This window comes from Coffea eugenioides, chromosome 2, assembly GCF_003713205.1.
Source record: "Coffea eugenioides isolate CCC68of chromosome 2, Ceug_1.0, whole genome shotgun sequence".
Lineage (NCBI taxonomy): Eukaryota > Viridiplantae > Streptophyta > Magnoliopsida > Gentianales > Rubiaceae > Coffea > Coffea eugenioides.
In genome coordinates this window covers 17,189,239-17,255,286 of record NC_040036.1, presented here as the reverse complement: position 1 = coordinate 17,255,286, position 66,048 = coordinate 17,189,239, and the positions used below count along the sequence as shown (strand labels likewise).

General features: G+C 38.2%; 11 protein-coding genes across 18 annotated transcripts in view; 8 read left to right on the top strand and 3 right to left on the bottom strand.

Moving 5' to 3' along the window:
- LOC113761837 (AP-3 complex subunit sigma) overlaps positions 1–3,255 on the bottom strand; it is a 3,412-nt gene extending 157 nt beyond the window's left edge. Inside the window, exons 1-7 of the mRNA XM_027304990.1 lie at positions 2,970–3,255; positions 2,790–2,832; positions 2,361–2,422; positions 2,038–2,134; positions 1,053–1,123; positions 313–404; positions 1–230 (exon numbers count right to left, since the gene is read on the bottom strand). The exon at positions 1–230 is cut by the window's left edge and continues 157 nt beyond it. Of these exons, the coding sequence (XP_027160791.1) occupies positions 167–230; positions 313–404; positions 1,053–1,123; positions 2,038–2,134; positions 2,361–2,422; positions 2,790–2,832; positions 2,970–3,038 (498 nt within the window). The 5' untranslated portion in view covers positions 3,039–3,255 and the 3' untranslated portion in view covers positions 1–166. The remainder of the gene's footprint in view (positions 231–312; positions 405–1,052; positions 1,124–2,037; positions 2,135–2,360; positions 2,423–2,789; positions 2,833–2,969) is intronic.
- A 6,366-nt stretch (positions 3,256–9,621) lies between these two features.
- LOC113762581 (transcription termination factor MTERF2, chloroplastic) lies at positions 9,622–13,531 on the top strand. Its single transcript, XM_027306091.1, has 6 exons — positions 9,622–10,412; positions 10,623–11,031; positions 11,344–11,559; positions 11,940–12,047; positions 12,717–12,991; positions 13,106–13,531. Exons 1-6 carry the CDS (start codon positions 9,646–9,648, stop codon positions 13,335–13,337), a joined length of 2,007 nt encoding a protein of 668 aa, XP_027161892.1. The 5' UTR covers positions 9,622–9,645; the 3' UTR covers positions 13,338–13,531.
- A 2,928-nt stretch (positions 13,532–16,459) lies between these two features.
- LOC113761568 lies at positions 16,460–18,799 on the top strand. 2 transcript variants are annotated; one of them, XM_027304624.1, is made up of 3 exons: positions 16,460–16,768; positions 16,913–17,031; positions 18,462–18,799. In XM_027304624.1, exons 1-3 carry the CDS (start codon positions 16,614–16,616, stop codon positions 18,479–18,481), a joined length of 294 nt encoding a protein of 97 aa, XP_027160425.1. In that variant the 5' UTR covers positions 16,460–16,613; the 3' UTR covers positions 18,482–18,799. The 2 variants fall into 2 exon arrangements, with proteins under 2 accessions (XP_027160425.1, XP_027160424.1); XM_027304623.1 differs by lacking the exon at positions 18,462–18,799 and adding an exon at positions 17,314–17,817 and having other exon boundaries at positions 16,464–16,768.
- Positions 18,800–22,243: 3,444 nt separating this feature from the next.
- LOC113763595 (uncharacterized protein At1g01500-like) lies at positions 22,244–25,100 on the top strand. 2 transcript variants are annotated; one of them, XM_027307446.1, is made up of 3 exons: positions 22,244–22,326; positions 23,379–24,214; positions 24,840–25,100. In XM_027307446.1, the coding sequence occupies exons 2-3, from the start codon at positions 23,492–23,494 to the stop codon at positions 25,065–25,067; spliced, it is 951 nt and encodes a 316-aa protein (XP_027163247.1). In that variant the 5' UTR covers positions 22,244–22,326; positions 23,379–23,491; the 3' UTR covers positions 25,068–25,100. The 2 variants fall into 2 exon arrangements, with proteins under 2 accessions (XP_027163247.1, XP_027163245.1); XM_027307444.1 differs by lacking the exon at positions 22,244–22,326 and having other exon boundaries at positions 23,084–24,214.
- A 1,338-nt stretch (positions 25,101–26,438) lies between these two features.
- LOC113762746 (BTB/POZ domain-containing protein At3g05675-like) lies at positions 26,439–28,880 on the bottom strand. Of its 4 annotated transcripts, none has more exons than XM_027306324.1 (3): positions 27,498–28,880; positions 26,817–27,118; positions 26,439–26,757 (listed from the first exon to the last, which is right to left on the bottom strand). In XM_027306324.1, exons 1-2 carry the CDS (start codon positions 28,734–28,736, stop codon positions 26,837–26,839), a joined length of 1,521 nt encoding a protein of 506 aa, XP_027162125.1. In that variant the 5' UTR covers positions 28,737–28,880; the 3' UTR covers positions 26,439–26,757; positions 26,817–26,836. The 4 variants fall into 4 exon arrangements, with proteins under 4 accessions (XP_027162125.1, XP_027162126.1, XP_027162123.1 ...); XM_027306325.1 differs by having other exon boundaries at positions 26,439–26,775; positions 26,835–27,118; XM_027306322.1 differs by having other exon boundaries at positions 26,439–27,118.
- A 6,657-nt stretch (positions 28,881–35,537) lies between these two features.
- On the top strand, positions 35,538–40,642 carry LOC113763217 (probable receptor-like serine/threonine-protein kinase At4g34500). Its single transcript, XM_027306964.1, has 7 exons — positions 35,538–36,422; positions 37,567–37,671; positions 37,759–37,881; positions 38,981–39,151; positions 39,266–39,395; positions 39,582–39,791; positions 40,271–40,642. The coding sequence occupies exons 1-7, from the start codon at positions 35,809–35,811 to the stop codon at positions 40,385–40,387; spliced, it is 1,470 nt and encodes a 489-aa protein (XP_027162765.1). The 5' UTR covers positions 35,538–35,808; the 3' UTR covers positions 40,388–40,642.
- Positions 40,643–42,552: 1,910 nt separating this feature from the next.
- On the top strand, positions 42,553–47,236 carry LOC113761200 (cyclase-associated protein 1). The gene is made up of 10 exons (XM_027304071.1): positions 42,553–43,039; positions 43,714–43,882; positions 43,975–44,039; positions 44,739–45,048; positions 45,124–45,271; positions 45,358–45,467; positions 45,605–45,660; positions 45,762–45,818; positions 46,010–46,153; positions 46,823–47,236. Exons 1-10 carry the CDS (start codon positions 42,770–42,772, stop codon positions 46,907–46,909), a joined length of 1,416 nt encoding a protein of 471 aa, XP_027159872.1. The 5' UTR covers positions 42,553–42,769; the 3' UTR covers positions 46,910–47,236.
- Positions 47,237–48,557: 1,321 nt separating this feature from the next.
- Positions 48,558–52,751, top strand: LOC113761199 (glucan endo-1,3-beta-D-glucosidase). 3 transcript variants are annotated; one of them, XM_027304069.1, is made up of 7 exons: positions 48,558–48,766; positions 49,362–49,736; positions 49,871–50,160; positions 51,161–51,484; positions 51,850–52,015; positions 52,122–52,177; positions 52,531–52,751. In XM_027304069.1, exons 1-7 carry the CDS (start codon positions 48,682–48,684, stop codon positions 52,591–52,593), a joined length of 1,359 nt encoding a protein of 452 aa, XP_027159870.1. In that variant the 5' UTR covers positions 48,558–48,681; the 3' UTR covers positions 52,594–52,751. The 3 variants fall into 3 exon arrangements, with proteins under 3 accessions (XP_027159870.1, XP_027159869.1, XP_027159868.1); XM_027304068.1 differs by having other exon boundaries at positions 51,859–52,177; XM_027304067.1 differs by having other exon boundaries at positions 48,559–48,766; positions 51,850–52,177.
- Positions 52,752–55,258: 2,507 nt separating this feature from the next.
- LOC113761886 (guanine nucleotide-binding protein subunit beta-2) lies at positions 55,259–58,662 on the top strand. The gene is made up of 6 exons (XM_027305053.1): positions 55,259–55,742; positions 55,895–55,989; positions 56,701–57,125; positions 57,243–57,600; positions 58,161–58,274; positions 58,430–58,662. Exons 1-6 carry the CDS (start codon positions 55,637–55,639, stop codon positions 58,463–58,465), a joined length of 1,134 nt encoding a protein of 377 aa, XP_027160854.1. The 5' UTR covers positions 55,259–55,636; the 3' UTR covers positions 58,466–58,662.
- Positions 58,663–59,676: 1,014 nt separating this feature from the next.
- Positions 59,677–61,047, top strand: LOC113761391 (transcription termination factor MTEF1, chloroplastic). Its single transcript, XM_027304353.1, has one exon. It carries the CDS (start codon positions 59,871–59,873, stop codon positions 60,726–60,728), a length of 858 nt encoding a protein of 285 aa, XP_027160154.1. The 5' UTR covers positions 59,677–59,870; the 3' UTR covers positions 60,729–61,047.
- A 283-nt stretch (positions 61,048–61,330) lies between these two features.
- LOC113761390 (coatomer subunit gamma) overlaps positions 61,331–66,048 on the bottom strand; it is an 8,221-nt gene continuing 3,503 nt past the window's right edge. The window contains exons 9-18 of the mRNA XM_027304352.1: positions 65,351–65,601; positions 65,041–65,212; positions 64,781–64,936; positions 64,643–64,693; positions 63,963–64,103; positions 63,678–63,881; positions 63,452–63,583; positions 63,199–63,372; positions 62,384–62,623; positions 61,331–61,932 (exon numbers count right to left, since the gene is read on the bottom strand). Of these exons, the coding sequence (XP_027160153.1) occupies positions 61,738–61,932; positions 62,384–62,623; positions 63,199–63,372; positions 63,452–63,583; positions 63,678–63,881; positions 63,963–64,103; positions 64,643–64,693; positions 64,781–64,936; positions 65,041–65,212; positions 65,351–65,601 (1,716 nt within the window). The 3' untranslated portion in view covers positions 61,331–61,737. The remainder of the gene's footprint in view (positions 61,933–62,383; positions 62,624–63,198; positions 63,373–63,451; positions 63,584–63,677; positions 63,882–63,962; positions 64,104–64,642; positions 64,694–64,780; positions 64,937–65,040; positions 65,213–65,350; positions 65,602–66,048) is intronic.

Below are 66,048 nucleotides of genomic sequence, written 5' to 3'. Positions count from 1 at the left end.
AATGGAGAATACTAGGCTACAACATGACTACCCCATGAATTCATGGAAAGAACAACCGACTGAGATCTATGCAAACTCAATGGTGTCTGTCTGGGGGTTGAGTGGATCTTTGTAGCTTTTCTGTAGATGATCACGGCTGTGGATACTTGCTAGAGCAAAATTGTTGCTATCTATTGCTCCAACCAGAAATGGATGGAACTAACGTAACGGAGTTTGCATGTTTCTCCATCCTGCAGATAAATGGCTTCTATTTAAAACAAATACATCTAATAAACATGGAGAGAGAGAGAGAGAAAGAGAGAGAGAGAGTACTTTGAGATTTCTTCAGCTGCCTTTGCAACTTCTGAAGAATTGGTCTCAAGAACTTGACCTCCTAAAATGATTTCATCTAAAATTGAATGGACCTGCAAAACTTTTGCAAATGAAAAACTAGGGACAAGAAGCATATACGCGCATATTAGCAGCTCGTATGGGGCTAGTCAAAAATACATCATGTTACTTGAGCCGGTCATCAAAATCCAAATGAATAAACGCTAGCATGTTTGCTTGCTGGTTATCAGACACCACATCACTGAAGGACCAGTCACACAGAACTACACCCAGAAGGTCAACTGAACCACCAAATCATGAGCAAATTAAAAGAAGTGGGAACAATACATTAATCATGATCTAGCTATAGTCCAACCTACAGTCTAATTCGATGAGGAAGTGAGACTCAGCTTGAATGAGTTTCCATTCCAAATTTCACCAAATTCTACCCATTTCAGTCAAATCTCTAATAGCAAACTCATGGCAGCAATTCCTTGCTCATGAATTCCTATTGCTGTAGGCTCCCACGTACTACAAAATGTACCAGGAAGCCATCAATGTGATGCAAGACAATAATGCCAACTCAAGTAACCACACTACAGCATGAATTAAAACAGCAACAAGAAATCCAAAAGACTAATCATGTTACCAAATAATGCTTCAGTATCCATATGCTGACCAAGGACAAACTGATTTGAACAGGCTTTTGAAACATTAGTTCAAGACGAGAGAATGAGGTTTACCTTGTTGAAATTGAAGATTATATCAAGCTCACATACATTATGGAAGCATTTGTCCAGTGTCTCCACAAAAACTGGAAATTAATGTATTCAGACAAGAAAGAGAAAAATTTAGAGGTGAACTAAGATATTGCTAAATTAAGAAAATTCGTTGCATTAAACAGGGGAACAAAATCAAGTACTTCCAGTATAAGCCTACAAGTCTATAAATTCTAAAGAAACCACTTACTGCCAGCGATAGTGGAAAATCTGCAAACGGTTGTCAAGAGGATAATAACTAGTGGGAAATTAATTTAAAGTGTAGAGCCAAAAAACAAAGGAGGGAGTCTAAAAAGCTTAGAGAAAGGTACAAGTGTTATGCCATGTGCTCACATTTATGTCTAAGGGCAATATAAAGCAACAGCTTATGGAGATCAACAGCACAAAACACCGATTTTCTTATTAATCTTCTTACTTCCAGGGAAACTACAACTAAATGGCATGTTTCTTAATGTGAGAACCTGATCAATATGACGTCTGAACTTCATTCACGCAAGAGTATTGCATAGCAACTGTCTAGCCATAATGTGATAAACTATTGTAAAGAAGCCTCCACAAGTATTTTCTTGAACATTAATGTTCACATCACTCAAGATCCAAGAACATGAACAATAAATTTTCAAACAAGTGAAAAGGTAGATTAAGATTATTCGATCAAGTTGAGAGCACTTGTCAAAAAGCAGAGCTTTATAATTTAGCTCATGACTGAAAATTCACCTACATTTCAGTCAAAAAGCAGAGCTGGATGTTGTATTTTTGCTTTTGATTAACTAACCATGACTTTGCTCCCAAAAAAAAAAAAATCCATGACTTTCAATCTACAATGAAGAGTAAATTTGTGATTTTCAACAATTCAATAGCAGATTTGACAGTCACGTACCCGACATCAAATGAAACCAACAACCTCAAACATATAAAGCTGGCAAATATCAAGGATTGATTAATATACCTTGCATGAGATCCAGCATGGCAAGCTCATTCTCAGAACTATCAAATACAAATATGAAGTATAGCGTGGCAAAAGTCTTGTACACAAGTCGTGCATCCTGTGCATAAGAAAATTGGAGTAGCGCTTCAGAACAGAAAAAGATACACAGAACTCTAAAGAAGCTAGTGCAAGGATGTGGTCACGCATAACACATCAAGACATTACATTGACCACTACCAAATTCTGCCAAGAAGCCCAACATGCATCCAGGGATGTCAAAGTTTTCAATACATAAAAGTTCCAATTAACTCAAACAAAAGAGCATAATGAGGCATAGAACTTACAGGTCCAAACAGCGAATCCACCTTAATGAAATTGCTCACATTGTTGGCTCGACTGCATAAAACTGCATTTATGACCAAACTTTAGACATTCATACAAGAAAGGCCCCTGAGATAATGAATAAACAAAAAAAGAAAGAAAATTCCACACCCATGAATTCAACTACAGACTGAGCGTCCTGAAAAGAAGAGCATGGAGTGTATACTTTTGACCCCAACTTAATTCATCATGAATTCACCGATCCAAATATATTTAATTGGATCCAGAATTCAGAAAGGGAAACGGTACATCTCAGATTCTAAAGAGCCAAAGATAAGCAAATCAAATTATACAGAAAACCTGATTATCATCTTAATCTTATTAAAACGTGAAACATTATTTTGAATTTTTTATTTGAAACGAAGAAGTAAAAAAGATCAAATTCCACTGACCTCCGTAAATGCTCCGAATCAGCTCATGCTGCTTCTCCACTGCCTAACCTTACAGAAATGCATTTCAAATTTTGAGGTCACGTAATCCATCAACTCACTGAAACAAATGAGAAAGCGACCAAAATTTTTTTTTTTTCCCCTGATTTTGGCGGAAAAGAATATCGATGGGAGTTAACGGACCTGAAAAGAATAAAATTTGACGAGGCGAGGCTTGCCTTGGTCGTTCATCACAATCACAGCTTTAATCATGGCCACTTAATTTAATATAACCACCGCAAATTCTACAAAAATAACCCTGGCCGAATTTGTGTGTCGGAAAAGCTTTTAGCCAAACTCGGTAACTCGGCCGGTTAAGAGCTCTCTCGCTGTCTGCTAGGTCTGATCGCCCTCTTCTCCGGCTCACCCAGTGGGAGTCTTCCCACAGTGCTCTAATCTCATTAGTTCCCAATTACAAAGCTTTTTTTTCTTTCCAAATATTACAAAGACTCTCGTTTGGATTGTTATTTTTATGATTTATAAAGACCTTTGTTTTTTTTTTTAAAAAAAAAAGTATTACAAAGACTTCTGTTTGGATAGAAGATTATTTGGGATAATTTTTTTAAAAAAAATAGCGTGACACTTTTTTGATATAATGTATTTGAGATAAAAAAATAATTAAAAAATAGAACAAATTATCTGATTGACCACTAAACTTTTGCAATCATTGAGTTTTGATCACTCAACTATTAAAAGTTCGATTTTGACCACTAAAATATATAAAGTTAAAAATCGAGGCATTCTGTTAGATTTGATCGTTAAATCCAGTGAATCTGTTCGTTTGCACAATTTTCAAGACAAAAGGCAGGTCAATTTAGGGATACTGTTGTCCAGGCACCGCACTGCTTTGTTAGGGATAATTTAGTAGTAGTTGCTGCAACGAAAACAACAAAGCAGTGAAAGGCAATGGATTGGTCTTCTGATTGAATTAATTTCAATAGAATTGGGCAATGGCGATGTGTCACAGGGTCGGCTGCTGAGTCATTATCCCACCTAGTTTTCAACCATAACCTACACAGGGAGTGCAGATGAACCACCGGCACCCCAAAAACCAAAAACAAAAAATAAGGAAGAAGAAGACGAAGAGGGACGATTGATAATAGTGAGATATGCCACAATCCAGTCTTTCAATCTACCATCTATGCTAGCCCAAATTTAATTGTTAAGGAACAAAAAAAAAGGAGCAAGATCGGCGAATTTGTTCATGAGCAAGATCCATGAATTTGTTCATGGACTGCTCATCCATTTCCGCCCGCACCACCCACCTCTCCAGGACCCTCTTCGGCAACCGCCCGTTTCATCTGAAGTCCCAGCTCCCAAACGAGGACCTCGATTCACTCATCTCCGTCACCACTGATGACGACCTCCAGAATATGCTGGAAGAGCACGACCGCATCTCCGCCGTTACATCCCCTACACCATCCCGCATCAGAGGCTAAGGATGAGTAATAATGGAGCTGAGGCTAAGGAAATCAGTGGGGCTGTGCCGGAATCATTGGTATTAGAGAGTAGCTCGTCCTTTGGGTCAACTAGTTCTTCAATTTCAATGTCAAGTGAAGGCTAGCTGTTGGATCCATTGTGAGGATGGGAGCTTCTGTTTGTTCGAGAGGAAGCTTCAGAGTACCCTCTAAACTTTTTGTTTTTCAAGAGTTGCAAGTGCTATTTTCAACTTCCCATATTGACCCTTTCTTCTGTCTTGGAAATCGCGTGAACAGAGCGATTAAAGAATTTAACGGTCAAATCTAACAGAATGGCGTCGCTTTTTAACTTTATATATTTTAGTGGCCAAAATTGAACTTTTAATAATTGAGTGACCAAAACTCAACGATCGCAAAAGTTTAGTGGCCAATCAAATAATTTGCTCTTAAAAAATGTGTTGATTATAATGTGTAAATAAGGTGTAAATAAGATACAATCCAAACACAAGAGCTTTGTTTTGATTAACTGTTTTTTAAAGTATTTTTGAAATATTTTACTGTAATAGTGTATATAAAAAACTTTTACAGTATATAGCTTGTTTGGATAGAACATTATTTGAAATATTATTTAGAATAATTATTGTAACACTTTTTGTGATGTGATGTATGTGAAATAAAAAGGCATTTGGGAATATAAAAAGGTGGGTTGAAAAATGTGTTTATGATATAAACGAAATATTATTTGAAATAATATGGTATTCATATAATATGTGTTTTTTTGGTGTTTTTTGAGGAATTTTTGGAATATATTTTATGGTACCTTTTAAAATTAAAAAAAATTAAAACACTTTTTAAAAATTAATACAATCACCCACAACCACCACTATCCCTACCCACCATAGCCATCATCCCCTCACTCTTCCTCTCCTCATCTTCCTTCTTCCTTCTCCCTTCCCTCTTTCTCCTCTTCCTTGCCACTCTCCGTCCTTCCCACCCCTCCCCTCTTCCCAATCGTGATCTAATTGAGGTCAAATCGTGGGGAAATGGGAGGGAAGAGGGTGGCAGGAAAGGATAGGGGAGGAGGAAGAGAGAAGGGGAAGAGGAGAGGAGAAAGGAGAGCGAGAATGAAAATGGAAGGAGAGGGAGAATGAAGAGAGAAGAGTCAGTGGCAATGGATGGGTGGGTGGGTGGGGGTGGTAGTGATAAGTGGAAGAAGTTGTAGAATTTATATAATTTTTAATTTTTTTATATTTGTGAGTTGTTTTCTGATATATTGTATGAATGAGGTGTTTTTAAAATTATTTTTATTTGTGTATTACTGTAATATTGTATTTGAAATACTTGTTTTTAAAAAATATATCAATCCAAACGGCTTTTTAGGAGTTATTGTGAATGATGTATTTTTAGAGTTGTTTTTATTTGTCTATTACTGTAATATTATTTTTGAAATACTTGTTTTTAAAAAATAGATCAATCCAAACGGATTTTTAGGAGTTTTTGTTTAAAAACAATAATTCCGTTTGGATTAGTTATTTTTGGAAATTTTTTTAAATATTTACTGTAATAGTATATATGAAAAACTTTTTACTGTAGATATTTTTCGTGATGTTTTTTAAGATATTTTTGAAATATTTTTAATGTTTAAAAATTTTTGTGATATTTTAAAAATTATCACCATCATTTCCTCCCTTCTCATTCCTCTTCCTCTTCCTCTTCCTTCTATTTTTTCCTCCTCTTTCCCTCCTCCTTCATTTCTTTCCTCCTCCCATCTTTCTCATTTTCTTCCTCTCCTCATTTCTTCCTATTCCTCTCCCTTTCCTCGTCACATCTCATCCCTCCCGTCCTTCCCCTTCCCTCCCTAAAAAAATCGAGCCCTCTGGTCATGACATCAGAGCCAGATCACAACCTCCGATCAAGGCCAAAATTTGGGGGAGGGGAGGAGGAATGGAGGATTGGGGTGTAGCGGGAAAGGAAAGGAGAAGAGAGAAGCGAGGAGGAAGAATGAGGGAGAGAAAGGAGGATAAAGGAAAGGATCGTGGCAGTGGTGGGTAAGGGTGATGGTGATAGATAGAAAAAAAATGGTGTAAATTTTATTTTTTATTTTTTTTATATATTTGAAATTATGACCCCATTTGGTACCTGAGTTTTTTGGAAATTTGTTTAAAATTTTACTGTAGATCATTGTAGAAGTTGTAGAAAAACTTTTGTAAGATGAAAAACTTTTTCCTTTTCATTTTCTTTCTTTCATTTTCTTTTTCTTTTCTCCCTTCCCCTTCCCTAAGAAGACCGGCACCAAGAGCCTCAACAACTCTCACATTTCCCCCAGCTCTCCGCAGTTTCCCTCGCCCCCAACATCCCCTCCCCTAGCACGTCGGGGCTGCAAAAAACAAGCCAACCGAGAAATGGGTCGCGTCCGCACCAAGACAGTGAAGAAGTCCTCCAGCCAAGTTATTGAGAGCTACTACTCCAAGTTGACGCTGCACTTCCACATCAACAAGAAAGTCCTTGGCGAAGTCGCCATCATCCCATCAAAAAGGCTCTGAAACAAGATCGCCAGGTTCTCCACCCATCTCATGAAACGGATCCAAAAGGGCCCAGTTAGGAGTATTTCGCTCAAGCTTCAAGAGGAGGAGAGAAAGCGTCGCATGGACTTCGTTCCTGAAGAATCCGCGATCAAGACCGACAGGATTGAGGTTGATAAGGAGACCATGGAGTTGCTTGCTGTTATGGGTATGAGCGAATTGCTCGGTATTGTCCTCAAGGAGGAGCAGCCTCCTCTCATGGTTGGATTTTTCTTACGCAAAGGAGTATTTATCGGCCCCTTCTAATTTTTAAAAAAAAAGGAAAGAAGACGGGCACCTGAAGAGGTGATCGGCGCCGGAACCAGCAGGAGAGGTGGTGGCGGGCGACAGAGGTGGTGGTGGGGGAGGAAGAAGAAGAAAAGGGAAATGGAATTTCTTTTTTGTGTTTTGGGTATTTTGAAATGTGTAGGTAAAAAATTTTGAGAAATTTTTTTAGGTTACTGTAACTAAAGTTGGTAAAAAACTAGTATAAGACAAACTTAAGTAAAAACTCAAGTTCCAAACAGGCCATATTTTTGATATATTATATGGATGTTGTGTTTTTGGAGTTTTTTTCATTGTGTATTACCATAACATTATATATGAAAAACTTATTTTTCAAAAAATGAGTACTCCAAACGATTGTAACGTGTATGAAATTCTAATATGCTATTCCCACGTTCAAAAGAATGCATGTTTTCAAATATTAAAATAAGAAAAATTGGAAATTATTACAACTTTAGTGTCTACCAGAAATCTTAACCAAAGCTACAAATATTTTTTTTTTTTGGATTTCCTCTCGTTTCTCTTCATTTCCTTTCCATTTCCATTTATCAAATCTAGAATTCAAACCTTGAACTTGAAAGGGGGAAAAATTTTAAAAACATATAAATATTCATCTCACTAATGCAACTTTTAACCCATAGTTTGTTGGAAAGAGTTATTGAGTTATAAACTCAACAATTAAGGGAATTTTTCACATGAAAAACCTGTTTTTTTTCTTTAATCTTAATTTCTTGGGAAAATGGCCAATTTAGTCCATAAATTTTTTTTCCTGTCGATTTCGTCCTTATATATTATTTGTAGCCAATTTGATCCTTAAACTTATATTTCGGTTCCAATCAAAGAACTCAGCGTAGGAGTCACTGCATAATTTCCTTCAAACTCCTAATTGAGCAACCCAAAAGAGGTATTTTAAGGATTTCAATGGTGGGGCTAAATTAACAAACAGATAAGTTTTGTGAGAAATACCTAAAACTCAAAACAAAAACAAAAAATTTTTCAAAGCTGCCAAGCGGTGCTGGTGGGGTTGCTTCCATGCTCCATGGCACTGCTTACAAATTCTTGCAAATTTACTGCTCCATGGCACTGCTTGGTTCCATCATTCTTGATGTACACATACCACTTCCCTGTAAGCCGTGCAGTAGCAATATTGCCAGCTTGTTTGGATAGACTGGGAGGGATAGTCCTATTAAGAAAATTGGTATTAAGATCCAACCAAAGTAAGCTACGGCAATCCTCTAATTCTGCGGGAATATTCCAAGATAATGAGTTGTTTCCGAGCTTAAAAATCACAAGATTTGACCACTCAACTGGTTATTTCAGAGTGAAATCTAATTCACATTCGTACAATTGTTGAGACTAGCAGGGGTTGATCCATTCAGATCATTGAAATCAAGAATCAGATTCTCTAAGCAAGTACATTAGCTCTTGTGGGATTTCTCCATAAAGCTGATTTAACGAAGCAGTCAAATCACGAAACTGAGATATGATCCCAAGCTAGATGGGATTGTCCCAGTCAAGAAGTTAAAACTGAGATCAAGGGATTCCGACTTGAAACAATTACTCAGACTCTCTGGTATTGAACCAGTGAGCAAATTATTCTGAAGATACAACACTTTCAAATTGTTCCTGGGGTCCTGACAAATCCCAAATGAAATCACCTCAGATAGATTGTTAGAACTCACATCCAAAGTCTCCAAACTGACCATCTTGGACAAAGATTCATGCAATGAACCAATGAAAATATTGAATAACAAGGACAAATTCTTCAAGTTACTCATCTTCACAAGGGTATCAACAGGTAATTCACCAGAAAATTTATTGTTTGAGCTATCAAATAGTTCCAAAACAAAGCATGCACCAAAGCTTTCAGGGACATTACCTGACAAATTATTGCAGGACAACACCAACTCCATCAAGCTTGGACACAAATCAGACAGACAAGGTGGTAAACACCTTGGAAATCATTTCCTCCCAGATACAAAAACCACATAACCCCAGCAGCACCGCTTGGTAGCTTTGAAAAATTTTTTGTTTTTGTTTTTGTTTTGGGTTTTGGATATTTCTCACAAAACTTATCTGTTGGTTAATTTTTGTTACAGCCCCACCATCGAAATCCCTAAAATACCCCTTTTGGGTTGCTCAATTAGGAGTTTGAAGGAAATTATGCGGTGGCTCCACCGTTGAGTTCCTTGATTGGAACTGAAATATAAGTTTAAGGATCAAATTGGCTACAAATAATATATAAGGACGAAATCGACAGGAAAAAAAGTTTAGGGACTAAATTGGCCATTTTCCCTAATTTCTTTTCTAAACTTATAATTGTCCTAAAAGGAAAAATAAAATCGTTAATTTATACAGTAACAGGTAGTAATTTGGAATAAACCCTCTGTTTTTTTTTTTTTTTTTTGTCAAAATGGAATAAACCCTCTGTTGCTTGACCTGAAACCCCCACGGTTTTAACTTTAAATTTTTTATAATTTAACCCCTCAATCCCTCGGTCAACCCGTAATATCTTCCCCTATCTCCACTGTCTTCCCTCTAGGCTGGGGATGAAAAATGTTAGCTGGTCAATCCCAGTATCATCAGCTCTACTCAATCGATATCCTCGGCCTCCGAGACCACCGGCTGCCCTCCATTTCACCCACTCTCCACCTCCCTTCCACCACCAACTCTACCTATAAACGCACCCGTCAGCTCTCCATATCCTCCTCCCTCAACCACAACCAAAACCCACAAACCACTTCTTCCTCCCCCACGTCAGACAATGAAGAAAATTTCCTCCGAACTCACAATGCAAAATCCTCCGTCCTCCTCCTCCGCCACCTCTCACCCCATCAAGAAGGAAACTCGACACCCCCATCAGCGCATCCCGAGAGTCAAGGAAAGCTAATCCCTCGAGAAGATAAAGCGAAGCTTCTAAAAATGTCTCTAATAAGAAAAAGAACCCCACAATTCCCAGGTTCAATTTATGTTCAATGCCCAAGTGGCCCAGATTTCAACGCTTCTTTGCCACCACTTCAAAATCTTTTCGAAGAGCAAAAGGGCAATCTTGTTATTACTGCAAACGATGATGATGACGAGATGCTGATGAAAGCTCTTGAGATACGAAGGGGAGTCACTGTAGAGATTTTCAAGGAGGCTATGAGAAAGGGCAAATTTGGGATCACTTATTCGACGAATTTGATTTCAAAGTTGTCTGATTTTATTGATTTTGTGATGATTCAAGCTGCTTCCATGAAGCAATTGCCCGAATTTTCAACAGCATCCTACAATTTTCGTGCCAGAACCTTCATAGACGACTCTGGTGTCGTGCCTCTTATAAGGTAATAGGACTTTATCTCCTGAAGTTTCGATCATCTTTGATATATAATCAGGATTTAATGGCTTTACTGTTAATTGTCCCAATGTGTTCACTTAGAACAAGTGGCTTATAAAAATGATTATGTGGTCAAGTTTCCGTAACAGTAGCAACAGCGCAATGCTGCTTGCAAAATCTGGATTGATATCATGATTTAGCTTACTGAAACTTGTAGGTGGTTGAAACACAATTCATTATCCTATCCTCAAATTGCGAAGCTCATTTGCATGTCAAGAGGAAATCTTAACTCTATAAGACGACTGGCTGAGTGGTTGAAGACAATATACGTGAGAGGGAGATATATTGGGGTTGCATTGATGAGAGCTGGAGGGAATGTATTGGAGTGCAACTCACAGGAATTGGATGAGATTGTTGGCTATTTGGAGGACAATGGAGTTAGGAAGGATTGGATGGGTTATGTTGTGAGTCGATGCCCTGAGATCTTGTCTTTTAGCATGGAGGAACTCAAGGCTCGTGTGGAATTTTACTTGAATATGGGGATGGATGAGAAGGATTTTGGGACAATGGTTTTTGACTATCCTAAGGTGCTTGGATACTTTCCAATGGAAGAGATGAACCAAAAGGTATGTTTGTTAACGCTTTCTCCTCAATGTTTACATTCTATTCAGGGATAAAGGTGCTTTTCAACTGTATTACATGCTGGTAATGACTAGTGCCCTTTCATACATGTTAATTTAATGTTTGAAGAATAAACCTGATTTATTTTGGCAGTGCAAGCATGCATATGTTGTACAGAATTTTGCTATTTGATGGTACAAAAGCACTTACATTCTCCTAGCTATAATGCTAAGTTTGATTAACTGAAATGTCTTTTGGCATATGGGCTAGCTATACCTCCTGTTAACTAAGTTAGATGCACCTCTTTGTTCGTCCAGGTTACATTTCTGAAAGAGTTTGGTCTCAATGATGAAGACGTTGGCAAATTACTAGCATTTAAGCCACAACTGATGGCATGTAGTATTGAGGAGAAATGGAAGCCTCTTGTGAAGTATTTTTACTACCTTGGGATGTCCAGAGACAGCATGAGAAGAATTCTTTGTATCAAGCCAATGATATTCTGTGTGGATTTGGAAACAATTATTGTGCCCAAGGTATGCCACGGAAATTGATCTCACGTTCAGTGATATGTTGGGTTTTCAAAGATATAAATGATGTGGTATCAAAGCATTTATGCATTCATGGTTCTAAATAAATTTAAATCCATAAAAGGACGAAGGAGCATTTCATCTTTAGTATTATGGTCAGATGTATCTGGTGACGTTGTTTTGCATGGCCTGTGAAGCTGGTGGAAGATATTAGCCTTGTTGTGGGGTTCAATTGTCCCCTGATATTTTCTATAGTCTTGGCTATGTTTCTTTTCCCCTAACTTCTTTTTGCTTTCTTTCCTCTAAATTTATGATAATCACATAATATCAGACAGTTTTGCCATAGTATTTCATATTTAATCAAAATGAATGTTTGTTATATGAAGGTTCAGTTTTTACGGGACATAGGTGTTCAAGAAGAAGCCATTGGCAATATGATTGCGAAGTTTCCCCCTTTGTTGACATACAGCCTTAACAAGAAGATCCGCCCAGTTGTACGTTGTTCTCACTTTTTACTTTTAATGTCTTTGCTTCTTCCTTTTTTCTCTGTGCTTCATAACATGGGGCTTTAATGATCATACATATAATTAAGTTGCTTATGTTTGGATATGATACCCTTTGAATAATTTATTTGTAGAATTATATGCACGATTCATTTGATTCTAAGCTTGTTGAATGATTGATATGTTGGAGAAATTCTGCCTCATATGTGATAGAATGCATCAGATAGACTCTCCCTACTTGTGTATAAACAATCATCATCCAATTCCGATTTTTTTTTAATATCTTTTGTTTCCTTTTTTCTCATCTTATGCTACCGATCCCTTATAAAATGTGGGATTGTTTTTCAGAAAAAGAAAGATGATCTGGATCATGAGTAAAGTGTATGGTTTCAATCAAACAGTATATCCCTGATTGTTTTGCAACTTGTTGCTTATAACATTCACATAATGATTATAGACAATTCGGTGAAAGACATAGTAATTGAAAATCTGAATCAGATTTTCTAATAGTGAAATTGTTATGCCTGTTGGTCAGAGAAATTGCTTTGTCCAGTAAGCCACAATCTGCGATTTCCTTTCATATCATTTCTTGTTCAACATTAAAACATTAAATCTATTTGTAGTGTATAGCATTACTGGCAATCTTTGATCTTCTTTCAGGTTGTTTTTCTGTTGACGAAAGCTGGAGTATCCCAGAGGGACATCGGCAAGGTAATAGCTTTGGGGCCAGAGCTTTTGGGATGCAGCATAGCAAATAAACTGGACCACAATGTGAAATATTTTTTGTCACTTGGTATCTCTCTCCGGAAATTGGGTGAGATGATAGCTGATTTTCCCATACTACTACGGTACAACGTAGATCTCCTCCGTCCCAAATACCGGTATCTGCGGAGAACCATGGTTCGACCTTTGCAGGATCTCATCGAATTTCCAAGGTATACATAATGATGAAGAAGTTCTTTCCAAAAATCTGTTCACATGCACATATGGTACTCAGAAGCTCATTCTAAGTAGTGCTGGTTATCCATACATGTCCAAACAATCTGCAGGTTTTTCAGCTATTCTCTAGATGAACGAATAATTCCTCGGCATAGGATTATGGTGGAACAGCGGGTGAATTTCAAGCTGCGATATATGTTGGGAGGCACTGATGAAGAGTTTGATCAGAGGGTCCAGGCTGCAGTAGAAAGGCGTCAAAGATTCGAATCTGGTGTTACATTTGAAGAAGAATCATCTGATTCTCAAACTGATGTTGGCTCTTTGACAGCATGCTCTAGTTGACATGAAACGACACATCACGCATAGCATATTAGCATTCTGACTATAGGGCTTTTTGCAATACACAAGCGCTCCCCAGGAGTGGTACCCAGTCTGTCTTCATAATGACACAGACGCATCTTCTTGTTGTAGAATGTACAATGTGCACATATGTATATTTGGGTATGAATTTTAAGCAAGTGCCCCTTGTTTATGAACTTTTAATTGGCAAGATTGTAATGATACCTGCAAGCCGGCTTCTTAATCTGTGTGGATGAATATCCTTCAAAAAAATCTGCATGGATGAATACGTTTTGTTTTAGCCCAAAATCGAGCTAGGGCCGAGCTTCGAGCCAAGTCGAGCTCGGTCATATTGCACCCTTGACTCAGGTATCCTTATATTATATAATAATAATGAATTTTTGTCAAACTGCGTTAAGAGTTATTTTCGTCTTTTAAGGTGGGTATTGATATGCGGTGAAACTTGGAGTATAAATAACAGAAGCAAGAAATTCTATTAATTTGACTGTATTATCTCTCTTGTGTTTTGAATGTGTAGTTATGCATGTGACATTTAATTAATTATTACACTATTTATGTGTGAAATTACTTCTTTGCCATTTGACGTGACAATTAACACTCAAAGGTTCTAGAACTTCGTGGATTTTATGTCATTTTGAGTTGGTAATTAAATTTGTAGTATCCTGGTCATTATGTTAAGTAAAGGTACAACGGTTAAGGGAAACTAGAATCTCTCTAGTTATCATATAATTACCTCTTAATAACATTATGATAATATGCGATGGTTTTTCTTCCTCTTTTATTTCTTTTTGTTATTGCATAATAGATGTTGCCTTTGGATTTTGATAATCGGGTATTCTTTATTCCGAGTATGACTAAATTGTTTTCTTTTTTTGTGAAAAAAATCTCCCTCTTTTGACATGCTTATTGATTTTGATTTTGAGGAAAGATCCCGCTACATAATCCTGCGATCCTTGGATTTGAGCATAGCATGAATAAGAAAGAATTTTGTTCAACGTACCATTATGTCAACTTCCTAATAGACCCATCATTATTGTCTCAACCCCTACTTACTCGGACCTAATCAATAAATTTCAACTAATCAAAATTTTTTCTTTTGGTCTCACATAACCTACAAGCAATTGAATTAATTATTGTCTAAGTAACAGTTGTTTCTAATTATTCACACATTCATCTGTTTGCTTCTTGCTCTTTCCATATTTCCCCAACATCTACGAATGTAGGATCTTTTTTCTTCCTAACCTTATATTGCACCAGTTATCTATACCAAACTTCTTTTTTTTTTTTTTTGGATTCCAACCACTCTATAAAACTAAGATCAGTTTCCTGCCTTTTCCAATTTTGTTCTAAAGTCAAATATTTCTTTGTGTTTCTTACAAGGGTGAAAAAGGCAATTGGAAAGAAAGATGTAAAGGTAAAAATAATGCAAATTATTATGAAACTTATGGTGGATGATCATCATCACAATCACGGCCAACTTGTTCCAATTCTTTTTCTTTATTTTCAATTTAATTGTATCAAAGTTGTGAACCTTATAAATTAGAATTTTGCTGATTTAAGTACTCCTTTTGGTTTAGTACAAACTTTCAAAGAAGCATTTTCTGTTCCACCAAATTTTCATTTGTTTGCTTTCACAGAATTCTATGTATTATTATTTTACACTAGCATAATTTCATTATTCATATGGAATTTTGAAACATATAGTGACTGTTTGATTATTATTGTAGGGTTAGTAGTGAAAATACCACATCTACAAGTAAATATTGGGAAATATCATTAACCACTTTCTACTTGTGGCTTCCAACTCCAATTCATGTGTGCAATTTTTTCTCATTTTGGCTTTATGATGGGTTTGCTCTACCAAACAAGTTCTTTTCACATGAGGGTGTTTTTCTATTGTATTTCACCATTACGATTGAGATGTGCTATCAAAGAAGAAACAAATTTTCATATTTTTTTTATAGTGTGAATCTTTCAAGAGAATGTGAAGGGTATTCTCTTTAGGGTTAAATTGTGAGAACGGGTCACTTATTCCTTTTAATAATGTTTTATGAAATAGACACCTTGAGCTCCCAAAGAAGTTTTACTCGTGTTTGTTTGTCCAATGCAACAAATTTGGTGCCGACATTACTGATTGCTTTAGGAGAGGCAAAAGTGCAAAAATTATCCTCAATAAGTTCTACGAGCCAGCTCTTAATTTCACTTTATTTGTTCTCAATGGATTTCCATTAATGTGAACCTATAAATTTATTTCTTTCTAAAAATCCTGCTTTTAGATTATGTTATGTTTTTTTTTCCTATTAATTAGAACAATTATAAATTCTATGCTCCAATCCACATCATGCTTGACGGATAGCTTGACAAGACCAAAAATATATTAGGCATCAACTTGCTTGGATTTTGGATTCTATGTGCACAAAAACTTAGGGACTTCCTCAACTATAGTTAAGATGGATTGTCTGATACTTTCAAATTATTTGTGTGATGCTTTTGAACTTTCCATTATATATTTACAAGGTTGACTCATTCTTTTCGAGTGTCAGGTTTGTCAAAATTGATGTGGATGAGATAAAACTAATTAAGAACAAAGTTAAGTGCTAAACTCTTTTTAATCTTGTAATGAGGTGTAGTATAAGGATGGAAATTATCTACTTGATATTAAAAAAAAAAAAGTTTTAGCTCTCATTTGTTATGTTGATGTTGAATAATAAAAAGTAAAATATTATTATTTCAATTTTGGATGTTTTCTTATTACGTTATTTAGTTAGCCTTTTTTGACATTTCCTTCTATGTTCTTGATTAACATATATAGAAGAAATACTACGTGCACTTAAAAATTAACTATTTTTGTGTAAGGTGTGAAAGAATTTATTTATAAATAATTCTATTTTAACTGATATGATACTTATTATATATATATATATATATTAATAACTTATATTTACAATACTTTCAGATTTATCAATCTTATTGTAATTTTCCTTAAAAATTATGTAAAAAATTTTAAATAGAAGCACCCAACACCTGCGCGCTTTCAGCCCCTAGTTTTAGATATTAAGTGATATTAATTTAACCAAAGAGAAAAGTTTCACCAAGCGGCGTCGTCTTTCTGGCGGTGACACACACAAGATAGCAAAACCCTTGCGAACGGAGCTTGCAATTCAAGTGGGTCAAAACCCTTGATACGATCCGTTGTAATATCACTCACTGGATAGACTGGGAGGATAGTCTCCGTCAGAAAGAAATACAAAACCGAAAATGGCAACGGCGTACAGATTAGCAGCAATGGCGAGTGCGAGGTCTGTGGCCTCTCGTCCAAACTCGGTACTCAGAAGAACTATGGCTGCTCCTAAACCAATTCCAACTTTCCCTTTTTCTTCTTCCACCTCACCCCTCCCTCGAGCTGCCTCCAGGTACCCTTTTCATATCATTGACTCTTTCTTAATTACTTATCAGGTACTTCTTTAATTAGGTGACAAAATCGTCCTCCACACTTACGCATCACTTTTTTTTTTGTTTATTTTAATAATCGACTATTTGTTTTCCGGACCTGACAGGGTTGTTGCGGCAATGGGGAGCGTGGAGTCGATGATGCCGCTTCATAGCGCCATAGCTTCAGCTCGTCTCAGGTCCAGTATTGCCTTTGATTCCTCGTGCTGGAGCTTCCTCTCTCAAGGTCTCTATTCTTTTCCTAATCTTTAGCTCACTATGGTTCAACGATTTTGACTTTTTTTTTCCCGTATCCTTTTTGTGTTATGTAGTCTATATATGAAGTGATTGAAAGTTGTTTCGGGAATTAAGCTGTTTTGTGTGTTCATTTAAGATTTTGGGGGTCTAAATGATCACAGTAAGTGCACTTATTAGATAATCCTTTACAAACTTCGTAGCTGTACACAGAATTCATCGAGTAATTGTCTATTACGTTCTCATGAGCTTGTTGTATTTGATGGTGGTATAGGACTTGCAATACCTTTGTGACAAGATTTCGCTGGGGTACCACCAGAAGGCAATTGGATACTTCCTTTTTCTTTTTTGGTTGAAGTTCCTGTACCCCTTTTGATGTTGGAATTAGATTGATTTCAATAACTAGCTTGAGTTTGCTGCTTTTGGGTAAACACCCGCTGATAACAAGTGATATTATTTGCTTCCCATTTGCCCCAATGATGATTGTGTTTCATGTTGCTGATTGGGATATGGAGGAATTCTGTCTTGGATTCCTTTTGGGTGAGGTTGAAGGGCAGCCTTTTCTGTATAATTTCATTTGTCTATTCTTCTCTGGTTTTTTGAGACTTTATTCTTCTGACTGCTGGTCTTCTCTGCTTGTACTGAAGAATCTTTCTTCTTTTACTAAACAGGCTTGAGTGGGTATTTTTCCAGAAGTATGTAAGAGGATTATATATACCTAACAATTTCTTTGTCCAGAATCTGCTGAATTTTGAGTTTTGAGGTGGCTATTGTTTTATGCCTGCATTTGATGGACTTGTATTGATACACCTATGTTGGGAATGAAATGCTTCTTGTGGGTGAAAGTACTTATAATGTGAAAGTTATTGATTTTACCCAGCATTACCCTTTGCTAGGGAACTGGAAGAGCACCATAGTTTTGCCCTGTGTGATGCTTCCTACTTTGTTTACCAATCATATCACTCCTCCTCTTTACTTCAATCATCCACCCGCCCTTCATTATCCAATACAGGTAATGAACGGTAAACACAAAACTCTGGTGCTCCTTGGGGTGCTTCATTATCTGTTGTCCTAAATGTCCTGTTTAAACTTTCCTGATGCTATCTCCTTGAATTGTTGGGGAAGGTTTTTATTTCCCCCCCTACACTTGGTTTGAGTCTTAAAGTCTGTCATCTCTAAGCTTATTTAAGAAGCATGAAAGTTAATTGGATTATCCTCCCATCAGATGAGACTCGGCAACCAATAGTAATAGATGGTCATAGTGGTCTTACTACTGCAAAAGTAACAGAAGTTAGGAACTCAATCAGCTTTCATAATCTATTACTGTTGCAGCTGAATTTACTATAAATGATCTTTGAGAACACTTACCAGAAAAACTTTTCGCTGATTTGCCTTCATTTTTTCTTTCTACAAATGCATTAGACTTTGCTGTTCCACGGTGACAAAGCTTCGGGTTGCGGTTGACCGGTTTCTCTTCTACTACTTCTGTCCAGTCCCAAACCTTCCCCTAGCCGTATCCTTTCATGAATTCTTGAGTAAGGGTATCCACTGTAGCTTTGAAGAGTATGCTTTTGTTGATTTTCATCTATAGGTGTTATCTTTCGTATCCCCTTTCATGTTAGTGATAGGATGCTGAAAATTGACAGATGATAGGTTATTGTTGCCAGGGTGGAATACATTTCTATCAAATGTGCTCAAGCCCCATTTCGCTGCCTACTTTTTCCCTTCCCCTTCCCCACGGCGACACAACCCAAAAAAAATAAAAAGATCTTGAAAATTAAAGGATGGGCGGAAAAAGCAAAGACGTTGATTTAGGTTTTGCCTTTTGCCGAGAAGCCTGTTGAAGACTTTACCCGTTGGACTAGTCCTTAGTTGTTTTGATTTGGCTTACTTATAAAGCAGGCTCACTGATTTGATAGAAAGAATCATTTGAAACTTGTCTACAAGCTGGAAGTAGCCGTGATCGTATTCTCTTTTGTGCAACCATGAGAATTTGGTAGTACGTTTCCAATATGGTGGCTAATTTTGCTTTTATACTAGTTCCTAATTATTTTCCAGTCGCGTACTTTTGTCTGGTGCCAGAAAAAAGAATGATTGCAATATCAAGGCAAAGGGAAGTCTAGAGATTTTCTTTAAGCAACTTGAATTGCCCCGATACTGTACATGAAGCTGTATGCCTGATAAGATTCAAAAATGTCGTCAGACCCAGGTGTCTAATTTTTTATTTTTTTTGTTAAAAAACAAAAAAAAATCCTTTTTTTTTTTGTTTTTCCCGTGATGATGCAAGCAAGTGCCTCTGGTTGGGTTCCTTAAACACACCTAATAATAAGCTGGAGATGGTTACAAGTTTGAAAAGTTTTTTTTTTTTACACATTTTTCAAACACTCGACTGTACAAAAAAAATTTTCTAAAATGAGTTACAGTCAAACTTTACACAAAGAAAGACTCAAAAAAAACTCGCCATCCAAAGGGGAGCTTGGTTTTAGATCATGCTTTTTGTATTTGATTAGCCGGCCACCACTTTTGTTTTGCACGAGAAAAACATTTAAGACCGGACGAGAAAAACATTTAAGACCGGACGAGAAAAACATTGGGAAGCTTGTCTCGCCTTGCGATAGGGCCATGTGGGCGTTGCATGAGCCATGAAGAGGATGAATACCGGACGCTTGGGTCACGTGTTCCTTCAGTCCTCATCTCTGTCTGGTAGGCTATTAGTTAGTTGTATGGGAGATCAGATATTGTAAGGTATCTGGGCGCAGCCCAATGGGACTGGATCTGGATGGCCTCCCCGATTACACCACTGTCACGGCTCGGCTCGAAGTTGTATGTATGCCTTTTTTATTAAAGGGAAAAAAATAATTAATAAGGAAGGTTAAAAAAAAATTTTTAAAAAAAGGGTTAATAAAGAAGGCCTTCGGTCATTGGATTTTTAGTGCTCAACTAAAAGAACCTGGCAACTTCAGCAGGATTAAAGCCATCAAACGCAGTAATTTTGTAGCATGATGCTGAATCTTCTGTTGATGCGTTTAGGAAAGACGTTCGGATTTGGTTAGTCTTTATTATGGGAGGAGTTGGGACTGTGTGCAAATAACAAAACCGGCGTTATTTCTTGAAATTTTTGTAAAAAAAAAGAGTATATCTTATATACACTGACAGTGTATACACTATCATCGTTTGATTCATGACATGTGCGAAAAGTTGAATTTCAAATTTAAATTTTATATAGTTATCATTCATCCAACGATGACAGTGTATACACTGTCAGTGTAGGAAAGATTAATCCAAAAAAAAATGTACAGATAATACGTAAGGTGAAAAGATTACTCGTAAAATGTGTTTATGAAAAATGCAAAAAAAATTTTAATAGAAAAATGCAATGCAAATTCTACCAGCGCGTAATTTGTGTAGTGTATGGGAAGTTTGGTCATCACAGATAGTAATGACAGGACCATTTCAACTAGAGCTGTTAAGTCAATCGAGTAGCTCGAAAGCTCGTTAGAGCTCGACTCGTTAAGGCTCGAGCTCGGCTCGTTAATTTTGGTTAACGAGTCGAGCTCGAGCTCGAAACATGCTCGTTTAGTTAACGAGCCGAGTAAGCTCGGCTCGTTTGATACTCGAGTAGCTCGTTAGAACTCGTTAATGAAGGGCATATTTGTCATTTTAGAAATTAAAATTATAAAAATTAAAAATTATAGGTTTTTATTAAGGTTAATTTGCACGAGCTCGAGCTCGAGCTCGTGAAGCTCGACTCGTTTGTGATAAACGAGTCGAGCTCGAGCTCGAACTCGAGCCACATGTACACTTAACGAGCCGAGTTCGAACACATTTTAAAGCTCGTTTTCCTAACGAGCTCGAGTTGAGCTCGGTTCGAATTAAACTCGAGTCGAGCTCGGCAGCCAAATACTCGGCTCGATTAACAGCTCTAATTTCAACCCAAAAAAAAAAAGGTATTTAAAAAAAAGGGAGAGAGAGAGAGAGAACCGACGGAAAAACATCAAGAAGAAGAAAACAAAATAACGCACGTAGCATCATCCATCGTAAAAACAAAAAAGCAACCAAGTGCTTAATGGGAATCTTAACAACAATGATGGGTTACTTAGGGATTGAGTTAGTTCATGACCATTTCTAATAAGTCTCCAACAATCAGCAATCAATCAGGTAGTAAGAATATTGAGGAGTTATTTAAGGATTGAGTTAGTTGTTGCACCTTTTTTTTTTTTTTTTTTTTTTTTTTTTTTGGGTTTCCGTCCGTAAGAAGATTTCTTCCATTCCTGATTCAACCCAAGGTACAAAACGTGACGATCAGTTTCGGCGTGCTTCATTCCCAGTTTTGAAGGGAGTAGTTACTGCAGTAGAGTAGAGTAGACCTCTCTGCCGTGTAGCAGTAATTGTTTGAAATGCATGCAAGTCGTCCAAACTCCAAATCCGATATGATATGATGATAATGGCATTTCAATTTGCACATCCCTTTCACTGCATCGGCCTTGTCAACCTCTCTGCTGGGTGCTGGCCTCTCCCCCCATGCCATCTCGTTTCACACCTTCTCTCTCTTCAGGATAAGATACTCAAAAATCTTAGACACGTCCACTTTTTCCAAATCTCCATCATTATTTGCACTAACAACACATGCAATTTGCGTCGTATATTTCCTCACCGTCTTTGATTAGTCGTGTGATTAGAGTTTTTTTTTTCCTGTTTGTTTGTTTGATGGGAGCGAGATTAGAATTCAAACCCGGGATATTAGAGGGAGTAATGTACGTGTACATATTAATATAAAGAAAGAACCAAACGAAACGTTACATCTTGTTTGGTTTTGTTTTCTGTTAACCACCCCACCTAGTTTAATTAAATGTTTTCTCGTGTGATTGATTCTGTACCTCTACCAACATCGGAAAAGCAGAGACAGAGGACAACCCATTTCTCAGTGTGAAATTTGAGCACTTGGGTTGTTCCTATTTTCTGACATTATGTAGTTTGAGTTAGCTGGTGCGTTCTTTGTGTATTTCTGTTCTTTTCCTGTCGGAGAATTGACTTGATTGCTATTTGCAGAAAAATATGCAGTAGGAATTTAATTTGATGTACGTGACGTGACGTTAAAGAGGTGATTGAAAGATGTGTTAAAATTTTTTTTTTTAAAGAAAAATAGCTTTCAAACAAAGAACTTCTCGGAGTGGTTTCCACTGTTTATTCATATTTGGAAGTTGAAGAACTGGAAAACAGAGGCCTGTGACTCATCAAGCCGAGAGTTGCATCGGAAGCGAAGATATTTGTGGTGGGCGTCTGGCTGGTGAGTAGTTGTGCCATATGTTTGTATACCACGTAACGGAATCAAGGAGCAGCCTGTGTGTTATTAGTAGTGGTTGTAGTTTCGTTGGATCTGTAGGTGTTTATGCACGCAGGCATCTAAACACGCACACTCCCACTGCACAACCTGCAAAGACTTTTGTTTGTTTCTTCATATTGGTATGACGAGCATGATTCTGTCCTTTAGTGAATGTGCTTGCGATTTACTAGTACCGGGTAATTCTTTTTCTCCTTTATCATCGTCTCTAGTTTGTGAATATCTCTGATCGCACTTAATTAGTAGCAAAATAGCATTCAGCTTTAATTACTGTTTCCTACATCCTGAAGCAAAATAGCATTCAGCTTCAATTACTGTTTCCTACATCCTGAATCTCTAGAGGTTTAAGAATTTATTTTCTTTCACAAGTTCTGATTCAATTGTTCTTTATTCACTTTATAAATGGGATTTATGTTAATCTTCACTTTAGTAGCTTATGATTCTATGACCAGAAATTACTGGTAGAAAACAGGTTAACCTCGTTTACCTATAGGACAAGGGCCTTCTGCAGGGCCTTTTTTCTTAGCTTCTAAATTCTCTTGCCTGTGATTCAACTCTCTATTAGGAATTTATCTCTTGAAGGGAATTGCAACGCTGTTATCTGTGTACTTCTGCTGGTGCTTTCAGTTTCTCCTACCCGGCAAAGTTGCTCCCTGCTTTTCTTTTCCTGTTTCTCAGATTCCGTTGTGGTTTGCTTCTCTTCTGCTGCTCAGACTCGAATAAAGGAAACAAATTTTGGACTCATTTTTATGTGACGCGTTCTTTGTCCTCTTCAAGGTTCTATCTTCCAATACATACCTTGAGGCTTCCACCTCCTTTTAGGAAAGGCTCCTCTCCCTCTTCGTTGGTTCTCCTATTTCTTCTAACGAGTTTCATTTTGGTAGTGCGCGACTTTTCAACAGGAAGTTTCTCCGTCCCTCTACTCTCCCTCCTTTCTTTTGTGGCAATTGAACTCTTGGCTCTGAGTGGCTTTCGTATCGTGCTTGACATTTCTACAGGTTGTCTTTTCTTGCCGGTCTGTTACTTGATGAGGAGTTTAAAGCCATCATATCAAAGAAGATGAGCCTTGAAGGATTTCACTAAGAGAGAGATTTATTTCCTTTTGAGGAACATGGGGAATTTTCACGGGAAACAGAATGGCAATGGAGTGGCTGAGGATGGCTGCCACCCTGCTAGTCCAAGGCACTACAAGCACCTGTCCGGTGGCATCACGACTTCTTTATCTTGGCTGGATTTGAGAGTTTTCTATGTCAGGGTTAGCAAATGTGAGATCGATGATTCAACTCCCCAGTATCTTACCTTAAATCACGTTCCCCTGGACTGCAATACCCTTCTGGAAGTAAATGGTGTTAGAACTGGCATCTATTCGGATGGCGTATCAACCCTCTTAAGAAGAGATAGGATAGACAAGAAATCTGAAGAAGTTACCTTCGTGAGTACTGACAGTATTAGGACGACAGGGAGTGTGAAACTTGAGGTTTTTGACAAGGATGTTCTTGTGCTGTCGGGAGCACTAGAACTGTGTAATAGTGACGGCTTTACTGGCGCAGATTCAAGAAATCACGACCAGTGTTGGAGTTTGAATTGCGACTCGGATTTACCAGTTGGCTCTGTTCTCCTCAAGGGAAATCAGTACATGAACCTGGAGTCAGGCTCGCCATCAATCGAAGTCTATGTAGCTGGTTGCTTTTCAGGTTGTCCGATTATACTGACTAAGGCTCTGCAGCTTGGTCACAAGAGGAAGCAAATGAGGAAGGCAATGCTGGATTCGATTCCAGAACATGAGACAACTGCAAACCAGAAAGATGACTCATCATCTATACACGGAATGCAGGTTGATAAATTCATTAGCTACAATCATTTGAATTTGGTATCGACATAGTGATGTCGTTTTTGTCTATGATTTCAAATCCTTGCTGAATTTGCAAGCACGACATTTGGTTATTGTTCAACAGTCTTAGTATTCCGACTGAAATACAACCTTGCATATTCCTAAACACCTAAGGACAAAGACACAGCAATTTTTAAGAATCTAATGGTGTGAAACCTGCTTCAATCATAGGCATAGGGAGTTCCTTTCTTATGTATACTCTGTTATTACCATAATGAATTAACAAGCAGCTTTCCTAGCAACGATACTGGCATGCTAAGAAATGAAATGACTTGCACACTTCCATGGTTCTTTTCAACATTCAGAGATATCTGATTCTCTCTTTTTTCATTTTCTTTTACCGTTTCTTTCTCGTAAGCATTAAGCAAGCTGATTTTATTGAGTAGTTTGAATCCCGCATTGGATGTTGACCTGCTTGTAACTAAACTAGGGTAGGTAGTTATATCATGATATCAGGGAACTAAAAGAATGGGCTTAATGTTTAATTTAACTTCCTAGTTCCAATTATATTGCAAAAAGTTGTTTCACCCTGCTACTTTGCTCATCAAACATTTTCGTGTTATTGCAGGTCACTGAGCAGCAGAATTGTGATCCAGAAATGGAAGATTATAGCCGCCGTCATCCAGGGACGGAGTACATAGAAGGAGGGGATGGAGAACTGTCATGGTTTAATGCTGGAGTAAGAGTAGGCGTTGGGATTGGTCTTAGTATTTGTGTTGGAGTAGGAATAGGAGTGGGATTGCTAGTCAAAACCTACCAAGGAACGACCAGAAACTTCAGGAGGAGGCTATTCTGATTTAGTCTGTTCTTGTCGAATTGAAAGCATAATTTGATGCCGGCTTTTGTGATTTTCTGTGGATTAAGGGTTGTAAATTATCAAAAGTCTTAACTGGCTTTGACAAAAAAGAAAGCATAATTTGTTGACTGTCCTAACAATCTCCTGACCTCTTCTTGACTGGGCCTTGCTTCCCGGATAAAGTTCTTTTCCTGTAAGCTAGCCAGCTCTTAGGTGTTTACCTCCAAAGGCCCCACTAACCCTAGTAGTTGTGTCTACTTTTGCATGGATCCATGAAGTTTCAATTTTTCCCAAAGTATCCTGCAGCCGATCTTACGCATGATGCAGAATAGCCAGCCTTGGTGATCAGTCCAGGCCCTTGAACAACTACACAACTTCCGAATGTGTGTGTGAATTTGTAGTCCTTGATGAAGTTTAGTTCTATTAGAAGAGATGCAGCGGACGTGTCTCATTGGAGCTGGACGGTCTAACCTTCTATATTATTATTTGGGGCCTCCAACTCCAAGAGGGAAATGTGTTTCAGATACAAATTAATACTCTGCAATAATTCCTTTTCCAATGATCCTCACTTCCTCCTACTCGTTGCGAATTTGGCGTGCTTTTCCTCTTTTAGGGTGCGGTGTTCTGTAGATTATGTTTATAATATATGTGCACTGTATTAAAAGAACCTCGAGCCAGTTATCAAATTTGCGTGGCTCTTCCTGGAAAAACGTCTTCAACATCCACAGCTTTATGGTCAAACCCACCCATCGACAAGATTTTCACCAAGCATCAGAGAGTGCTGGGCTGGCGTCTGGACTCCGACTCTGCGTGATTATGTGCGTAACTAGACTAGCATATTTCAATGGCTCCAGGTCGGTAACTATTGTGTAGGTAACTTGACCACCAAATTATCGTATATCAATGGCGAAACACGGCCATTGGACTGCTGTATTTTTTTAACTTTCTCAATCGCGTCAAGGACAGACGACCACAAAATACTGCTACTTCAAATTAGAAGAAGACGTTAATTACTTCAAATTACGATGCGAGAGGGCATTAGCGTGTCAATCATGCAAAGATGAAGGAAGACTGGGAAAACGTGGTAGGTTTTTTTTTGGAGGAATTCGAAATTATGTTCACATCCCAATTGATGCTCGTTACTCTTTCTTTAATAATCATGAATTACACCAAAGGGAAGCATCTTCAAGATTGGCGTGATTTGATGAGCTGTCGGGTGCCCAGTTTTGCCTGCTGCAAAGTGACTTCATGAAATTGGTACCAAAACTAAAGAACAATTAGCAGCAGGACTTCTATGGCTCGATCCACGGTAAAACAAACCCGTTAAAGACTAGTATTAATCAGGGAAGCGACAAAAGGAAGAAATGCGGAGGCAGACAAAGTTACATCTATTTACAGAAAAGGATCAAGTTCATCATTTACAGCGTACAACCTCTTCTTGTGAGGTAATGACAACATCTCCACTTTGATATCAGTCAGCAAGAACTATACTAAACAAGACTGGTTCAGATAGGAGCATGGTTGCCACCAAGAACCCCCCCTATGCTTCTTCTGAAAGAAGCGAACCCGGTTGCTTGAAGGGCGACGTCAAACATACAGTAAGCTTAATTTACAATCATCTACACATGAGAGTTTCAAAACATAGCAGTGTCCCTCCCCTAATGACAATCGACTTTGTAGCCAATAAAGCCTATCATGACTTGAAGACCATCATTGACGAATGACAATCGACTTTGTAGCCAATAAAGCCTATCATGACTTGAAGACCATCATTGACGAAGGCTCTCAGCCGGCAAAGATCGATTAGCACGTCGAAACCAGGTTGTAAATGCAGTGACCAAGTGAGGACAATCATCAACATTTCGAGTTGAAAAGCTGAGGCACTGCTGCAACAACTCTTGGGCATCTGACATGGGCAGTGTGGATATGATTCTCAGAAATGTTTCTTCCAGCTCCTGGTAAAGTGATTTGTGGCTTGACATCATATGGGAGACATTCTCTTTGCATATGATCAACACCGGTAGCCAATCTTTAACAAGCTTCATTCTAACCTGTTCAGGGAACATAGACGCATGAACCATTCTGAGCACTCAAAGTACACAAATATCCATTCGAGGTAAGTTGACTAATCACAGCCAAATCAAGAGAACCTTAATCTATCAACAGGAAAAAGTGTTTCAAGTCCTGTCAATCTGGAAAAGGTATTGACTGACATAAGAACAAGTCGCAAGGATTTAGTCGAAAGCTCAGTTGTTTCAACTTCGTCCCGTTGTCATTAAACAACCTTGAAGTATTGCAACAGGATAATGCATTTTTAGAATGAATAGAAGGGGGAAAAAAAAAATACAAGAGTAGCTACTGTCGAACATGTATGATACAATGGGCATGCTTAGCAAAGCTAAGATACATCCATGTTGTCAAGACAAATACCTGTCTAGCAGCCAGAATGTTCCCTGTGGCAACAGCATTGGCAAGCTTGCAAGTGCACCTAAGAACGACAGCGGGCAGCCCCGGCACAATATTCCTCCAGGCATCGTCGCGAAAAGCCCTTTGCAGATCCGCAGTAAAAGAAGCCTGGTCGCTCCACTCTTCCGCAGCCGTATCGGCTACTCTGAGCTCAATCATCCTTTCAACCAACCACAACAAATGCCTCCCATTAGTCATCGCAGTGTGCAAATTCAACCTCTGGATAGCCTCAGTCTCGTTATGATCTCCACGAAAATCAGGACTCGAGTACTCCTCCAACGACTCCTTGACAATCTTCAAGCTGGTCTCAAAGGCGCGATCCAACACTCTCCTGGCAGACTCCTTGGACGAAAAATCCCTCAACAACTTGGCCACGAAAGCCTTAGCGAAAGCCGTATTGGGATGATTGTGGATAGCAGACATGATTAATCCGTGAAGCATTTCTTCAGAGGAATCAATCTTACCAGGTGAAACCCTAGCCAGAAGCTCCTGAGACTCCTCATCGCTAAGAAAGGGGACTAAGCCCAAAACCTTCTTCTCTTCGTCTTCGGTCCAGGGCACCGCCTCGAGGAATCGAACGCAAGCCCTAACGCAGTCTTCAAAGAGCAATTCGAGCGCCACGGGGAGCAAAGAGAGAGCCGTGGAGGCAGTATCAACGACGTCGGAGAAGTCGTTGGTGTAGAGAAGTTGAAGAACGGTGAGATGATAATCGATGGAGCCATAAGTGGCAGAAACGCCGAGGTTGAAGCGATAGATGACCGGGGAGGAAACAACGACGTCGTCAGCAGGGCATGATTCCTTGTGCCAGCGATCGGACAATAAGGCGGAGAAGTACCTGGAGCGGCGAAGGACACCGGAGTGGAGATAGATCTGGACGTCGGCCTGATCCACGGCGGAGATGGACTCAGAGTCGTCGGAGAGGAACGCAGAGGAATTTTCGACATAAAGACGGAGGACGACGTCGGCGGTCGAAGCGTCATTGAATCCACCAGCGGAAGAGGAAGCGGAGGAGGAGGAGGAGGAGGAGGCGGCGGGATTAAAGAGTAAGAAGAGGAGCGGCGGGGAAAAGGGTTTATGAGAGACTTCGTTGAGGGAGTCGTCGGGACGCGAGGAGTCGATGACGGCGACGGTGGAAGGGAAGCGGCTGTTGCTTCCGACGCGTTGTCTCTTTTTGGGGGCAACGCCGCCGGCGACTATCGTCATATCTCGTGAGGAGGGCACGGGAATGGGACTGAGGAAACGCCAGGGAATCGGAGTGAAACAGAGAGTTGAAAGGCAGCCGGATGTATGCGTTCTAAAATGTCGAAACGCCGCAGCACTGAATCAAGTCTCGTCGTCGGAGTTAAATTGGGATTTTATCCACAACTAAAGTACATGTCACCATCAGTGATGAGTACGAGAGTGTCGTCATATGCGGGGGTGTATTGGAAAATGACTTTTATTTATTTTTTTTTTAGCTTTTTTTTTTTGAAAAAAAAATCATGGACTTGATGTATTGGAAAAAAAAAAATTTTACTTAACACGTCTAATCTACCTACCGTATGAATACGCGCTATATTAACTATATGATTATTCTTCTTTATATATATATATATACTTTTTCAATTAACTTTTTTATTTATTTAAAAAATTTAACACATGCATTATATGTTAACAAATTTCCGCAAGCATTCGTTATACAGAATCTTGAAAACAAATGAGTAAATAGAATAATACTAAGGCATTGGGGTAAAAGCGTTCTTACTATGCGTATGAAATAATTTTCAATAAATTTCTCCTTCGAACGTCAAATTCTTCTTGATTCCTTTCTCGTATAATGTCTTAGCAGTGCAATCAACAAATTGGCTATACCACCGCCTGCCTGTCTCTTTTCTTTCATTTAAGACAAATTTGACAAGTTATCTCTCTGTGCTGATAAATTCTCTGTTTGTCGCTCAACACAGTCAGATGATGATAATGACATCATCGTATTTTCATCGATACTAACCTTATCCATTGTCAATAATTAGGTCTGTAGGATTTTTTTATTTATTTATAAATATGTATATATATATATATATATACATTCCATTTCTCTCTTCCCTTTTCAGAAGTGGTGGACAAACGGATATTTGAACCAATCACCCTAAACAAAGCCAGTCTTGCACACATGTCATGTCTTCGTGGGAGAGTGTGGTTTGTTTCATTTACCAACAAAATTGAGCATTCAGCAAAGAATTCTGAGCTCTGTGATCATCACAACTCTCATATGCTATACCTCACTCTGTATTTTTGGACAACATTCTAAACAGTTTTAGGAGATTAGTCTGATCGAAAGGTTAGAATACCCTTAAGTGAAAAGAAAAAAAAAAAGAATCCTGAGCTGTTTAATCAGAATTAGCTTTATTTACATGGTAATATAAGAGTGTTTTATTAGAAATACTACTATTTTGTAGGTCCATTAGTAATTAAGTACACAAAATATCACTATAGATGAAATGGGATCCGGGCCGACTCGAAAGTCCAAACTGGGCCATAAAACCGATTCAATTTATAAGCTGGAGTGGGGATTGGGCCTTTAGCGTGAGCTCCGTCAAGACGAATTTGGGTTCAAAAATCCAAGAATTCCAAAAAACTGGTGTTGAAGCCTGTGGAAACCCGCCGACTGAAGAATTCCATCGACGCCATCCGTGGGCTTCCCTCTCGAGGCTAGTATAAATTCGACCCGCACTTTAACGCGAATCTCAGGCTCAAATCGAACCCAATCCAAATTCATAATTAAACAGAGTACATAATCAAAATATATGTAAATTTATGGATTATACATAATATTTTATGATTTATTATAAATTCTTATGTAAATTATTAATATTTTTGTGTTATAAAATGTATAATTATAAATTATATATATGAAAATAATTTTTTATGCATTGTCAGTATAATTTTTTTTTTCCATATGAGTAGGTGTAGATGTAAGCTATTTATTCAAAAAGTAAATTTTAAATTTGACATTAGATTACGTGGCATGCATCCAAAGTCGCGTCGTGAATACACTAGGGGTGCTATCGAGCCGAGTCGAGCTCGAGTAGCACCATACTCGAGCAAGACTCGGCCTGTAAATAACTATACTCGTGCTCGACTCGAGCTCAATCGAACCGGAAAATCTCAAACTCGAGCTTGATTCAAGAAAATTTTTAAAAGCTCGAAACTCAACTTGATAAGGCTCGACCTTTAGTCAAGCCTTATCGAATCGAGGCTAGTATAAATTCGACCCGCACTTTAACGCGAATCTCAGGCTCAAATCGAACCCAATCCAAATTCATAATTAAACAGAGTACATAATCAAAATATATGTAAATTTATGGATTATACATAATATTTTATGATTTATTATAAATTCTTATGTAAATTATTAATATTTTTGTGTTATAAAATGTATAATTATAAATTATATATATGATGGACCTTAATCAATTGCGAGTCTAATAAAGTCCAAATTAGACTCATATTTAGTTTAACCCTAATATTCAGATGCAACTCTGTCCAACCTATTGAAAATAAGGCTTAATAACTTTTTTTGAACTAAGGGGCCGGAGTCAAACAAACCCAACCCGAAACACGTGACTACACAATTAACATGAATAGATATACATTGATTAGTAACTCAATATAATTCCTTTGTAATAAAATTAATGGGTAAACTTAATGGGTAAATGGTAGTAAACCTCCTTGACTGTTGGTCCCAAAATCACTTCGCGTCCTAATATTTATTTGAGTAAAAAATGTGGGAAACCCCTCAATTATTATCGGTATTTATTTTTAGCCTCTTATCTAAATTTTGTTTCCAACTGGCCCTTAAATAATTAAAATCACATACTTTAAGGACTTCGGCGACTTTAAACATAAATCTAGCCGGATTTAAAAGGCTTTTTTGTCAGTTCACAATTAAAGTATCAGGAACAGCATTCGAAACCCTAAAAAAAAGGCAACCCTTCAACGATTGCTAAAGAATCTGAAGAAGAAGAAGGACAGGGTGTAAAAATGAAACTTAAAAATGCATAGTCAATAGATTGTACATATGGATATTGGAGTGTTTATTTTGTTATTGGATTAAAGATAGCAACAGATGATTCTTTGTCCATTAGCAATGACCCCTTCTTGGAATAGCAGATTGCGTGATCTTTTAGTGCCTTGGGAATTGACAAACAGTACTTGGCATTCCACTTGAAATCAACAAAGCTGTAGAGTTCTCTTGATCTTTCCAGGAATATTAGACATGGAGAGAATGTGTTGGTGGTCCTCATCGGAATGGTGGAGGTGCAGAGTCTGTTGACACATCGGAAGTTTATGCAGCCAACAAAAGAAAGTTTTCCAGCAGTGAGAAGTATTTTTGAAGGGACATTACACAACAATTTCCTTTGTTTTGCTTCTCCTGATCTATTCTCCACCAAACTCTTCACCTTGATTTCCTTTTGTTCCACCTTCATCTGTCCTCTTAGTTGTTGTTGTTCTTCTTCTTATGATTTCCCGGAGATTCTAACTATTTATTGCTGATGATTACTGGTGTCTCCCCTGTGATGATTATCCTTAAAAAAAGTCCTAAAAAAAAGGCAATTCTCGATTTGCACGGGATTTTTTGAAGAAAATCTAACGGTGTTTTGAAGAAATTGAAGGGCCGTCTCTTTTTAGGGATACTAGTCCTGATACTTCAATTGTGAATGAACAAAAATACCCTTTAAAACCGGTTAGATTTATGTTTAAAGTCATTAGAAGTCCTTTAAAGTATGTGGTTTTAATTGTTCAAGGGCCAATCGAAAACAAATTTTAGATAAGGGATTAAAAGTAGACAATCACAATAGTTTAAAGACTTCCCATGCTTTTTACTCTATTTATTTTCGAGCACTTTGTTCACTACAGTTACGTCAAAACTAACAGAAAGATGAGAGGACAAAAAGAATTGTATATTAGTAGTGATTGGATTAAAATATTCATGGGGATGAGACCTAGTTTAGCATTTTTTTTTCAAAAATGGAATTTTCAAAAGGAAAAATGCATGAATCAATGGAAAAAAGAATCCGCATATCTACCTCTATTTAAAACTTGAAAATTTTATGTACTTTAAGAATTTGTAAAAAAGAATCAATTAATTAATGTGCAGAAGAATTTCAAGAAGCAATACCCAAAAAAAAAAAAAAGAACCAAAAATTGAAGTTGTCAATATTTGGGATATCTTTTTTAGTATCTAGCCATTAATTTGTTTTTTTCAGAAAAAGAAAAGACATAGCAATCCACATATAGGAGTTTTGATCTTTCTTTAAAGAAGAGAGAGTTGAATCATTATATACAAGAAGGGATTTGTTAGGACGAGAATAACTTTACTGTCATCTACTCTAAAAACTATACGCAGTTTAGAATGAGACTGTGAGTAACATTGTTCAAGAGAGTGTTCCTGCTCCATTGACGCAAAATAAAATACTAAATGATCCTATGGAGGATGGATGGGGGGATTCAATTTTGGCACCACAGAGATAGAGGCACAACGTGACCTACAAGGTTGTAGTAATTGTATCCCCAGGCCCGAGTCACCTGACGAGGCTCCCATCATTAATGGATACGTTTCGAATACGCTCACAAACCACTTGAACCCCACCCCCGTTCTTTTTGAGTTTTGAAGCCCGTAGTATAATATCCTTGACTGTCACCAAAATTTCCAAAATAGCCTCTCCCGAATAACACCTGCAAACCGCTAAAAAGTCAAGTAGCAAAGTCTTGCACGCCTGCCTCTCTCTTTTCTTAATTTGTTTCTTTTTCTCTTTCTCCTTTTTTTTTTGGTTTATTTTTCTTTTTGTGGACTAAGCGTCGCTGTATCATGTTGCACCACCGCACCAAATGCTATTCCTTAATTAGTATGGCTAAGAAATATATGTAAAATGATCGCGGATGCCAATTCCCCCTCCTCCAAAAAACAAAAAAAAAAAAAAAGAAAAGAAAAAGAGAGGAGACAATTCGTTCCATATGGGGTGTACAAATTTCAAAGTATTTCGAGGTGTGAATTTCATTACATGTCAGCATCCTAAAAATGAAGAATGTAGACTTATATTCTTCCTCTGTGGTGGACTTGGTTCCATTGCAATTCTTTTTATCATCCGGCGGCACCAAAATCTTGCCATTGTTTCTTTCTTTTCTTTCAACTGCAATCAATCTAGTCGTTCATTCTTACTTTTTGCTATCAACTAGTAAGTAGTCCATTTACACGACAATGATATATATATATATATATATATATATATTTTAATTATTTACTCTATTCCCTATCCTATTCCATGATATAAATAGAATGCTGAAATAATTACTCAATAGGTATTCCTGAAGTAAAAGTAGATCCCGGTTGATAAAGAAATGCTTGATCATAATCTATAAAATGCTGAAACAACTACTGCTGATTGATAAGGGTAATCTGGCTGTTACTTGACATAGTCGCATTAGATTCTCTAACAGGGCGGGTTAACAAGTGCTTCTCGTTCTCACCTACTATTAATTCATTTTCTATCTGTTTATTCCACTTAGGTTGTATTTGAATTGCATTTTTCATGATTTTTCATGAAAAAATTACTGTAGCGATTTGATGTATGTGAGGTAAAAAGGTAATAGGAAAATGTGATCACGAAAAACGCCGTAATTTTTCGATGAAAAATTGCAATCCAAACAAGGCCTTAGTTACAAGGAGAGACCACGAGGTACCACTGAAGACGAATAAATATGAGTTGCGAGGCTCCTTTATGGGGTTAGGACAGAAAGAAAATGAGGTGGAGGTGGATTGTCTTGTTCGTGAAAAAAGTCACCGATCAACCTGCAGGGCTGCGTCCATCTTCATAACTTGTACTTATCACAATATATGCTGTCTAGTACTAATATCCTTCATTCAATTGCTCTGTGCTTTTGCTGGCTAGTTTGGTAGGAGAATACTAAATATGTTTTTGTTTTTTCTCTCTTTTCTCAATCGCTGACTGAGGTTCCAACTGACTGTTGTATTGTTGTATGGGCTCCGTTGAGCATAGTACCGGGAAAGTAGTTGAAATGCAGGCAGGACCGTTTGTTTCCAAAGTCTTCGGAAGTACTCTGTCATTATGATTTTTATCTTTCTCTCTGTCAATTCTCGTGGTAGGTTTTGCCGTTGTCACAGTGCACCGATTCCTTGATATTTACCCTCTTCATCACCCTATCTATCTATCTATCGCAGCTTTTGATACTACTACTGTTTATCTTATTACAACCATCTACCCAACCCAAAAAAAAAAAAAAAAAAAAAACATTTACACTATGAATTATCATGCACTCTTAATTTCATATTTTGTAAGTCCAATATGGAATTTGAATTTATTATTGTTATCCCAGTTTATTATAATTTGTTTGGCCTTTGTTTTTTCCTGCTTATAAAGCTCAATTGCTGAGCATTTAGCATGAGTTGTCCACTCCCAAGAAAAGCCAAAAAAAAAAAAAAAAAAAAAAAGGGAACAAGAAGAGAAATGCAGGCGTGAGTTAGCTGAGTTTGAAAGTGGAAAAAAGTTTTGAATCTCCGTCGCGTACAAACAAACCAAACATTTTTTTTAATTAAAAAAATTTGTGAATATGAAGTAAGCAAGTTCCTAATCTCGATGCTTTTATTCAACGAACGCAGCATTGATTTTGTAAAAAGGTTATCGAGGGAGAGGGGTCTAAACTTTGAGAATTTCTCTAACGGCGGATTGGATTAGGGAAAGGGGAAGAAAAGGCCCGCCCAGCGGCACCGACAGACTTGGTCACATGGGATAGGGGGGTAGTTTTGTCATTGGACGAAGACAACGGGTTCCGACAAACGGGCAAAGTCACTTTTGTCTACCGGACTGTCGGACGTCCAGTGGCCCTTTGGTAATAATGCGAGAAGACAGAGACCCAAATGTTAACATACATCCTATGGATGGAGGAGCACGCTACGCTACTATTAGGTACTACGTACTACTCACTCCCACTTTGGTAACCGTTGAGAGCGGAGTTGTATCTTAACTAGGCTCTCTCATCGTCACTCTCTGACACTGATAGCAGTCCAAGGAATGCCTGAATCCGCCCCCTCCTCCGCCTCCTCCTCCTCCTCCTCCTCCATCATGCCAACTTTGTAAGCATCGTTCTCATTGATCCTATGCGGCGGGGCCTACCCTGGTCACTCTTTAGTGGAGTAGTTTTAGTTTAGTACACCGCACGGACCACGCTCTCTCCGCTCTCCAATTTCCCCCACCCAAACCCAACCCAACCACGGAACATGAAGAAGGATCAGACCTCCGCAGATTCACCAGCCAGCATTTTCACCTCTACCACTCCCATTCTCGGCCTCAAACTCTACGTTGTCATTATTGCAACTTCTCTCGTCACCATTGCCCTTTTCGTCCTCATCTTTCTCTTTCTCCGCTCCAAACGCCGTCGGATGTGCCTCAGGCAGGCTTCCGGACTCTTGCCTCTGGTTTCCAAAGATATTACCCGACTCAAAAATAATGCGGATCCAACCCAGATTTCTTCTGTGCATGCTGATCATGGTTCTGCCAAGGCGACGGACAAAGAAACCAAACCCATTCTCAGTAAAGATGTCCAGAAATATGTTCAGATCATTGAGTCCGAGGGCAAAAAAGCCAGTTCCGACAGCAATGACTCCAGTACCAGCAGGAGTGAATCGTCCTCTGCTGTCACGGCGTCCACCTCGACTTCCACTGAGGGGGCCAACCTCGGGTGGGGACGATGGTACAGCTTGAAGGAGCTTGAATTTGCCACTGATGCATTCGCCGATCAGAATGTCATTGGAGAAGGAGGCTACGGTGTTGTTTACAGAGGTGTTTTGCAGGACGGTTCTGTAGTGGCTGTCAAAAATCTTCTCAACAACAAGTCAGTCGCATTTCAATTATTATCATTGCATACCATCACCATTTAATTACTGCAGATTACATTGCTGATCTTTTGAGTTCTTTGGATGCGTGCACCTTGGAAGACACATTAATTTTGTTTTCTTTTGTCCCTTTTAATGTCATGCTCAACTATTTTCAAGATTTTAATTTCGATAATATTCTTGATTAACTGGTGCAGTTGATTGCCTTTTTTTTTTGGGTTGGTCATTTCAGGAAATGGAAGAATATGAAAGCCTCTTAGATCTGGATTATAGTGTGGTGTCCTAGTAGTAAACTAGGTTTGAGCTGGTGGCAGTATTTGTCTCTTTTGACCAAAAGTCACTAAACGCATTAAAGAAATGCATAAAGTAAACGGTTGCTTTCTTCTTTATTCCTTTTTTTTTCCTCCTATCCTATTTTCCACTTTCTTTTTCCTTTTGAATTCTTTTTCTTTTTCTTTTGATCTTACTTTACTTTTCTAGTTGAGTTTCTATAGTTGCATTAAAATGTGAGCCTTATTACGATCTTTGGACATGAGTTTGGATTTTTGAAGGATGATCAGCTTCTCTTGTATGTGTATTCCTATTTCTTAGCATACAGTTGAAGTTGAAGAGTGAAGATAACAGATATTTCTAAAAGAGAAGTTGTTAGTGGATAAGATTATATGCTTCACTTTCAGAAGAGAAAGGAAAGTGGATGACATGATGTGGACTTGGATTTTAGGCCCTCCTTTCAACTTTTGTTTGGTCGTACTATCAGGCCCTTATTTCTACTTATTAAGCTGGCTATAAAAGTTGAAAACAGAATGATGCTGATTAACAGCTTTTACAGTGTAACGACCAATCCACACAACTATACAGCTATCTGATTCGGCGACTATTTGTTTTCAGAATGATAGCGGAGAGCTTTTGAGAGGTTGTGTCCTTGTTATTGTTCTGCTTTAGTATGATATTCGAGAATGTCTGTAATTATATTAGTAGTCTAATATTCGTCCTACAGTTATCCTACTCTTTAACATGTGATCTCTCAGAATTTCAAAGAAATGTTCATGGATAATATGGTATTGATTTGTACTGCATTATGTCTTTTAAACCTTGAAACTTTGAAGATAAACATTTGTTTCTGTTTGTCATACTTGTTGCTAGGGGTCAGGCACAAAAGGAATTCAAGGTGGAAGTTGAGGCTATAGGCAAAGTGAGACACAAAAACCTTGTCGGCCTTATTGGTTATTGTGCAGAAGGTCCTCGGAGGTATTTGCTCATCACTTCCTTTGTTCAGTTATGTATACATAATACACTTGTGATATTAGATGACCGGGTTTCTAAATGTCCATCCAGGATGCTTGTGTACGAGTTTGTTGATAATGGTAATTTGGAGCAATGGTTGCATGGTGATGTAGGGCCTGTTAGCCCACTCACTTGGGAGATCCGAATGAAGATCGCAATTGGTACTGCCAGAGGGTGAGCTTATCCTACTTCAATTGCATGGCAACATTGCCTATCTATTGTTCATTATGGCACTGCTGAATCTTCTACCTTTCTTCTTTTTTCTCCTTCATTTACGTGTTAAAACTCTCACACAGAGAAATTTCCCTCTCTGGTGTTTACAGGATTGAGATCCAAAATAAGCACTACGGTCTCACTCCAGTATCATTTCAAACTTTGATCTGACTATTCTGAGTCAACCACACCGCTTCGCGGGTCTATGAGTTCCACTAATTCGCTAATCACTGTTGGACTTTGTATGATGAATATTATTCAGTGATCGCAAATTCTGTCAATTTGGGTGTTAAGTAAGCAATTCCCGAGTTGCATTATCACATAATTAACTAGAACATAAGTTAAAGGAGTTGGCCCTTGAACGTGATGCATTAGTGATATCATATTAAACTTCACAGGAATTTTGCTTCTTTTTGGACTATTTTCTAAGGTTCAGATGATATTAATTAGTTGTTAAATTAATATTTCGTCAAATATAATCGCTCGTATTAGATATCTCAATTTGCTTTAATTTATCTGTGTTAATTCAACTATTTCACAAAATCCTGAGATATGTTCAGTTGTACATGTAATACAATCCCATGATACATTCGTCTACTTGTAGCATTTCTGAGGTTCAAACTAAACTTTTCTTTTAACTTCTCCCATTGCTTTGAGTTACCGACACATCTTTTAAGCAACTTAGTGAAGTACTTGTAATATGTGTGGAAATAATCATATTGAAGAAACTTGCTTATTGTCAAATAAAGAGGCCCTCACAATCCAAGCCTGTTTGCAAAGATTAGATATTGATGTTCATCAAAAACTTCTCTTTGCTGTTGTTTAATCTAAGAAGCAACTTTTCTTTGCATTGCCAAGTCTTTAATTCTAACTCAATTTCACTATAACGTTGATGAAGCAATCGAATTTTGTAAAGACAACCAAATGCAAGTCTAAACCTGTTCTTCCCTAAGCATGGTCATTTCTACTAATTTTGATTTGATTTTATCTATTCTTGCCTTTTTTCTTCTGTTTGTGTTTTACTTTATAACTGAACGAGTAATTTTGCCCTTTGCGACAGGCTTGCCTACTTGCATGAAGGATTAGAGCCCAAAGTTGTGCATCGTGATGTAAAATCTAGCAACATTCTTCTGGACAGAAAATGGAACCCAAAAGTATCAGACTTTGGCCTTGCCAAGCTATTAGGATCTGAGAAAAGCTATGTGACAACAAGAGTGATGGGAACATTTGGGTTTGTCTTTAATTTGTACTCTTTATGAATTTGTGATGCTACACAGCTGTAAAATTGAAGATTCAATTGCTCTCTTGAGCTTTATTCTGACTGTTCCTGTGCATATTCCTGCAGATATGTTTCCCCTGATTATGCAAGTACTGGTATGCTTAACGAGGGAAGTGATGTGTACAGTTTTGGAGTTCTGCTCATGGAAATAATTACAGGAAGAAGCCCAGTTGATTATTCCAGGCCACCAGCAGAGGTGAAAACTTAATCCTCATATTAAAACTACCCTCCCTCACCTGACCAAACCCAAACCGGGAAAACAAAGAGAATAACCGCATACAAACATACACTTTTCAGTCGGTGAAATGTAGATATCAGCACACTTTCTCAAAATGTGCATTGTGATCCTTCTTATTTTGTGATAATTATCCTCAAATTTCAGATGAATTTGGTTGACTGGTTCAAAGGAATGGTTGCAAATCGTCGTGGTGAAGAGCTTTTAGACCCCCTGATTGAGATCCATCCTCCCTCAAGGGCTTTAAAGCGAGTGCTGTTAGTTTGCCTTCGCTGTATAGATTTGGATGCCAACAAGCGACCAAAGATGGGGCAAATTGTACATATGCTTGAAGCTGAAGAATTTCCTTTTCGTGCCGTAAGTGTCATCCTCAGTCTTTTTCAATCGGAGCCCTCTTTATTCCTTATCGTGAAATGGCTGTCATCCATGTGCTGATGCTTTCGAACTTCAATTGATAGAATTTATTGAACTTTGAGGTCACATTTATGCGAGCACGTTTGAAGCACTGGATGTTGCCAGCTTGTTTGACGAAATGCAGAAATTTAGTTATAGTTTTTTTTTTTTTTTTCCGGTTTAAACCTGAAAGGGACTAGACCTCCTCTGACTGGCTAATCTAGAGGGGCATCCAGCACCTAATGTGATGGTGCTACTGTCTGCTTGATTATAAACTTCCCTAGACTTTCTGAGAAACATTATTAAATTTTAGTTGTTTGGAGATATTGAAAAGCTGGAGGTTTTCAAGGTTTTAAATTGCTTGGAGATTGTCGATGTTTCTCTTTAGAATTCCAATTCTCAAGATGATTATTTAACTTATTATTATCGTTTCATGCTTACAGGATCCTCGGCTAGCCCAGGAAACAGCTCCTCTCCATCCATTTGTGGGAGCTAGCTTTAGGGGTCAATTAGTAAAAAAGGATGTGGTGGATGGTGAACAAACATCTAGAAGGAGATGATGTTGATCAGATTTCATGGTACACCAGAAGGTAGATTAGTTTTTTCAGTGTAAATTTTAACATGTACTGCTGCGGGAATAGCACTACCGTTTCCTTCTTTTCCATGTTGGTCGGATAAATATTGCTTTGCCTTTGTTATGGACGAGCCGGTGTATATATATGATTATATCCACTCTAAATATGTTGTGTCTCTAGTTTATAGAAAATAGAGTACTTCTTTGGGCGCTTTTAGCATAAATATTTCGAATATGTAAACAAAAAATGTTGGATTATTAAAAGATGTAACTACTACAGTACTGTTTTTTCAAGTGATAAAAGATCGACTTCACTATTTTCAGTGTCGTGCACCTCGGGAAAAAAAAAACATGTGCTCTCCCGAGGATTTATTCATTCTGACCATCATCATCAATGTGGGGAGGGAAAAAATGTGCAGTCTGCTGAGGATTTATTTCCGACGTAACATACCGTAGAGGAGCAAGGTTACATTATTGGCTTTCCAGTCTTCAAAGTCCCAGACAAGCATGCCATAGTCCACGCTTCGCCTATGGCCCAAAAGGAAAGTTTCTACTTCGGAGCACCGCAGCAAACTCATTCATCGTAGAGTTCCAAATGGGCAATATGGGGCATGATATGAAAAATCGGAACCAGGGATAGGATGAAGAGGAGAAGCAAAACTACAGGAGTGAAACTACAAGAGTACCACCGATCGACATTTGAGATATATGTGGACGATACAAAGATGTAACATCATGTATTAAACTTGAAAATGATGAAAAAGCATCATCATCAAAACTGGTCCAGATTTACCCAAAAAAGAATCAATATATTAGGGCAACGGACTGACGGAAACTTTATGGCGAGTACTTATCAACGTCAATAGCACTCGTTCAACATTGTCAGACCGAGGACATCTATGGCTAGGATTGTTGTAGTTTTTATATGATATGCTATAGCGTACATTTATATAATTTTGTTCTATTTATAAATTTTATCCGTGTACTTAAAAAATAATGCATATCTACAATTGTGTGTCTAAATATGTACTAACTTGTGAAAAAAAAATATAACAATCATGCCAAATTTAATTGTAATTTCCAATATTTTTATGCATTTAGGCATGCTAAGGTCATTTTTTGATTGCATTTTTCTGGATTTTTTTGTAGAAAAATTACTGTAGCAATTTGATATATTTGAGATAAAAAGGTAATTAAAAAATGTATTCATGAAAAATATTTAAAAAATTATTTTCCGAACAAGGCCTAATAATGTTCATGCATCAACTCTATATTGTACCATCCAAAATTAGCATTAAACTAAACAACCTCAAAAGGGAGGAAGCTAGAAAAGATCGTTCGAAATTGGATCGAATAGAGGTGTTTGTTCCCCAAGGTTCCATTTGATAAAACTGAATCTGAATTCTGAAATCTGAATACTGAAATAATTAATTTGCTGAATTTTAAGCACTGAAAAAAATATATGAATGTCTGAATTTTAATGCTAAACCTATTTATACTGTTTGATAAATATTTATAGCTAAATGCTTAATAAGTTTAATTTGACAATTTTGCCCTTATATCATTTCATTTAAAAAAGAAATAGAATCTATGATTTAATTAATTAAAAATTGTTAGGTATGAAAATGACAATATTTATTTTTAAATCAAATTAATATAAAATATGAAATATATTATATGAGAAATATGGAGAAGATATGAAAGTCATTAAAAGGGAGAAAAGAGAAACTAAAAATAGTTAGATAGAGAATATTATGTTGTTTAATTAGATAAGAATTTTGAATATAATTAACAAACAAGAGTAGATTTGGTAGATAAGATAAGGTAGCTGAAGTAATTCTATTGATTCTTATCAGAATTAAGCATTCAGTTAGGATTTTTGTGCTGAAAAAATACACACAGATTCAGCACTGCTTAACAAGTTCAGCAAATAAATTTTCATTTATTAAACACTCAAAACATCTGAATGTCTGGAAAAATTCGGATTCAGCACTACAGATCCCAAGTAATTTTTTTATTTTGTTGGGGTTGTTCCCCAAGTCAAGAAGAAACACCAACATTTCCCAGGTCATGGGACACGTGTATCCCCCAAGCATCTTTCCCACTACCCGCCCAATCCCGTTTGTCCGAGATTTTGATTCGCGCCCCGTTTACATCATTTTATTCCCTTCCTTTTATTCAATTTTCCTAATTACCTAAATCCACTTTTTTCGCCTTTCGGCGGTCTACAGCTTAAAAGCCATCACTCTCACACCCAAAACGAGCAACAATTTAACAGCGACCAGATCTGCTCTATCTGAAACACACATTGACGGGGTACATAAAACGAGAATTACACGGATACAAGGGGGGGAGAGGGTTGGGGGCAATGGATGAGAAATTAATACAGAGATTGGAGTCGGCGGTGGCGCGTCTTGAAGCTCTGTCGTGTGGACGAGGTGGTTCGCCGGATATTGGCGGAGATGCGGCTTCCTTGGATCCGTCCATCGTTGCATATGAGGATCTCATAGCGCAATTCGTTGGTAGGGTTTCGAGTGCTGCGGAGAAGATTGGAGGACAGGTTCTGGATGTTACTAAGATCATTGAACAGGCTTTCTCCACTCAGAAAGAGCTTCTAATCAAAGTCAAGCAGTCTCAGGTCAGTGTGTTTTTGTTGCAATAATATTAATGGCCTGAACATTACCGTTTTGTTTTGTTTCTTTTTACTTTCTTTTGGCTAATTAAGGTGGTTATTTGGCTAATTAAGCTGGTTGTTCATTGTTGGACGTAAGATTGAAGTGCTTTTTTTTTTGGTGCCTGATATATGTAATGTTTTGATTTATTGGAGTATGCATGTAGGACGGATTTAATGTAATGGAATTAACAAATATCATTCCGTTGTTGTTGAAGAATTAGGACTCATAAATTATAGTATATGCAGATTGATGGAAAAAAAAAGACCTGTGCAGTAATTGTGGTTGATCAGAATCAAAATAAAATTTCTTCAAGTTTCATTTTATGATCTTTTATTGGATTAAAAAAAATATAAATTAGCATTGATTAGATACTCAACATTAAATTGAAGCCAAGTAATTGCTGCAGTGCGCATGAGGTTGCTCATTTTGTTGCAATGCAATAATTTCATCACAGCTAGTAACTTGCACAAAATGACATTGTCATCCAGGGTAATTTCTCACCTGGATTAAGGCTCATTACGCTATTGTTTACAGATGTTTAAGCCTGATATTCTTATTGCTGTCATTTTGTTCGCCATTTTCTAAGCTTTTCTCATGCTGCCTCTGTGACTCTTGTTATGTAACTTTGTCTGTGCAGAAACCTGACATGGCAGGTTTGGTTGAATTTCTCAAACCACTGAACGAGGTGATTGTGAAAGCAACAAAAATGACTGAAGGAAGGCGATCTGATTTCTTCAACCACTTGAAGGCTGCTACTGACAGTCTAACTGCTCTGGCATGGATTGCATACTCCGGAAAGGACTGTGGTAAGATGATATTTCTCCAGGTTGAATAATAAATGTTGTATGGAGATGCTTTTTTTGCCCTCAAATTTACATGTTCAGCTGCACGGTTGTAGGTATGAGCATGCCTATTGCACATGTTGAAGAAAGTTGGCAGATGGCTGAATTTTACAGTAACAAGGTGCATTGTCATTTCCAAGTGCACTTGAATTCCTCGTGCTCTCGCTGTATCTGTTATCAAGAAATGTTATGCTTCTGTTGTGCAATAGGCAGTTAAAGTATCTGCCGTGTAAATAATCTGTAGGCAAATGTATCAAATTATGTTTCTTTGTTCCCTTAAATTATCTTACCTTTTTCCCATCTCTACTTCCTGGTCTAGCTTTCTCTTCCTTCAAGATGGGGGTAATTGATCCAAACTACGTGTCAATCTATTTATTGTACCTGAAATATGTACTTAATTACGCCATTGGTGCTTCTTTGGTTTTGATTTTTGTGCTAATGGTCTTTCTTGGGTCAAGTCTGAAAATGTTGATCAGAAGTAATTATAAAAATTTCCAGGTTTTCTTTAAAAGAAAAGAATGTATATGTCACTTGTTTCCTTGTGCAGACGGCATGCGTGCTCTCTCCCCTCCCCCCTCCCCCAACCCTCCATATTTTTTTCTTGGGTGTCTAAGATTAAAACTCGGGTTTGTGTTTCTTGTGAGGAACGAGCTTAAAGAGTACATAGAGAGTCCTTTATCTTATGACCTGAAGAGCATTGTCGTGCCTTCTGCATCTTGTTGATTGGCTGTTTCCAGTGGTTCTACCACTTAAGGCTAATGAATAGATAGAAGGCAACTTTAAATGAGTTGTAGGTTCTAATCTTTTCATGGCACTTTAGATCCTTGTGGAGTACAGAAACAAGGACGCGAATCATGTCGAATGGGCCAAAGCCTTGAAGGAGCTTTACATACCAGGATTGAGGGATTATGTGAAGAGCCATTATCCCTTGGGCCCTGTATGGAGTGCGTCAGGGAAAACTGTAGTTTTTGCAGCTACAAAGGCTTCTGCATCTGGTGCACCTGCCCCTCCACCTCCACCACCAGCTTCCCTTTTCAGTTCTGAACCTCCTAAGCCTTCATCCTCACAGCCAAAGGAAGGGATGGCTGCTGTATTTGAAGAAATTAATTCTGGAAAGCCAGTGACTTCTGGTAACGTTGCCCCTCCATCGTTCTAGTTCATTTCATAGGTTACATTGGACACCTATGATGTAATCTGGTTTACAGGATTGAGAAAGGTCACAGCTGATATGAAGACGAAAAACCGTGCTGATAGAAGTGGTGTTGTAAGTGCTGGTGAAAAAGAAAGCCGGGTTAGTTCGTCCTCTTTCTCAAAAGCAGGACCTCCAAAATTAGAGCTTCAAATGGGTCGTAAGTGAGTCAATGCTATAGTACCTGATTTGTATGTAATTGATGATAGTCATAGAGTCACTGATCTGTTGTCTGCTTTATTCTTGGCAGATGGGTGGTAGAAAATCAAATTGGGAAAAAGAACTTGGTAATTGATGATTGTGATGCAAAGCAGTCTGTGTACATCTTTGGGTGCAAGGATTCTGTCCTTCAGATCCAAGGTAATCCTTGATTGTACTGATGAATGTTACCCTCTTATAGATGCAAAGGGGCATCACTTAACCAATTTGTCATAGTTTTGACTTAGTTTTTGTAGATCTAGTAGTTTGATGCTTGACTTGGATGGGATGGTGTGCAGGAAAAGTTAACAATATAACAATTGACAAATGCTCTAAGATGGGAGTTGTATTTAAGGCAAGTGGACGTATATATTTAATCGTATTTCAGGTTTCCTATCATGTTGAGGCCATCTGGCTTACTCTCTTTTTTTTTTTTAATTAAAATGTGGTTAACAGGATGTGGTGGCAGCTTGTGAGATTGTTAACTGTAATGGCATTGAGGTGCAATGTCAGGTATTGATGCCTTTTGTGAGTTGAAGAAGATTCTGATTCTCAGTTGTATCTCACTTCTGATGCTAGGAAATTTGGTTTTTATTATACTTTACTATGTGCTATGGCTGTCAGTTGATAAAAAGCATTTACTTCAGCGTGATTTCTTTCTCAAAACTTGTATTTGTCTTTTATCTTTTGTCTGGTTGTTACAGGGTTCAGCTCCAACAATTTCAGTGGATAATACAGGTGGTTGCCAGTTATATTTGAGTAAAGACTCTCTGGGAGCGTCTATAACAACAGCTAAGTCGAGTGATATCAATGTCTTAGTGCCTGGTGCTGGGCAAGATGATGATTGGGTATGTTGAATCTTCTTGCTTATGGCCTAAAATACTAATATAGAGACCCCATATAGAAGAAAGAGGAAAAGGGGATTATTGCTTTAATTGCTTAGCAAATTTTCAAAGATCATTAATGACTAAGAAGTGTGTAGGGAAGTGTAAATTACAGATCTTTTGTCTACTTTGTTCCTTCCCTGCGAGCTTAATCAAGTTATATTGGCTGATTAATCTTACATAGTTCCTAAATCTCTGGAAACTTCACATCTTTGTGGCACAAGCAAAGTTTTAACAGTTATATTGGCTGATTAATTTTACATAGTTCCTAAATCTCTGGAAACTTCACATATTTGTGGCACAAGCAAAGTTTAAGGTCACAGGATATATATTGTTAGAAGAAAATAAATCACATGGTATTGTTAAATAGATCTTAAGTACCTGCCTCTTTGTAAGTAGTTCTTAGTTATTTAAGAATGATTGTTAGGCTCAGACTGCAGAATTAACCCAGTTGGTGCATAGATTTTCTAATGGAGCTACACGGAGATACTGCTTGTTGTTAGAATTAAGTTGCTAAGATTGCAAGTATCACTTCCTCAAATAATTTACAAGATATGTAATCAAAAGAAAACACCAGAAATTGATCTGTATCTCTGCTTGTTTCTTGTTACTTAGCTATGTGATCTATTGCAGGGGGAACACGCTTTGCCACATCAGTATGTTCATGTATACAAGGATGGTCAATTTGTTACTACTCCGGTCTCCCATTCTGGAGGGTAAATGAGGAGAGTTCTCCCACTAATTGCTGATAATTCTCCCATCATTTGTTTTTGGTTTCAATACCTTTGTAAGGTCGAGTGTCGATTTCATTTATTTCATTCTTGGTGACATTTGGATCTACACTTTTTTCTTTTGGGTCCCAAGTGCTTTTAGTTATGGTGCTTTTTATTTCGCTTCTGTGCGGCAGAGCATCTTGGCTGTGTGAGATTTTAGTGTTTTGTGTTTTTTCATATGTTAGCGATCTGAATCTTTGTCATGGTCATGTACGCACTTCTCTGATTATGGTTGTGGCTTGAGTCAAATACATGATACTACTTTTGAGAGCAATATATTCCCCGAAATTTAGTGGCATGGCTTGATGAGAGGTGGCTGATATAGTAGGTAATATGTTTTGACACGGCGGCAAGCGCAGTATGGCTGTTGCAGTGGCGAGTCCTGATATTTGGACGCTTTATCTTCCTAGTTTACCGAACAACCAGGTCAACATGATTTTCTTTTTTCTTTTTTTTTCTTGCTCAAACGATAATTTTATAGCAATTAAAATTAAAACAAGTGGTAGTTAAAAAACAAGAGCTACTGCTCTCAAATCAACCTGTGCCAGCGCAAGTAGCAGCGGGGAAAGTTTGACTCACAAGCTTGATAGCATGCTTTTGCTAGATTGTGACCTTGCTCGTACCTACTATCACTATGAATGAAAAAGAGCATTGTTCAGAAATTGGACGCATCGGGGATGTCTTCAAATTAGACATTTTACTCAGGAATATTAAGTCACCAGAAAAGTGTCCAACATTCAACAAAACCACTGGGGTCCGCCAGTGCATAGGGTTAATATTTAGAATTTTAATCGACCTGAGTTAAAATGAAGAGTTAGAATTAGAATTAGATTCAGGAGTCCAATCTACTTGAGTTAAAATGAAGTGAAAAAAAAGACAGGCCATGGACATGTAGATATTTTGTTTCTTTCTGTGCACCCCGCTACCCAATTGTGATCAACTAGCTACTTATGGAGATTATGAGATCACTCAGTTACTTACGGATCCTGAATAAATGGTAATAATTGATAAAGGTGTTCATCCACCAGCGTAATTCGCTAAAAAGAAGTTTGATTTTTTTTTTCCAGCAAAGTCAACAATATGTTTAGCCACCCTAAAACACAGATCCTGATGATTCAACTAGTAATCTGTGGTTGAACCGTTGACCTGTTCACCCAAATCCTTTATCGGCTTGTTGGCCGGGTTGGTTTTAAATAACTATGGACCGGAGCCTGGACATTTTTTTTTATCTTTTCTTTTGCTGGTCCTATTCCCACGTTTTAGAATTTGATCCTCTTCGAGAAATGAAGACGTATATGCACGCGACCACTCAATGACGGACGGATGCACAAACGGTGAACCAACAATGCAGGGAAGGGCGAGCTGTTATTACGTAAATCCCCGGCCATGTTCCAGGTACCAACTTCCAACAACACACGTCAGACGCACAGATGGATTTCAGCATACGCGGATACATAGATCTTCACCCTGCGAATGCAATAGCATAGCATGTTACCGTTACAAATCCGTCCAAATGTAAAACTGCCCCACTCCATGCCATCACCATCAACTTGAATACATATTGATATTACTCTCCCCCCCTCTGCCTCTCTCACTATCTCTCTCTCTCAATCTCTCTCCCTTTTTTCGCTCCTTTCCGCCTCCAATCTTCTAATTACAAAATCACTAACGCTTTTTGAGTAATTCCGACGACCACAGAGCTCTCAAAGTCCATGCATCATGCCTCTCTTCAATCACAACTCTCCTCTTTTCATTTGCGCCGCCGCCCTTTGCCCTCTTCTTTTCCAATTTGTTCACTTCGCCTGTAAGTACTGTACTACTATCGTTTTCTACTAATCATTTCAGTACTCAGTATATTTATAGTGTTCTACAAACGCATGTTCGTGCAAATATAATACTAGTTTTTTATAGAGAAAAAAGAGTTAATTTCTTGTTAATTAGTTCCATTTTTTTGACTTCGAATAACAGAACCTGAGCTCCTCCTCCTCTTTTTTTTTTTGGTTTTTAGAATGGCAATGAGCTCCTGTAATATATTACTATATCCAAAATATTGTCTAGAATAATCTCAAGTTAAGGAAGGGAACACCTGTCTGCAAAATTATACTCTATAATTAACGATGCAGTAGTGTATGGTTACCATACAAAGACTTTGTTGACTTGACTCTGCAGAATGATCATGTATTCTCTTCATACTGCTTTCTAAGGACTAAGGAGAGGGGGCAGGCTTTGTATTTCCTTCTTATGTCTACGATTATATTATAGTCAAACACCACGTCAGTTACATATTCTACTGCAAACGCGTTTTCCATTCTTTTTCTTAACTCTGGCCAGTGGCGACTGAGCCTGAGGGCTACCTAACTCGTGGCGGATTCTTCTTTTTTTTTTTTCATATTTTTCAGGCTCTCAATCTTTCATTGGCGTGAATTATGGACAAGTCGCCGACAACTTGCCCCCGCCCGCTGCCACCGCGAAGCTACTCCGGTCCACTAGCATTGAGAAGGTCAGACTGTACGGAGCCGATCCAGCTATCATCAGAGCCTTGGCCGATACCGGCATCGGCATTGTTATTGGCGCAGCCAACGGAGACATTCCCGCGCTTGCCTCCGACCCTAATTTCGCGGGACAATGGGTCGCCACCAACGTCTTGCCTTATTACCCAGCTAGCAAAATTCTCGTCATCACCGTCGGTAATGAGGTCATGACCGCCACCGACCAAAACCTTATTTCTCAACTCTTACCGGCGATGCAAAATGTCCAAAACGCCCTCAATGCTGGTCGCTCCTCTTCAGCTACTCCCAATACTTTTCACTCTCGTCGTCTTCTTCAGTATTGCTTTCTTATTTTTGAAAAAAAAAATTTTTGATAAGAAAACGGATTGATAACAAAAAAAAATTATTTGAATCTGCAGCTTCGCTTGGTGGGAAAATTAAGGTGTCGACGGTTCATTCAATGGCCGTGTTGACTCAGTCCGACCCGCCATCATCCGGAACATTTAACCCGGGTTTCGGGGGCACAATGAAAGCGTTATTGCAATTTCATCAAGCCAACGGTTCCCCTTTTATGATAAACCCGTATCCGTATTTTGCATACCAGAGTGATCCACGGGCCGAGACGTTGGCTTTCTGTCTCTTCCAACCCAATGCTGGACGAGTCGACTCAGGAACGGGTATTAAGTACATGAACATGTTTGATGCTCAGGTTAGTTATAATTACCTGGTCCCACTTACAGCCTGGACGCATTGAAGTTAGTGTCCTAATTTGTCTTGCATGACCTTTTTTTTTTTCTTTTTGTTTTTCCCCTGCGCAAAATCGATGTCGGCGGCTGTTACTTCAACTGCAAGTAGTGATACTGCCAGTTAATATACGTTAATTTTATTTTTTTTGAAGGAAGTATACGTTAAGTTAATTACAAGCTCCTCTTGGACTGGTAGTTTGTCACTTAATTTTCGATGAGTTTCAGGTGGAAAATATCTTCAAAATTAATTGAGATCCCAAATGGAATATCTTATTTACTTGGGACCATTTTCGCATTTTTCTTATCGTAGTAATTTTATTTACCTAATAAGAGGCAAGTGGCAGCAGCAGCAGCAGATGGACTACATGATTTTGAGTGTTAGCATATTGGTTCATGTCAAGTTGAACGGGCATCTGGATGGTGGGTGGGTCATCGATATTTTTGTACCGAAAGTTTGCCTCTATTTCAAGCTGAGCATCATTTCTATGCAGTAAGGTAACAAAAAATTGACTATACCTACTACTAAGACTGCAATTGTCATACAATTTTCGAGCATATCCTTATCCAGCAGCAACTGTATGATTACCGTGGCCTCTTATGGTGGAAATTGTCCTGCTTCAAAGCATATTGCCTGCCTGGAGCCCAACTTTCCATAGATGACAGGCTGGCAATGCTAATAATTGTAGAGAACAGGAACCAGAGAAGCTTGTCCGGCAATTGGGTTTTGTTTGATCTGGACTATATGGGTGTAAAATTTTCTCGTTAGATTTCTTTGAACAAGGGACCACTAGTTGTGGACCTGATATTTCATCACAATTTATGCTTTTTTTAAAAAAAAAAAATTATTTCATTGTAGATAACAAGGACCGCCAACGGGGATTATAATTATTCTCACTAACCAACTTACCTTCCCAAGTGCTTCGAGGGGTTAACAAAATTTACCTTCCGTGTGCACTAATGTAGGTGGATGCAGTACATTCTGCCCTCAATGCATTGGGATTCAAGGATGTCGAGATTGTGGTTGCAGAGACAGGGTGGCCATACAAGGGAGATCCCACTGAAGTTGGCCCAAGTCTGGACAATGCAAAAGCCTTCAACGGGAACTTGATAAGCCACCTCAGATCATTGGTTGGCACTCCCCTGATGCCTGGAAAGTCTGTTGACACCTATATATTTGCCCTCTTTGATGAGGATTTGAAACCCGGGCCAAGCTCAGAACGGTCATTTGGGCTCTTCAAGCCTGATCTCTCTGTGACTTATGATGTTGATCTTTCAAAGAACAGTCAGGTAATCACCATCGATCGATGCAGGACCCGTAGTAATTTAATTCACAAGTAAATTCCTCAAAATGTTTAGAGAGTCTTAAATAGTTTAACGGAATCAGCTGATAGTCCAGTCTTAGCACGTGCATTGCTGGTAGTTTTCATGCATCAACATAAGTTCGGTAACCGCTGATGTGGTCTCGCCTGAATATAGCAGCAACGCTTAAGAGAAATTGGTTTGATTTTCATAAATCTTTCTAGTAAGTAGATAGATATTTGCAACCAGGGAATACCTTGAACTTCATCAAAGTTATGTTGGAATTTATAGCTCATGTTACGAGCTGGGTTGCATTTGCTAACTAATAACATCGTGGCCAATCTTCCTCCCAGACTCCTACAACTCCAGCAACTCCGGCAACTCCTGCCCCTGTGAGTCCCACAACTCCCATAACCCCAGTTACACCAGTACCAAAGCCAGCAGCTGGTTGGTGTGTGCCCAAACCGGGTGTTTCTGATGCTCAATTGCAGTCAAATCTTGACTATGCCTGTGCCCAAGGTATTGATTGTAGTCCAATTCAAACTGGTGGAACATGTTTTGACCCAAATACTGTGGCAGCACATGCTGCCTATGCAATGAATCTCCTCTATCAAACTGCTGGCAGGAATCCTTGGAACTGCGATTTCCTGCAGACCGCCACTCTTACTTATACTAATCCAAGTAAGACCATTCATTTCTTCAGGTTAAACTTGTTCGGTTTCATGTCAATGCATAAGAACTGGTTTTTTTGTCAATGTGGTATCTTTACCTTGTGAATGATTGGTTTTTGTGTTTTGGGGGGGGAGGGGATGTGGGATAAATTTGCGTTGTATATGCCCTGCCAGTTCTGTGAGTGCAACAGGTGGCAGAATATTTTTCCGCACTAGTGTTACTAGAATTCCATTCAGCATTATTCGACGGTCAAAATTTACACGAGCATTGCATCGGACTGTCTTTTCCTTTTACCTCCTAGGCAAATATTGATGGTAACAATTTTCTCGTTTCTTGCGCTCCGAAATTTTCTGCTCTTGCAGGCTATGGTCAGTGCAGTTATCCTGGTGGCAATACATGAAGAGAAAGGGATATTATTTGGATAGCTGAGGTAATAATAAGCTTGAGTGTCATTGGCCAGCAGAAGTAATCATTTCATGATATATAGCTAAACAATCGTCAAGTTGTGAATTTCATTCTATTGAAGGAAAGGGCAGGGCAGAAAATAAGCCTTTTTTGTCTATCCTATTTTATTTGGCTTTCATTTCTGTGGCTTGTTTCTCCTCCGCTCACCCCAGTCAACCTTCCTTGGCGCCCCCCCCCCCCCCCCCCAAAAAAAAAAGGGAAAACCAATTAAGAAACACACTACTACTACAAGTCTACAAGAGGTCAAATGGAAATATTAAAACGTTTAAGATTCAGAAATGCTTGTGAATTGTATGCGGCCTAATTTTCAAAAAGTTTAGTTGGTCTCATTTTCTTCTATATGCGATCTTAAATAAATCACTCTTGAAACCGAAATTATTCACATTCATTTGTAATGTTTAAGGTGCTCTAAAAGCTTAAACAATTACTGTATGAATTCGCTTCCCGACAGTTGTTTGCTTAAGCCCAACTGGCAAATTAGACTCAAAAACAATTAAAGATATAAGTTGATGACACGTGGCAATATTTGAGTAGATTGTAAATTGATTGTTTTTTTTTTCCTCTGTATCTCCCTGAGAAAACTAATACGTACGTACCATTAAGAGGGAAAAAAAACACCCATTAAGAGGAAAACTTTGGGATCTATTATTTGATGTTTCTATTTCGTCTTTGGACGATTATCGCATCATACTCCTACCTCGTCCAAGTGACGTAACATGATGAGAAAATTTTGAGCATAACACCATGTGCCTTTAAATATGGTTGTTATGTGTTGGTGATCCAGTGGTTGAGAGGAGGAAGCGACCCCCATAGGGGCCAGTGTTTTTAAAGGATAAAAACAATTTCAATTCAACGCGTTTGGTGGGTATGATTCCTTGGGCATTTTCCTCTTTTTTCTGTATCATTTAATTCGCTTAGTCGTAATGTGTTTTATATTTTTTTCTTGACCATACATTTTGCTAGTCTAAGTGTTTTTTTCCCTTAATAAGCCACAACTCGAGGTAAGGAATGTGGATTAACCTGAGTCCATCGATTGGTCTGATTGTGGAGGGACTCGGGAGTCATCTCATTCTCCTAAGGCATTTGTTTGGGTTGGGTACCCTTTCTTTTTCAATCAATTCCAGCATTAATGACCAAATGCGGATAGTTTTTTTTTTTTTTTGGGATCAACAAATGCGGAGAGCACGACAACGCGAAATCTTAACCCATTCTGGTTGAATTTATTCCAATTAGAGTGTCTAATCTTGAACATATAACACTACTCTGCTTCATGAGAGTTTATCAGAAAATCATTAAAACGATTGAAAGTATGGACTCAAATGCATCAACTCGTGGAATGCTTGTGAACGATATTCTTGTAGACATACAAAGTTTTGCAACCCGAGAAGCATCATGGGTGCCTAGAACAATTAATGTTGCTTTATTGTTTTTGCTAAATATGCTTGTTCCATTTCTGATGATTGTTTATGGAGGAACTTTCCTCTAGATTTTATTATTATAACACTTACTGCAGATATTATTTCAAATTGATGAAATTACTCTTTTTTCATATAAATTTTTTTTTCTATTAACCCCGCAAGTACATGTGAGAGAAGTGGGATGGAGCAGGAACGAGCGATGGACGACGAAATGGTGGCGGGGAATGTTTGGGCAACGGGGCAGGGGAAAGGCCCCTCGCCTTCCCCCATGCCCGCCCTTGCCCCGTTACTATTTCTACTAATATAAACAAGTTCCATATATTATATATTCATAAAGAATAATAATAAATGTTTTTGGATGAGAGATTATTTGAAAGAAATTTTGAAAAAATATTATAGTATTTTTTCTAATGTAATGTAATGCATGTGAAATAAAAAAATAAAAATTTATTAAAAAAATATATTTATGATACAGTTGAATAAATTTTTATAAATAATAAATTACCCAAACAGATTTTTTTTTTTTTTTTTTTTTTGTCAACACAGGGGTGTCCGGGTCAAGATCCGAAGGCGGCCCGACTAATCCCCTGCGCCTGGAGTACAGCGCCATCCCAACCGCACCCAAGCGTTAGGTGAGGTTCGATCCCACGACCTTGCGAGTGGTTTTCCAGCCGCGGACCGGGTGATCTAACCCCGTGGGCACCCAAACAGATTCAATGGCCGTGAAGTGGTCGTGTATAAATAAACTACGTGTGATTTTTGCTCTAAAGTCTCGAGTCTCTCTCGAATGTGGAAAGTGGTAGAATGGTGTCAGAACTCAGAAACTCACTACTATTTCCGAGTGTGAGAGGTGTGAATGTACGACTGGGACGCACCCAAGCCCTTATCAAGGAAACAGACAGCCAAGCCACTGGGGTGGGTGGGATCATCACCCCAGCACCTATGTCCTGCCGCCACGTCGGCAGATTCGGACCCGGCTGCTTCAGGCCAATGGCCCCCCCAACCACCAGGGACGAGTACCACCAGTTCCACCATCACACTTCTGACTTTTCAGTTTTCACTGATTGTTAGTAGTATTATATTACTCGAAAAGAAAGCATAAACGGGTGGGCCTAACATCTGAACAACGGCTAGCCCTGAACCGGTGACTGGTGATCTGAATAGTGAATACCCCACTACAAAAGCCCCACAAAACGACCGAATTACGACTTGTTACTCTTTGGTACTATTAGTCTCAAAAAAATTTGGCATTTGGGTCTCTAACCCGGAGTCTCCGTTTCAGCTGTCACCCGTAACCGGTAACAGTCGGCCGTGGCTGTCTCTACTCCGTGCTTCTCCGCCGCTATATCTCTCCTACTCCTGTATTATCAAAATTCTTTAGCTCCTAAAACCCTTAATTTTTATTAGTAATTACCCAGAAGACCAAATTTAAGGAAGAGTTTTCTTGATTTGTCCTGATTATATACGTGTAGCAACCTTAGAATGAAGCCCACTTGACCCAAGAGAATTAGGCTATGGAAGATGTAGGAGGAGTCCAGAGGACTTGAATTTGTGTCGAGTTTGGGGAGGAAAAGGGGAGGGAAAAATGTCAGTTGCCGAGCTGAAGGAGAGGCACTTAGCCGCCACCCAGACTGTCAGTGCTCTCAGGGACCAATTGAAACAGAAGCGTCTTCTCCTTCTTGACACCGACGGTTGGTTCGCCTTCGTTCTTTTGTTTTTTTTTTTTGGCTATATATTTACTTGTTTGAATTGTGGTGTTTATCAAGGTATATGTCTTAGATCTGGAAGATGCTAAATTTTTGTGTGGAATTATATTAATTACTATTAATTATGGCTGTTGCAGTGGCGGGATACTCTAGGTCGCAGGGTAGAACTCCGGTGAGCTTCGGCCCAACGGATCTGGTTTGCTGTCGGACTCTGCAGGGCCATAACGGCAAGGTTTTTCACTTGTCATTCTCGTTTCCTCTTGTCATCTTTTCATTTCGTTGGATTCACTTTACTTGATTATCTATCCTTGGCCTTGTGATATACTTAATATGTTATTTTATTCTTCAACCTAGGAATTTGACATACATTCGACTGATTGCTATTCATTACGGTGCCTCATAAAGGCTCCAAACAGTTAGCAAGCTTTTCGGATTAAGTTCTAAATCTGGAATTCGGCTGGGCAGGCCGCTGGGAAACTGTAATTTGGCTAACTATTTTCATCAGAAAGCTGATTTTGATTCTTCTAATACCATATGATGCTGCAATTGCCTGATTTTGATACGATTAGAGACAAAATCATTTGGTTCTCCTTTTCTTATGCTGTTCAGTGAATTTTAATTACATTTCTTACATTCCTTGCTTATGTTACAATAATGGAATTGAAAAGAGAGCTAAATGTACCTTGGCAGGTGTAACTCTTAGAGTCATTTGGTTGCTGCTTGGGAAGCATGGTGCCTTTGAACATGCTGACTTAATTTGGATTTAGATGAAAATTTTGCATTGGTGTGACACTAGTATTTCAAGTTTCACTTTCTATTGTCTCTGTGATGACTGACATAAACATGATTTAGATTAAATTTATGTAATTGAAGTAACACTAGTATTTCAAGTTTCACTTGCTGTTTCATTTGTGATTAATTATACTATATAAACATGTTTCAGGTGTATTCGCTTGACTGGACTTCAGAAAAGAATCGCATTGTCAGTGCATCCCAGGATGGTCGATTAATAGTATGGAACGCTCTCACAAGCCAAAAGACACATGCTATTAAGCTACCCTGTGCATGGGTCATGACTTGTGCCTTCTCACCGACTGGGCAGTCTGTTGCCTGTGGTGGACTCGACAGCGTTTGCTCCATCTTTAACCTAAATTCTCCAACTGACAGAGATGGTAATCTACCAGTGTCGAAAATGCTTAGTGGGCATAAGGGCTATGTGTCATCATGTCAGTATGTTCCTGATGAAGATGCACACTTAATCACTAGCTCTGGAGATCAAACATGTGGCTTGTGGGATATAACTACAGGTCTTAGGACATCTGTCTTTGGAGGTGAATTTCAATCTGGCCACACTGCTGATGTGCTAAGGTATATTCAGACGTTAATTATGTTTTCTGTATCTTATTATCTTCTTCTGCATGAAGCATTTGATGTAGCAATAACGCATTGTCTTGGAACCATTCTTGCTCTCTCTTTTTTTTTTAGTGTCTCCATTAATGGATCAAATTCAAGAATGTTTGTGTCTGGGTCTTGTGATTCAACTGCCCGTCTTTGGGACACTCGGGTTGCCAGTCGGGCTGTCCGGACCTTTCATGGTCATGAAGGAGATGTTAATGCTGTAAAATTTTTCCCAGATGGAAATAGATTTGGAACTGGTTCGGATGATGGAACTTGCAGATTATTCGATATTAGGACTGGGCATCAGCTGCAAGTGTACTATCAGCAACATGGGGATAATGAGGTGCCGCCTGTTACTTCAATTGCATTTTCAATTTCTGGCAGACTTCTTTTTGCTGGGTATTCAAATGGTGATTGCTATGTATGGGATACCTTATTGGGACAGGTACTTGGTACTTTTACCTTTTTTACTAGCTAGCATGCATCCGTTTCAAAATTGTCCAATTTTTTGGGCTGAAACTTTCACTAATCAATTTTAACCCGTTTCAAATATTAATCAGTTCCACTTGGATATTTTTCTTCCTTTCTCCCATTAACCCAGTATAGCGTGTTTTCTCCTCCTTACCCTTTCTCTATTTTTTTAATGCTATTGCATGACAAATTTATACGTGCAGTAATATTATTGTTTTGAATTGTGAGGTGGTGTGTAGGAAGGATATACCTGCAGTTGCTTAAAAATCCGAACTCGTGAGGTTAAAAATGAGTTCAAGAAAAGGTCCGTTTTGGTCCCAACTCCCAAGTGAACACCTCACATTCTGTACTGAGGCTAAAATGAAAAAAAAAAACCAATCTTTGAGAAGTCAACGAGCTATTTCATGACATTCTTTTGAAATCATCTAGCAAATTTTGCAATTTGATGCTCATCCATGATTTTAAGTACCAATTCTATGTTCTCCCAGCTCATTGCCTGACTTTTTGAAGTTGCCTTGTACTTTGTCTTGATAGGTCGTTTTGAATCTAGGAACTCTTCAAAATTCTCACGAGGGTCGCATTAGTTGTTTGGGATTGTCAGCTGATGGCAGTGCTTTATGTACAGGAAGTTGGGATTCAAACTTGAAGGTTAGAGAATTGATTGGCATGTTTGCACAAAATTTCTATACTCTCACTGTGTGCGTCCATGTATGTGCGCGTGTGTGAGCACAACAATCGGCTCTTTTTATTTACTTGTGCAAGGGTCAACTGCAATTCTTACCTTTCACTCCTATTTCTTTCAGATCTGGGCTTTTGGAGGGCATAGAAAAGTGATCTAAAGATTCAACTTTTGATTTCCCTAACGAATAGGCTCCTGATTCACCGTCCGTGTGTACGGTTCTTGTACACCAGTAAGCTACTGTGTGCCAGGGATTATAATTTTGTCCTACATTTAACCTTGTGCATTGTGACTTGTTTATTGCAGAAATAATACACATATATATATATATTTTTATGAAGGCCAATTGTGAATTCACCGATTATTTCGTCATTAAGTGTCTCACCTGTGTCCGCATTTGAAAGTCTACAAGCCAGCTTTAGTGATGCTTACAGCAGGTTATGGTTTCAAAAAATAGATAAAAAAAAAGGAGTTTAAAAAAAAGGATTCTGTCCTATACAAATAGAATGGAAAAAAGAGTTTAAAAAAAAAAGTTAGTACCATACGATAGTTGCTTTACCATGTAATCAATCAATCCAATCGTCTGAGGGGGAGAATTTGCTAAAGTTGCCACGGTAAAAAAGAGCGATATTAGCTTTAACAAATTAAATTAAATAGCGGGAGTTGAAGAACAAAAGAAACAATTTTTTTTTTGCTGGACACAGATGAATTTTATTGTACATCTATTTTTACTCTATTTTTGGGGAAAGAGAATCCAAAGAGGTTAATGGGAGAAGTTGGAAGGGATGAATCACCACTGGTTCAAACGGATGTCTACGCATTCGCTAGAAAAACTTTCTAGAAAAATCTGAATATTTAAAATGCAGAGATTTGGTTTTAAAACTCTTTTAGTTGTCAGCTGCTTCCAAGAGTCTTTGGTTAAGAAAACATGGGGTTTGTTTGGACAGTAGATTATTTGGCCAAATATATTTGCTGACATCACCATTACAATTTTCAATACAGTTTTTATCTTTTCAATTATTTTTTTTATCTCACATACATCACATCACAAAAAGTACTACAGTAATTATTCAAAATAATATTTTAAATAATACCCTATTAAGGAAACCTCACCTCACAGTTAAGTCTAATTTAACAGTATTTGCATTCTCAACTTTCTTGTTCAGTTTCATTGGAATCGTAATATTGAGGTGAACACATCCGCTCCAAATTTTGTACACACATCTCTCAATGAAGAAAATCACGAGTATCGTCGAGTAAATTGTGTAGATTGCTGAATAAAACGTACATTTTGGTTTTCAGTCCATGTGACTGAATTTTTATTTTTATTTTTTAAAAAAAATTCCATGTCATACAACCTAACGTACTCTCCATGTGACTGAATTTTTGTGTTGGGACTTGGGGCAAACGGTATCATTAAGGACGCACTAATTATGGGTTCCACGGATGATATCTTCTTCGTGGCCTGAAAAAAGAAAAGAAAAAAGAAAAAAAAAAAGAGAAAGTACTCCATCCTCTTTGTGATAACTTGATGAAGGCCACAGATGTTTTGAGAGAAACAAAAGATGCTGCAGTCTGCTCCTCTTGCCCAGCCAATCCGCTCCTTCTCTTCAGAGAAAAGCTCAAATTGTAGGTCTCAATCCCCATCCTCAAAACCTCCCTTCCACTTCCTGAGGTTTCGGACATCTTATCGGGATAATCTACGGTACCTCAATTCCATCGGTATCATCAATTCAGATAAGAAGATTCACCGAAACCCATCCGCAGAAACCTTACTCCACATCCTCTCCACTGTAAACTTCCTGAAATCTAAAGGCTTTTCCGAATCCCATTTTGCTAGACTTGCTTATCTCACTCCTCAGGTATTTTCTCCTCAAGTTAACCCGGCTGATTTGCAGCCCGTCTTTGATTTCTTAACGACTGAGTTAGCTGCATCAGAGGAAGAATCCCGCGATCTGATTCTCTTATGCCCTCACATTCTTCAGTCCAATGTTCAGTTTTGTCTGAGGCCTACCCTTTTGTATCTTAGAGATATAGGTGTAGAAAGTTTGAACAAGCCCACTAATTTAAATGCTCATCTTCTAAATACCCGCGTTAAGAGATTGGAAGACACGGCCAAGTTTTTGCTGGACATCGGCTTCTCTCAAGAAGAGTCGACTAAATTTTGTGGGAGGCTACCGGCCATATTTGGCTATAGCATCGACAACAATTTGTTGCCCAAGTTTGAGTATTTAGTCGGGGAGATGGAAAGGAGTCTTGATGAATTAAAGGGGTTTCCTCAGTATTTCGCTTTCAGCTTGGAAAAGCGGATTAAGCCGAGGCATCTGCATCTGAAGAGAAGGAATGTTGTGGTCAAGGAGGTTCCTTTGAAAAAAATGTTGATGTGGAATGATAAAAAATTCTATGCAAAATGGAACTGGTGAGTTTCTGCCTTGAATTTCTATGAATTGTCGCTAGTCCGGGGCTTCACTATTTTAGACCAGAGAAGCACTACAGAAAATTTTTTATTTTTTTGGTCTATTTAAGGTTTTGTTGTTGCACTGCTATTGGCGGCCCGTGTCACATGGAAGGATGTCGGAAGCATGGTAGGGAGTGTCCAATTAAACGAGAGCAAATTGTATAATGAATCATGATTTTCGTCGATTGTGCTGTAAAGTTGAAATCAAGACCTAAAAAGAGTTATATGCTGCTAGAGTTATATAACCGATTTTAAGCCTTAGCAAATCTATAACCGATTTCACATCTCTGGAAAGAGTTATATGCTGCTAGATCACCCATCCGCCGTTTATATCACCCGGAACTTCACAGCTTCCTTGTGGCGACGTCATTGTTAGGTGCGAAACGTCAAAAAGGAATTATCAAAGCCGAGAGGATGCTGGATTCAATTGGTCCATGACCACTTTTCTATCTGCCTTCAGTGCACTCTTACCTCAATCTTACTCTTGACGCCACCTATTTAATTCGCGTATTTACTGGTTATCCATATGGCAAAACGACGAAAGAAGAGGCTGAAATTAAGCGTCAATTATACACAACAGGAAGGGATCATATTTCGATCTATAGCCTATTTCACCATCTCCAAGAGTATCCTGGTACTTAATTCTCATATCTGCATATGCACGCCAAAGTGAAAGCCATCCGGTCCCTAAATTCATAAATGAATACTACACAAGGCAATTTGCCAAATATCAAAATGGCAATAGTACAAAGGAAAAGTAAGGCTATTAATTCAAAATTCATATATTGAAATTGATTCCACTCCTAAGACTCTTCCAAGCAAAAAGGAAACTAACTGTAGTGATTGATCGCATCAGTAAGCTGTATTCCCCTCCGTTCGCACATTGTCTAGTTCTCAGCCTGAAGAATAATTTGAATAGTCCAATTCGCCTATTTAACATGAATGAGTAGACCATTTCCTGTCAACTTAACGATCTAGCCGCTTGCAACAATTTCATGTATGGCAACACAAACAGATTCATCCTCGGATCTGACTACCAATTTCATTGCAACTTCTTTCTGCGCATCAATTCCGAAAGACAACCGAACAAGCACCTTGACATTGCCGATGAACACACCAGACAATAAACATGTATGTGATCTTGAATTGGTTGCTACAACTTCAGTGCCCTGCAACCAGAAAAAGAAACATGATCTCTTAGCATCAAGGCTAACTCCATTGTATTTTCTATTTCAGGTCCACATATTGGGGTTTACAAAAAGCAAATGGAAGAGAGCTGTTCTCAATAGCCTAACTAATCCACACTGTTAACCTCTACAATAAAGAGGCAAAGGGTGAACACTACCACCCAACCCAAAAGGCATCATTAGCAGAAACAGAGGAAGAACAAGGAGATAAACATTGCAAAGACAAGAAGTAGAACCGAGGAGTGACTGGAAAAGAATAGCAACATCAAGATACTCCCAATTTCTGGTTTCAAGGAAAGAATTCATATGTCACGGACTTCTTAATTGACTGCAGAAAAGCAACAGCAATAGATAGCATTCCCAAAAAGCTTCACCCCTACTTCATTAGAGAGCTGCTAACTGTTGCACAAATGTCAACCATAAAAAGACTCACCTCACAGGGTTGCATGCCAAGAAGACTAATGACTGCATTCACAGCTTCTGTCAGGCTATCCCTTGGGCCAAGACCATATTCCTCAAGCCGCTCAAAATCTGAACCCATGCTTTCCCATGCATTTTTGAAATTGGAGACCCCCACTTTGAGCATATAATCTGCTGCAACAACTTCAAGATCCTCTAGCTGGTATTCATCTTCTACACCATCTTCTTCTGCCTCACCGGTAGATGGATCAACCTAGCAGCACAATCCAAGTCGATAAGCAGGGAATAATTGATTAAAGGAGCCCTCCTCAGTTGACTGTCAGTATTGTGATAAAATTTAAGCGCTAGAGCAGTCAAAACAGCATTTCTTAAGTGATATTCTATGGATATTATTTGTAGACAAGTTACTCTACTGACTGGTACAAGCAATATATAAGTTGCTGCGTCTATTCAAAAGTAGCTGATCACTTAAGTCGAGACATGAGCGTTCCAATGACTTTGCAGTATAATAAACAAGAAACCTGTAATGCTTTTCCAGATTGAAAATGTGATGGATGGATGAAGTGGAAACATCACACCAACACAGTTTTTAAGCTTTTGTGGCCATATTCACCAAAAATAAAACAATAAAGATTCCTTATTTGCATCCAAACAAATTAACAGTTCACTTTAAAATGTCAAGCTTGAGATTCAGTTTCCCATTCATGAAGAGACAGTTACAAGACATCTACTTGCTAATCTAGACACCGGGACATCCCTAATAAACATAGGAATCAAATGTTAATCATTGCAAAGAAAACATGTTTAGATTTAATGAGAAGAAACTACCTCTTTAACAATAAAACGCAACACGTTTGAGAATTTTCCAACAGCAGGGACTCCTCCTGGCTTCTCAAATGCAACAAATATCTGCCCCGGTGAATCATATGGGAGCGACCTTAAAGGTTTGGATGCAATTTCAGCAAATTCCTCAGCATCTGAAGCATCCACAACTACAATAACCTGGCAAAAGGCACAGAAAAATTAAAAGGAGTACAAAACTAAACCAAAAGACATGAAGAACTATGCAATTTCATATTACATTTTCCAACAATTGCTCAGGGATTGTATTGGTGCAGTTATACTGTAACACAACATGGTTATCGAAGATGTGCTTGACAACATTAACTGCATATTCAGTTTCAGCTTCTGTAAGCTCCACTGGTGCTGATGACTGGTTTTACAAGATAAATTGCAAATAGTTGATTAGCAAAATCTTAGTTGATCACAATAAACAAGTCAATATAACACAAATCACATATTATGACCTTGAAAAGCTTCCCAAAGCTTGCAAATTCAGGAATGGAGAGTAACAGCTTTTCATAAGCATCAGCTGCAGAAGCGGGAGCACTAGGAGGAGCACTCAGTCCTGTTGGTTTTTTACCTGGGGCTTTTTTCTCTGCAAGAGGCTGAGATTTAACCTCCTTTGGAACAGAATTAATATCAAAAGATTCTTCAGAAGGATCCTGGATCTGTTAGAGAAATAACAAGGAAATTACATCTGATAGTCATCAACCATGAGCAAAAGAAAAGAAACTTAGTAGCAGACTCACATAATTCTTCAAACTTGTCTCCATATTGGATAACGGGACATCAAATGAGCCAAACAAGAACTCCTTCACTTCACCTTCGGTTTCAACAACAGAACCATCACCTCCAAGAGTATTTAAGTAAAGTGTAGCTCTATCACGAACCTGCAACCACAGTGGCATAAATAACATCTTTCCAGAGAGTAATCAGCATAAATTAGTGCACAAGACAAAACAAACAAACAACGCTAAAAGAAAAGAAATATAACTCCTTTCTACCTACAGTCCTCTTGTGACTAGAGGTATACAAAAATTGGGACATGTCGATGAAAGCATTATTTCAAAAAGTTCCCTCACTATGGCAACTAATAACAAGCAAATACAAAGCAATGGAGCCAAATAGTGATGAGAGAAGACAAGCACAATGAATCCTGACCAGATAAGAGAATAACTTTTCCAGTAGACAAGATCAAAAAATAAGAAGACATCACCTTTTGATACTGAGCAATTTCACTCAATTGAAATCAACTAAGTATAATAAGCTAAAACTTGTAAATTCTACCTAAAAAAAATAGCTACACTTGAACAAAATAAGTAATATGTAAGGCAGGCTCCATATATAAGAATATATCTCATAAAACTCATTAGGGCAAATTACAATGTCACTACCTAAAACAAAGTCAATATAGCACAACACGGCATACCTCATCATCATTGTCAAAGAGGCAGCGCTTCAACAAAATGAAAATACGGGGCTGCAACAAAAAGCCAAATGCTGCACCCAGGTTAATAAAATGAATCACAACAGAAAATGTCTTTGCGAGAAAAGAAAACACTTCTACCTTCAGTGAATCAACCATAGCACCAAACTTTGCCAGTGTGCTAACAGCAGCAGCCCGAACAGTTGCATTTTCCAATATTACCCGATTGTATATGTAACGGATATATTTGCTTGGATCCGAGGTTTTTGGTCCTTCATTTCCAAGAAAGTGAAGGATCTAAAAAGAAAACTCTAGTCAGCACAACAAACGATACATACTAACTTGAACAAGGAGAAATTGCAAAGAACAGGGTTAATACCACAAATGGAAAGATGGACAACCTGAGTAGAAAGATATGTAAATTCACAATCCTCAATGAATTCACACAAGTGTAGTAGCCCACTTTCTTTAGCATCTGGAATATCTCTAATGAGGATCACGATTGAGTCAACAATTGCCTTTTTGTAGTCAAATCCACCTTCTTCCCTCAAAATATTGCTTAAAAAGTTCATCCTAGAGAAAGGACAAAAGAAATATGTTTTACAAAAAGCAGAAGCATGAATATCATAAGGGTAGATATGAATCAAAGAGATGAGATACATCTAAGTATGTCATTCTCAAGTTCTTTGCAGTAACTTATAGAACACTCACAGAGATCTATACTTGAGGGGGAACTTTAAACACAATGATCTGATGGCCTCTACCACAACAATCTTGAACTCATCAGCAATGTCAGACATAAAATTTGTTATCTGTTTCATCAATCGATCAACACTGGATTCATTCCCTGTTTTTAGTAGAGTGGTTATGGCCAGAGTGGCTATGCTCCTGTTTTGGTCAGAAATCAAGCTCTCCATGTCTATATTGCAGTTTGTTACAGCTGTTGGATGAGTCATTGCTACCTGCACAAAGCAAAAGCAAATATGCCATTGTACAGAATGATTGTGACATGTCAAGCACAAAAAACCAGCAACTGTTGATATGAAAGCAAAGCAAACTCAGATAATATACCTACAGAGTACATGTTACTGTAGACTACTTTAAGAACTGAGGGAATACTGAATTTCATTCTTTAGCTATCAACCCTCCCCTGCCAAGCCCACAGTGCCTCCCCAAGTCAATTTTGTTTACTAATGAGCAATTTGGATTATGAACAAGATAGAAAACAAAGCCTGGAAAGGGGAAGAGGAAAAAAAGGAAAATATTCAATTTTCTTACTATATTGCATGGTTATCTATGATTAAACCAGTATAAAAGAACCACATAAATTCAGCCTAAAAATTTTCTAGATAGCTTTCACAGCCATGGGCTCACTTAGCTATTTCTTCAAAATGGCAGAGGGAGCCAGA

Bases quoted from the DNA above. Each gene is read 5' to 3' on its own strand.
- LOC113763595 (XM_027307446.1), top strand. From the start codon at position 23,492: ATGGGGAATTTTCACGGGAAACAGAATGGCAATGGAGTGGCTGAGGAT. The intron at 24,215-24,839 runs GTTGATAAATTC...GTGTTATTGCAG, and splicing joins CATCTATACACGGAATGCAG to GTCACTGAGCAGCAGAATTG.
- LOC113761200 (XM_027304071.1), top strand. From the start codon at position 42,770: ATGGATGAGAAATTAATACAGAGATTGGAGTCGGCGGTGGCGCGTCTT. The intron at 45,049-45,123 runs GTAACGTTGCCC...TCTGGTTTACAG, and splicing joins TGGAAAGCCAGTGACTTCTG to GATTGAGAAAGGTCACAGCT. The intron at 45,468-45,604 runs GTAATCCTTGAT...GATGGTGTGCAG, and splicing joins TTCTGTCCTTCAGATCCAAG to GAAAAGTTAACAATATAACA.
- LOC113762746 (XM_027306322.1), bottom strand. From the start codon at position 28,736: ATGACGATAGTCGCCGGCGGCGTTGCCCCCAAAAAGAGACAACGCGTC. The intron at 27,119-27,497 runs GTATTTGTCTTG...TTCCCTGAACAG, and splicing joins ACATTCTGGCTGCTAGACAG to GTTAGAATGAAGCTTGTTAA.
- LOC113762581 (XM_027306091.1), top strand. From the start codon at position 9,646: ATGTTAGCTGGTCAATCCCAGTATCATCAGCTCTACTCAATCGATATC. The intron at 11,032-11,343 runs GTATGTTTGTTA...TTGTTCGTCCAG, and splicing joins TGGAAGAGATGAACCAAAAG to GTTACATTTCTGAAAGAGTT. The intron at 12,992-13,105 runs GTATACATAATG...AACAATCTGCAG, and splicing joins GATCTCATCGAATTTCCAAG to GTTTTTCAGCTATTCTCTAG.
- LOC113761391 (XM_027304353.1), top strand. From the start codon at position 59,871: ATGCTGCAGTCTGCTCCTCTTGCCCAGCCAATCCGCTCCTTCTCTTCA.
- LOC113761886 (XM_027305053.1), top strand. From the start codon at position 55,637: ATGTCAGTTGCCGAGCTGAAGGAGAGGCACTTAGCCGCCACCCAGACT. The intron at 57,126-57,242 runs GTATATTCAGAC...TTTTTTTTTTAG, and splicing joins CACACTGCTGATGTGCTAAG to TGTCTCCATTAATGGATCAA. The intron at 58,275-58,429 runs GTTAGAGAATTG...TATTTCTTTCAG, and splicing joins GTTGGGATTCAAACTTGAAG to ATCTGGGCTTTTGGAGGGCA.
- LOC113761568 (XM_027304624.1), top strand. From the start codon at position 16,614: ATGGCAACGGCGTACAGATTAGCAGCAATGGCGAGTGCGAGGTCTGTG. The intron at 16,769-16,912 runs GTACCCTTTTCA...CGGACCTGACAG, and splicing joins CTCCCTCGAGCTGCCTCCAG to GGTTGTTGCGGCAATGGGGA. The intron at 17,032-18,461 runs GTCTCTATTCTT...CAAATGCATTAG, and splicing joins CTGGAGCTTCCTCTCTCAAG to ACTTTGCTGTTCCACGGTGA.
- LOC113761199 (XM_027304067.1), top strand. From the start codon at position 48,682: ATGCCTCTCTTCAATCACAACTCTCCTCTTTTCATTTGCGCCGCCGCC. The intron at 50,161-51,160 runs GTTAGTTATAAT...GCACTAATGTAG, and splicing joins TGAACATGTTTGATGCTCAG to GTGGATGCAGTACATTCTGC. The intron at 51,485-51,849 runs GTAATCACCATC...TCTTCCTCCCAG, and splicing joins ATCTTTCAAAGAACAGTCAG to ACTCCTACAACTCCAGCAAC.
- LOC113763217 (XM_027306964.1), top strand. From the start codon at position 35,809: ATGAAGAAGGATCAGACCTCCGCAGATTCACCAGCCAGCATTTTCACC. The intron at 37,672-37,758 runs GTATTTGCTCAT...ATGTCCATCCAG, and splicing joins TGTGCAGAAGGTCCTCGGAG to GATGCTTGTGTACGAGTTTG. The intron at 37,882-38,980 runs GTGAGCTTATCC...CCTTTGCGACAG, and splicing joins GCAATTGGTACTGCCAGAGG to GCTTGCCTACTTGCATGAAG.